General features: G+C 37.2%; 1 protein-coding gene across 1 annotated transcript; it reads left to right on the top strand.

Moving 5' to 3' along the window:
• Positions 1-14,973: 14,973 nt before the first annotated feature.
• MDFIC (MyoD family inhibitor domain containing) lies at positions 14,974-64,131 on the top strand. Its single transcript, XM_042816250.1, has 5 exons — positions 14,974-15,058; positions 16,979-17,131; positions 27,166-27,297; positions 48,538-48,807; positions 60,600-64,131. Exons 2-5 carry the CDS (start codon positions 17,041-17,043, stop codon positions 60,845-60,847), a joined length of 741 nt encoding a protein of 246 aa, XP_042672184.1. The 5' UTR covers positions 14,974-15,058; positions 16,979-17,040; the 3' UTR covers positions 60,848-64,131.
• The last annotated feature ends 7,958 nt before the right edge of the window (positions 64,132-72,089 follow it).

The raw sequence follows: 72,089 nt of genomic DNA, 5'->3' as shown, positions 1-72,089 counted from the left end.
CAAACAAGTGGCTCTCAGATGAAGTTAGTATATGGCAAGATCAAAACTAAAAAGAAATAACTCTTTGTGCAATTATGTTACTACAGGATGTGTGTGGTGCTAGAAGTTGATACAAGCTTAAAAAAGAATTGGAAGAAAAATCCACAAACTACTCAAAAATGCTGTTGAATAGCAAGAATTGCCCAGTTTGTTCTAAACTGCAAGTATCTATGGCCTACAAGAGTAGACTCAGGAAATAAATGAAATTATTATTATTACCTGAGATCTTCTGAAGGGAAGTAATCTCTTTCCTTCATTTCTGTGTCCACAGTTGTTGCATTTGAGCAAATTCTGTCTTGCTGCATCCTAGGACCTTGCTATTCTGCTATCACTGTTGTGCTTTCCATTGCATTACACCAGTATAATGTGGTATAGGACTTACACCTATGTAACCAAGCTGATCAACTTGGTTGCTTGAAGCTCAGTCTTATCTGATGATCCACTTTGCACAATGGTTAAGTTTCAACCTCAGCTGGAAGCACTTTTGGCAGAGGGATGAGTGAAAGGTTTATGGAAATTTCAACACCCGATCTGCAGTAAGGGAAAACTCTGTACCAGCTTTGTTGAGGTCACAGAGCACTTTCCAATCTTGATTCAAAAGATGAAAGAAAAAAGATCCCTATTTTTCTACCCTGATATCTTTTCTGAGGAATGTTGGAGCAAGGAGTTTAAATCTAATCAGGCACTTATTCCTAGACAGTATTTTAACAGCACTGTCACTGCCCTTTGCACTTCCAGCACTGAGCTCTGTTTCCCAGCACACATCGTATTTCACATGGCATATGAATTTCCCTTAAATAAATAACAATAATAAAAAAGACAACACCCAGCTCATGAGAATGGAGAAGGCAAGCAGTGGCAGGAAGGCTTCTGAACTCAGGCGCTATTAGGGTCAGAATTCAGGAATTCTTCTCATTCCTGGTTTTGCATTGAGGTCATCTTGCTCTTTGATGTAGCTTAGAAAATGAAATGAACTATTAACATCTGGATATGTTTCTCTGTTGAATTAGAAACATTTACAAATCCAACACTACATGTAAAACTTAGGATTTCTCATGATACACTGCAACTAGAGATTGTTTCTAGTATATTCTGGACTGGGTGACCAGCGGCCTCCCTTCCTCCTTTTGGCTTGCATTTTACTTCATTACATAATTGTTACATCTTCTTAAAGGTCAGCCAAAGTATAATTATATTTCATTGGAGGTGAGATGTAAACAAATGCTTGATCTTGCCCTGCCAGTTTTCTTAGGTCTTCTGCAGAGCTGGCCTATAATGTGCCAGTATTCATAAAAGGAGATCATATTTTCAAATCTGTATTGTATAATTCATAAATATTTCAAGGTACCTGCGAACCTAGGTTAATAGCTATCGTGTCTCAGGAAACTAAAAAGGCAGCTCTTTTGCACTCACTGGATTCTGTACAATAAAAACATGCTTCTGTGCAACTGGACGCATATGAATATTTATTTACAGTGCCCATTTATTCAGTGCTTCCCCATCCTAGCTTGAAAATAATTAAACTCAGGAATGCAAACAAGGAATTCTTGCAAACCTTGTTTCACTAGATGTAAACTCTAAAGCCAAAATATAAATTATTGAATACTTTGTTTTAAGAACTTAAGCATTCATTCATTGAATTTTTACTTTAAACAGATGCTGTAGATACAGATGTAGCCTTTTTGCATTCACATAGGGCTGATATTATTAGGAATATCCACATGAGAAAAGGTTACAAAGGTGAACTGGCATATATTGTAATTTAGAGTACTTTTTGCTGTAGCTGACTGACAGACGCATTTAGAAAACCAGGTACTTTGATGAGAAGATCAACTGCACGATATTCTCCCAGCATCTTCTCCAGAGTCTCAATGCAAACGAACATAAGCATGCTACATATGCGTCAAGAGAAATAAACACACATTAAAACAGACATTCATTTTCCTCAAACTCAACTCTGAAACCACATGCAACAAAATACTGGGAAAAGGTAGAACTGCCAACTTTATAGCAACAGTCATATTTCAGATAAAGAAATGCTTTTATATGAAGTTGTATCCACAGTGTCTAGCATAAAATACTAATAGTACCAGTGATGTCATTTATAAATGGGAAGGAAATGTTCACAAGAGAGAAGCATTTGATTTAAACATTCTACTGTTCAAAAAATACACAGCATTTGTAATTAAAAATGTTCATCTGTTGCCAATTACCAGTAAGAATTCTGGTGCTATATGTTCAATGATTTTATTCAGGTGTATGACCAGAGCTTAACATAAAGCAGCTTTATACAAAATTTCAAAGTATTCCCGTTGAGCTTGTATACCAACGCATTAAATGACCTTATTCTTAATAACTTAATTAACCTAAAATGATCTTCCTGTTGTTTTTTTTTTTTTTTTTTTTTTTTTTCATGCAAGGCTAGCTCTAGTTAAATGTTGTATTCGTTTGTCCTCTTTTCTTAAAATAGCCTGGGAGGAACTGAGCAGCATTGTACTTCCTCTCTATACATGCTGGAGGTCAGGCGGTTTTGTTTCACACAGGGCACCTCTGCTTTACATCGCATCTTTCCTGCACAAGGTCCAGAAGAGGCGGCAAGCAGCTTTTGACAACGTGAACCTTGCTGTCCTCAGTGTGAAAAGGAACCTGGTTGTGGTCAGATGTGGGCAGCAAGCTAGCATTTAGAAAATAGTTCTCAACTAATGGATAAAGTATTTTTAAGCATGCTGGAATGGCTCCACAGCCAAGCTGTTATAAATGAATAGGCCTTTTGTTGGGAGCCTTGATCTCTTCCCTCCTTCCTCCCTTGCTCCCTCCCCCTTCCCCTTTGTCAGGATGAGTCAATATCTTTCTAATTGGGTGTCCTTTCTGGACTTTTTTTTCCAGGTTTTAGGCATTAAGAAAGTTCAAATCCTTAAACACATAGCCTTGGTGCCCAGAAACCATTTTTCCTTTAACGGATTTATTGCTTCAAGAGGTATTCATTTCAGAAGGCTCAACAGTATTGTTATGGGTTTTTTTTTTTTTTTTTTTGCTGTGCACAGAAAATGTAAAAGGCGCTCACTTGTACTTCAGTGAAATGGCATTATCATCCCAAGAATGAACAAACTGATTTGTTATGTCCTTAACAAGAAGTCAGTCAACTTCTAAATAGTGTTGTGGGATTGTTCTGAAACTGTGCCCTGGTATGCTTTCTGAAATAACTATCCTGCTGTCGCAGTGGTAGCTCTTATTTTGTCATCACATTTTCACTAACTCTTTGAGGAAAGAGAAAGGGGGTAAAGCAATCTCTGTCAATAATTCTGCCGGTAAGACAGGCCAAAACTGAGGACCAGAGTCAGAAACAAAACTGAAAATCCAGCAATGGTGCCTCCTAATGGAGCCTCCTGGCATCCTCTACAGGATGGCTGCCAGGTACATTTGCTAATTTCCCAGATAGTGGGCTGGAGATTATTAACAATGAATTACTGCTTGGAGTTCGCTGGTGAGAAGCTAGGCTATAGCTTTCCTCGGAAGTAAATCCTACTATCCTTACTTCATAGGCAACAAAAAGAAGGCACACGCAGACTGTTTTGCTTGTTGAAGCTATGAGAGTTTTAGAGGAGAATTGAAGTTTCCTACATTACATTAAACAAACAAACAAACAAAAAAAGATAAAGAAAAAATAAAAGAAACAATGGTAGACAGCGCGAGATTCAGAATAAGCTGTGTATTTATGGAAACATGGCTGGGACTCAGAGTTTAGATGCACTGAGACCATATTCACCCCGAGGCTTGAGCAATTTCTAGTGGGAAAAAAAGAAATTCCTCATCACATTAAAAGATGATTTTTATACATTTCTTTGTGAAGACTGGAGTATAATGCTTGAATTGTATGAACAACTTAGGCATACAGATAGTCTCTTAAATGGACGAAGTCTGATGTCAGAGGTAATGGAAGAGCAACTTACTGCAAATTAGTGTAAGATCTCATGATGCGTAGCAGTATAGGAATTAGAGCACATTTTGTTACTAAGTTTTTGTATGTTTCCCTGGAATACTTGCTGCTGACTGCTCTGCAGGAGAGCAGATGGCTCTAGGAGAGTTTCTGGAGTGATCCAACATGGCAGTTCCTTCCTCCTGCCCTCTCACTGCAAAAGTGTTATGGAGCACCTCTAAGTGAAGGGGTGTGAAAAACAGGGTCCCCCACCACAGTGTTTCTCTGCTTATTTCCTCTCTGCTTTCTGAAATTCTTTAGGGAGAAAGAATTAGACATCCAACAATTGTATATAGAAGTACTTGTGTATTTTACTTTCGAGTAGTAGTCCATCTCCAGTTTTTCTTAGGATGCTGTTGAAAAAAATCTGCTAGGTATGTTCAGCAATTTAGATTTCCTTCCTTTTACCCATGCAGATCATTGCTAGTACATATGAAGAAAACTGAAAGGCAGGAAACTGATGGGGCAAATGAGATCTTTCTTTTTCTACCTACTGCTCAGTAAGAAGTAAAAACATTTTCTATTTCTTTTTGATTAGCATTTATGGAAATGACAGATTACCACCAGAAGCAATGTCACCTGCTTCCAATGTAATCTTTGAGACATTCTCCAAAACAGTTTGTCTGACTCTCTAGCATCTTCCCTTCAATTTTTCCTTTGATTCCACTAAATGAAAAGAGGGTTGAATTTCTTGCCGCTCTAGACTGAAGTATGTGAGCTCAGAATAGGACAAAGGAGTATCCTGAGCAGAAGTACCACGATGAGATTGGTACAGATTACAGTGTCACATTTTTGGTTTTAATGATTTAACTGCAGAAGACATTGTCTGTGGGTTTGTTTTTTTTTTTTCCGCAAGAGTACCACTGATGCCTTCTTTAAAAACAAAATAAAAATTGAAAAAACAACACAACAAGCATGGTTATTTTGTGGATAGCAGACTACCACATGGGTTCTCTGAATGATTTGTATCTCCTGGTATTCACTGTCTAAATAAATATGGAGTAGGCTCTCAGCACTGGTGTTTTTACTCATGACTCACAGCATTAACTAAAAAAAAAAAAAAATTAAAAATCCCCCAATTCCTCAACTCCTATTTCCTCTCCAAGCTCTCATAAGGGTTTTCCAACAGAGCCTCTGTTCTTCTAATTCCACAGTGGCCTACTTCTACAGTATCATTCCTTACTTACTTTATACTTTTGGAGGTATAAATGAAATGAGCCCATTCACAGAAGACAGGAGAATTGCAGCCAATTTTGAAGCTGATTCCAACATGGGCTAGCAGGCCAGCTTAGTAGATGACAGTTGTTACTTATTTACAGTAGCCAAATGAAAATGAATCAGGAATCTTGACTCAAATCACATATATTCTCACTTGAGTCTCAGCCCTCCATTTCCACACAGGTAACTCCCTCGTACAATGATTTCACTTTAGCTCAGCTCTTAGGGAGATGATTGTGTTCCTGATGAATTCTTCATGTGCTTTACCTATACCTGCCCTTCACATGAAACAAGTGGGAGCTCTCACCTGCATATGCATCACAGCATTTCAAAGTTTCATTTACCCAGTAAAATCTGTCTTTTTAATCTTGTCCATTGAATGTTCTTATATTGCTGGCTGATGAGAAAAGTGTGGCTTAGAATATTCTACCAATAAATAACTCCTGTGATTATCAAATGCCTCAACTCCACTTCAGCATTTAATCACCCTCAAAAGCCATAAATTGCCTCATATACTCCTCCACTATGAACAGTGTCTCTTAATCAAACTGGACTAATAAGTTTAAGAGACATTACCCACTTATATGTGGATTTTGGTAGGTCACAAGAATAATGAGCCAGCTGCACAGGAGTTGTAAAGAACAATAAAAGTGGCAAGTCCTTAACTTAGAGCTCACACAATATGCACAGAGCAAAAAATACATGGTATTAATAGAAAAGGCTACTAACTGGTTCATGCTCATTTACACATGATGCATTTATTTATTCCAGCATTTAAGTTTTTACGTTATTTTTCATCTGTAAGTGTGTTTAAAAAAACCCAACTAATTTAGACCTGTTAACAAGTCTGATTTTCAATACTGTCTGATAAACTATACACTGATACTGACAGTACTTTTACTTGGGAGAAGTATTATATTCCAAATCAGAGCTAAATCCGTTATGTATTAATTCTACAATACTGTGAAGGAGATTTTGTAAAGTGCTGAATTATGCCCTTTTTGGACACCCTTATTTGTGCATCGATGGCTGCATGTATGTCATTTAATCATATTTTTAATTAAAAGTCTCCTGAATATGTGTTTATACAAGATGCTGTAAGCATTCTTGCTGATGGCTGTCCATAAAAGTCAAGTGTACAAACGTGATCACTGCTCATAAATTGTATTAAGAAATTAAAGTTTTTAACAGCTTGCCTATCCCTAAGCACTAAAACTCAACAATGTGAACTATCATGAGTTACAAGATAAGCAAACCACAGCTGTATGAGGCAGCACAGTGTGTGAGTGTTTGTGTTTTGAGTCATAAAGTTGCAACGAAATTACATTACGGTAGGATCCTCTTAGTTCCTGTTCAAGTCACAAATTCCGGCTGTAATAATCTAAGTATAATGCTGACTTGGTACAGTATTGTATGTGTTAGCAACTGGAAATAAAAATCTGTGGCCTTCTGTATGCTTGGAGGCATAGCCTATGCTTTGTGAAGAAAAGTGAGATATCATAAACTGAACAGTTTTAAATCTTTTCTGATTTTGCTCAGATGGTGACTATTCTACAACTTTTCTGATCTCAATAGAGCCATATCTCCTTTAATTGAGTTATATTCCCAATTTGCCAAATTGCACATGGCATGCAGAAAGCTGATTCTCTTCCAACAGTGGTATTTCATGAGATTGAATGTAGGTTTATAAACAGCCAGAGTATTTTAAGAGGAGAGCAAAGTCTGAGGACTGAATGGAAAAGTAAAGAAGGAAGAACCTTGTCATAAATTAATGAGCCTAAATGTTCTTCATACATTAAAAAATAAATTGTAGTATTAATTAATGCAGTGAGCAGCCCAATTTAATCCCATATTATTGTCACTTCAACCTGAACTTGCAATTTTCACATGTTTCAGCATTTATCTTTGGAACAGTCACCTGTCATGCTTAATGAAACTAAGTGACAATTGTATTTCTTTTGGTACATTAATATAATTAGGGTTTTTTGAAACCAACTTCAGGGTTAAAATAAATCATAGAACTTCATTAACTACTAAGATAAGAAATACAGCTTTCTGCTTTTTTCTTAAATATTGTAAGCTTTGCCTTACTGTTACTTTGTCTCCTTTAATAAATATTGATTAGGATTAAATACTTTATAATATATCTTTTCCCATTCAAGAGTTCCAGGCCTCCACCTTCACAAATGAGGATAAATGTATAATCTCATGGTCTATTGTGGCATATCCTTTACACATACACAATGTGAGTATAGTTAACTGTGGGTGTCTAGACAGAAACTTACACAAACATTAATGTATATGAACAGAAGTCTGCTGTGTATTTCTAAGACATCCACCTTATTTTACCAAACAGCACACTTCTTGGCAGAGCAAGTTAATATTGTATTTTGCACATTGCTATATCCATGGACCAAGATTCTCATTTTGTTTTCATCACAGAGAGGCAAGAGTCACGGTAATGTTCTCAAGTTCACTCATTTATGTTGAGAAGGGAAGATCCAGTGTGTTCTGCTTTATTTTAAGAAGTCTCTGTTGTCACAGGAGATGGTCGCTGGTATTCACCACTTCACGTTCCAGAACAAATGTTATACAGAAAGAGAATTTGAAGTGTTACAAGACATAAGAAGCAGCAGATGTTATGTGAGAGGGTTTGCTGTTGTTTTTTCTTTTGTATCATAAAGGAAAAAATTATGTATCTATGTGTTTCTCCTACCCTTATGTTTTTGTATGTCTAGCTTCAATTTTATAAATGGAGAAATTGATGACCAACAGCCCAGATACTTCCGAAGATTTAGTTTTTGGATACTAATCCTTATGCATGTTTTTGCAGTATGATATGCAATAATTTAAAACTTTTCTTTTTTTTTTAATATTTTATTTGTTAGTATACTTGATTCCATTACTACATCAGGCATAAGGAGGCACATATCGAATAGAAGACACATTCCTACATTGAAAAGACTTTCTTTGCTGCACAGCTTTACCGTCACTTTAGTCAATGACTAAACCTGGGCTGTGGGATGAAGAGCATCATGCATACATTTCTGAACTAGTGCTATGTTTTGGATCTCCAAGCTGCTGATGAGTAGGAGAGTTCATACTAGCTTGAGTGCTCTGCAACAGAAATTTTTGATGTAAATCATATTTTTTCCCTTAGGAAAATGACACCGTGGTGATGCTACAGTGTTTTGAGAGAACACTTCAAAAACTCTTCTCTAAATTAGCTACGATTTTTTTCAGAACTATTCACAAATGGTAACATGAGGAGGCAAGACATCATCAGACAGTCAGCAGCATTTACTGTTTTGGAGTGCAGGGTCACCACAGGAGGAGAACTCCTACTTACAGTCACAGAACAGACTGATGGTGATGGAAAATGGAGGGGGCTGGAAGTCTCGTGTCCTTGCTGCCAGTGACAAATAGCTGAGAAAAAAAATGGCAGTACTCTTTGTGTGAAAAAATATTCTGTCTTAATTATATTTATGGTTAAACTAATTAGAAGTATATCTCTGACCCTAGAAACAGGTGTGCAAAACTTAAACTAGTCTGTGTAAAGTATTGGATCAAGTTCAGGATAGGTCCAGTACTACTGAATTAAAAAATCCAACATCTTTTTTTTCCATTTTACTAAAACAAAATTGGGCAAAAATTGGAGGAATGGATAGATTTCCAGGACTGGAAAACCAGTGACTCTACCTTGCAGTGAAACCAGCAGCGATACAGTGCTGAGGTAGATTCAATTTTACTTGGCTGTAGGAGATGGTTACCAGAACTTACTTTTATTATAATAAAACATATTGGATGAAAATACAAACAATTTATAGCAGAGATATAAAAGTCACCTTGGAAAACTACGGAATTTATTTAATTTTTTTTCTGATTCTTGACGATCACAGTAATTTGTGAACTGCTGGCATTTGTATCTTGAAACAATCTGAGACAGAACAGCTAGCATGTTAGAAACCTAAAATAACTGAGTACAAACTATCTTACTTTTATTTACAGTCATAAAAGAAAGAAAAAACAGCTCAGACCTCAAGATAACTGGTTGTATAAGTTTACTACAGCCTGTTTATAGCTTTTATATGTAAAACAATGTTAAATAAAATTATACTTTAACATTATAACTTTTACAGTATTTTCATTAATACTTTAAAATGGTTAAAATAAACCACAGAAAGAAGAAAAGAGAAATGGAGAAATTTGTACATGGCAATAGCCTTCCTCACTACGCTAAAATGTAACCATTTATTTTAAAGGAAATCACCAAAATTCCACTGATTTTACGTACATACACACACTCTCTCTCTCTGATATGTAACAGACATTACACATTGTACCAGGGAGTATAATCACACCATCATTCTGTGGGTAGAAACACATTTCCATAAGCATGATCTGAAGGTGCTGCATGCGTGGGACTTTTTGATTCTAATCTGAGTTTTCCAATTTTATTATTATTTTAGATGAGATGTTATAATGTTTATCTGTAAGGGCATAAATATGTAATTCTTACATGGTTTTCAGTTTATACTTGCCATTAATTGCCAAAACGCCTATCTGCACACATTTGGAGCTGATATCTGCATTAGTATAAAACCCATGAAATACTTCTCAGTACTGCTTACTAAAGTAATACACTGAAAATATTTAAAAGCTATTACTTGTCACTCTGCACCATGGATGCTATCTAGTTCTTGAAAAATGTAGGTAATTTCCTCTTCACTCTTTCTGGTTATTCCAGTTATTCTACAGGATGAGGTGGGACAAAGCCAAGTCTTCTCTAGATTTTCTTTTGCTTCCTGCGAAAAACCTCCATCCTGTGGGAACAGACACAGAACTGTAGTAGACCTGGACTCAAGATTCCAAGATCTGTAGTACTTTCATTTAGATAACAAGAAACTGAAGCAGAAGACTTTATTTACTTCCCTGCCTTTTTTTCCATCTTTATTTGCATAGGATGCCAGGATATTCATTTGTTGATGCAGAAAAAAACAATTGTTGATTCAAAAATCATCATATGTTGTGATGTAGAAGAAAGAGCCTTTTCCAATCCAGACTGCTGACTGGGTTAGCAGAAGAATGTATATATATATAAGTATGTATACTTACTATTCAAATAAACACTTGATGCTAAGACCTTAGTCCAGTCACTTACAAGGATGCCAAAATGAGAAATGGAAATCACGTATTCAGGCAATTAAAAAACCAGTATTTTGATTATAATTAGCAGATAGGAAAAAAATAGTGGAGAAAGAGATATCGTGAAATATTTTACTTTAAGAAAGCAATAGTTTGAAGAATTTTTGCAAATGGATTTATTTATTTATCTATTTGTTTGTTTGCTTGTTTATTGTGAGTCGTAAAGATCAGGGAGAGAAATTACTGTGCACAGCTTTGAGTGAGAAGCATGAGCAAATAATTTCTGCTTGTAAGCAGAGAAACAGTTTTTTCTCAAAGATTCGATTGTGCTTTCAGCATTAAGGACTCATAATATGCAAGTGCATTCTGTTGTTAACATATAGTAGCAGCATGCCTGCTGGAGGTTCCAAAGGAGCTTTTATACATATGCTCCAAATACACCATTAGGAATAATATGCAATACATAACTAAGACCATTCTGTATTACAGAGCTGTAACACAGATGCACAATATCTTTAATTTCTGATTCATAGCATACTGACATCTCCAAAGCAACACCTGTACTGTACTGTGCATTATGAATTCGTATTGAAGGTGCACAAATTTAGCTAAATGTTTAGAGATCTCTGGATGTGATTCCATGATGTCATACAGCAAAGTAGCATATCGTCTTTTGTTTCACTGCATTATTTACTTATATGTAAAATATGCTTGTTCAAATATTTTTCTTTTTAATATAATTGGGAAGGATTGATTAGGCATTCAGTTTATATGGGAATTTTTTTTTATTTTTTTTTTGAAATTCTAGAAATGGTATTTTTGCAAACCTCATTTGATATTGACAGTTAGTTTGGTAGTGCTGAGAAATGATAATGTAAGTTTCATGAATACTCACAATTGTTAAGAATGTGTATAAAAATGCTAAGGTAGAACAATGCCAGATGCAGATGCTGCCCAGCTCGCGGAAGCCTTGCTAACTTGGTTTTCTTTCACCTGTTATAAACGAAGCTTCTGGGACCAGGTCTAATGTAGTTCTATGTCTATGCCACAGGATGGGGATTTCCCCCAGGAATTAAAAGAAAAGCTGGGGAAGACTTGGCTTTGTCCCACCTTATCCTGTAGACTGACTGGAATAACCAGAAAGAGTGAGGAGGAAATTACCTACATCATTTCAAGACTCGGTGTCCATGATGTTTAGGTAAATTCAGTAAGTTATTCTAACTTTCAGTAAGTTTTTCTAACTATTCTGTTAACCCAAGAGATGGTGTTGTCCATTGCTTCTCTTTGCGGAGATGATCTGTAACGTCAAAAGAAATTCCAAATAATCTTGAATGCACTGAAGAGTCTGAATAGCCTTTGAAGTGTTTGAAGCGTTCACTTCTGCTGAATTTCAAGTTTCTTCTGAAGAATTAAATAAGTTTTTTATTAAGGTGCAATATTAACTGCAAAGTGAAAAGCTGAGTAACTGAAAAGAATATACACAAATAAATTATATGTTGCAATCCAGCAGACTCAGTTTTAATTGAATATTGAATATTTCTTTGTGACTTATTTGTAGGAATGTAATAAATTATAGTTGCCGTTTTGTTGTGATGAAATGTCATTTTGCAGGCCTCAATACATGATCTGTTACTTTTTCATGTGAGATCTATTACTTGCCTGAATGAGCTACTTGCTTGAGCTTGCTAAGCAATAGCTGAAACTACCATAAACCATATCATGTGATGTGCTTCGCCCTAAGTAGGATAAAGCTTGCTGAGCTGCATTCATCTTTCATACAACTCCTTTGGCTTCACTAGAGTTACATCAGGAATAATTCTTCTCAATATATTTTGTTTCATTTTACAATTTATCAATTTTAATGAAATCTTCGCTATTTTCACAGAAAATAGTTCATTATAAATAGGAAATCAGCACAGTGAAGAAGGATGTATCTTGCCTTGCCTTGCCTTGCCTTGCCTTGCCTTGCCTTGCCTTGCCTTCCCTACTTTTTAAAATTCATATTTACTTTAACTGTAATTCTAATTGCCAGCTTGAGTCTGAACAAAGCAACCATTAAGCCTCACATTCTTTTTCTCCCCACTGAGAAGTCCATCCCGTGGCAGAGAAACACTAGGCCTGGGCAAGAATCATTTATGTTAGAAAGACTTCCTCCAAATGGCAGAGCGCAGCATTACTGGAATTAATTGCTTCTCTGCATTTCCTGACTCCATTTCTGATTGTGGAAGGACTTAAATCTGTATGCCTCCAATTTCATTTTGGCATCCTAGTGTTTATTTTTCTCTCTGTGCTCTATGGAGATGGATTTCCTTGGAATAGAAGGGATTGGTTGCCCTGCTATGACCAGCTGATGTTTAAAGTGCTGTCAATCCCACTGTATTTCAGTGGTTGTGTTTTAGGGAGTACAAAACCTAATCTAAAACAATCTGCAGGCAGAATCCAGCTATTTGTGGCTTCTAAAGACATTTTGGAGAAGGGTAATATACAAACTAGGCCATGAAAACCAAGAACCCAACCAGTTCAGGCATGCTAATATCCTTCAAATTGCCCTTTAGTGTGTTTCTTTTCTGCTGAACTTCTTATATTACAAATTCGTGATTTCAATATAAATTAAAATGAATTTTTAAACTTAATTTGAAATGCTGTTATTTTATAACATAGCTTATCTTTAAAACTAACTCTTTTTATCCCTCTCAACTATAGCGGTCTTTCCATTTTGGTGTTGCCACACTACAAAATATTTAGGGCAGAGAGCCTGCCAGTATCCCACTAGTGAAAATAGTTGTGAGGTTTAAAATAATAAACATATGCTAAAAATGCTTTTTACAAAATTGAGAATTATGCTTTTAAGTATTGGAGAAGGATGATTTGAGCTCACAGGTACTAAAGTACTAGCTATTAGTCATGGATTTACTATTTTTGTTCATCTTTCAGAAACCTGAAAGTTACATGGAACGTTAAGGACATAAAATCTTTGCACTTTCCCCTGCTCTTGTTGACAGAAGAAAGGCAACATCTGTATAAGAGTAATCTTAAGGAAATAAAGGTATGGGGAGCAAATCCATGCAGCCACACCTGTACCAATCCAACTATTCAACAATCGCTCCTCTTTACCATGTAAGCAGTAATATTTCTTTGAAGCTACATACAAACTTTCTGCAGCATTGCTGAGAAAAGTTAACTCTGCTAGCCAGAACTTCCTCCTTAAGAAACTGATATTCAAAAAAATTCAGACTGAAATTTTTACTTGGAAAACTCAAGCTAAAATACAGCTTAAGGTTTTAACAATGTAAGTAAAAATATCCTAAAATTTGGAGCAGTTTATTTTGGGATGTAATGGATTTAGTTTAAATAACAACTTGTGTCTTTCTAAAATACTTTCACTTAGTAATGAGCCTTATTTTGGTTGGAGGTGATATCTATTTTATGTCTTGTGTGGAGGTCAGTTTTGTCCTGAAGACATATGACTGTGTTTTGCATTTTGTGCACTTTTAATAGGATTTTGTTTTCCAGAAATGTTCAATAAGGAAAGAAACACAGAGAAGGCTTTTAGAAAACTTTTACCTGACTACAAACCATACTTACTGCATTAAAAATGTTTTGAGCTTACCTTCACATTCACCTCCCAGATCTGCCATTATGATCTTGAAAAGCATACCTGAATTTTCTAATCTAGCAATGAGGTGGTGTAGTCACCGACCCTGGGGGTGTTCAAGGAAAGGCTGGATGTTGTGTTGATGGACATGGTTTAGTGGGAGCTATTGGGAATAGGTGAACGGTTGGACTGGATGATCTTTTAGGTCTTTTCCAACCTTGTTGATTCTATGATTCTATGAATGAAAGAGTGTAGTGGAATAGTGCAACAACCTGTACCCTGACTCCTGTAGTAAGATCTGTTGCGTCTCATGTTTGTATTATACTTGAGCGGCTGCTGCTATTAGGCTGCCCACTCCCTCAGAAGTTTTAATAATAGTTAAACTTTAAAAAACAGTATGAAACAATCAGTTTAGATCAGCAGTGTTAGGCTGCCAGGAGTGTGCCATATTGTTGGCTTCTGCCAATGAACTTTGCCTACCTGCGGTATCTCACTAACAGTGACCACATCTGGATCTATCTTTTCACAATCAGTAAAACAACTGTGGTACAAGCAGCACCACAGCTTTTCAATGTAGTTGAATGTGTTGCACAGTATTTTTAATGTTATTTCAGTGAACTGAACTTTTTGCATATTGAATTATCTGAACTTGTTTTATTTGATTTTACTTGGGCTTATTGTACACTGCATCAGTGGCAGTACGGCAACATCATCAGAAGATCCAATTCAGCTCATTCATTTGGTTGTTTCAATCTCTATATAGGCAGCTGCCTTCAGCAGAACCTTCACACAGTGAGTTCATGCCATCATCTTTTTGAAAAAGATAAACTGAACACCAAGACGGTCACCATGTGTGTGTTATAGATAAGGTTAAAAAAAAAATCAACCGTAAAATCTGCATGGTATCTGCTAGATAGACACGTATTATCCAATGAAACATTTTGAAGGCAGGGTGTGGCCGGCTAAATTGTTGCTCCTCCCCCTGTTCTGTGCTGTTTCCCAGTTTCAGAGGGAAAAACACAGGCTTGGACGTTGAGGATGAGTCATAATTGCTCTTCTACTACTGACTCACTTGTGAGTTTGAGGTAAGTCCTTCTACCTTATGCCTGAAGTGCTCTGCCTCCAGGGCAGCGAGGAGAGAAGCAGCTGTTGTATACTGGTGCTGTGGAAAGTTATGCAATGTTTTCTTAGATGAGAAGTGCAGATATTGATACCCACATTATTATTATGCAATGCAATATAAGTTTGTGTACACTAAATGGAATTTTTACTTGGCTTCTTCTGGACATAGCGCACTTTTTTTTCCATTATATCATGAAAAAGCTTAAAGAAATATTACATTGTACCAAAGAACATCTTAGTTTACTGAAATACTTAAAAATGATCGTATTTCTCGGCAGAAAATATATAAACCTGAAATAGCATTTCTTATTAGTTGCATCACACTTACCTCTTGCACCAATAGTGACCAATAATAAAGCTGAACAGTGATGGCTTTTGCAATTAGAAAAGGCCCTAAAGTGGGTGGTGTCCCAAAGGAAATGGCTCCTACTCAGTTATTTATGCTGTACAGTCAGTATGTGAGCATTGCAGGAAAATGCTCAGCTTTAAGAAGAAAACTCTTACTATCTGACCACATTATTTAGTACTTATGATATCAGAAACAATAACCATCAGTTCTCTTTTCCCATATTAGGATGCAGACAAATTTATAACTTGGCTATTTTTAATTCCTAGTTCCAACTTCCTAGAAGGTACCTGCTTGTCCACTGTGATGGGAAACAGCAGTAAAGCATCTTCACTAAATCATGCTAGAATTTCTATCTTTTAAAGAAATTACAGACTAAAGATGAACATGTAATGAGAGAGGTGTACAGAGCTGCAGTAGGATGTGCAAGGTATCTTAATGTACGGGTACATTGGTGAATAGTGGCAACACTCCATAGTGTGGGCAGCAGCAGAGCATACGCCAACCAAACCAATTGGTGTAATGGGAAAGAAATGTGTTTAGAGAACCACAGGTAAGGCTGCTAGGCAGGTACTAGCGGAAGGAGTGGTTTGCTCTCTGGGTTTCTGCAGCTGAAAAACACTTGGCCAGTCCTTCCTCCTCACATACCCGTGCTGTGGGCAGAGGCACACAGGCCAGGACAGGTGTGAGGGGCGGCAGGCCGGGCAGGCAGCAGAGCCCACAGTCCTGCCCAGGCTACCAGGCTGCCCGCTTTCTGAGGCGCGACGGGGTGAAGGCAAACAGTAACCACCGCAACGCACAACTTCTGAGGCAGCGGCTGCACCATGAGAAGTGCCTCAGCCAAACCCTACAGCTGCAAGCACTGTCCAGGCATGAAAGCCTTCCTTTCAGGGTGGTGGTTGTTTGTTTTTTTTTTTTTTCCTTTCTCCCTATTTCTGCCTGACGGGTTTCAGCCTCCCGGGGACTTCCCGTGGCGGGAGGCCCGGCTGGGGGCGGGGGGCGGCCCAGCCCGCGGCCCGGCGCTGGCGGGCGGCGGGACACGCACAGCGGCCGCCCCGAGCCGCGCTCGCCGCCAGCCGGAGTGGGATGTTTCATCGTCCGGAAATGATGGCAAAGCCGTGACTGCGGCGGCGGGGGGCCGTCGGGGGGCTGTTTCGGGTCATTGAGTCAACGCGTGTGCCCGGGGGAAGGCCCGCGGGGCGCGCGGGGCGCGCGAGGCGGCGGGCGCCGGGGGAGCAGGGACGCGGAGGGGGCCGGGCTGCGCGGCGGAGCGGGAGGAAATGCGGAGGTAGGGCGCGCCCCTCCGCGCCGCGTGGGGCCCCGCGCCCTCCAGCTGCCGGGCCGCCGCCGCCGCCCTCCCCCTCGCCCGCGGCCGCCGCCCCCCGGTCCCGCGGGTGTCGCCGCGGGGGGCGGGAGGCGCGCCTGGCCGCGAAGTTGCCGCCGCTTCGTCGCTGTCCCTCCGCGGTCCCGCGCCCCGAGCCGTGAGTTTTCTGCGTAGAACGCGCTAACGAGTCCTTTCGCGTGCTTGTTCCTGCAGGGTGGCGTGTTAGTTCGGCTGGAGGGAGTGCAGGCTCTGCGCTACTCGGTGAGAGCTGGCAGATGTCCCAAGTGAGGGAACCTCTTCCTCCAGGGCCTGAAGGGCCAGAGCGGGCTCCGAGTGACGGCGGCGCTTTGATCTCGCTCCCTCGAGGTGAGTCGCTTTAAAGTTTCTCGGTAATTGTTGCGCCTTTTATTTGAATGATGCGTTTACTGACTCGTTCTGTGGGTTTTAACCCCTCGCTGCTCCCTGCTCCTGGCCCCTCTTGGGTGTACCTCTGTAACACTTTCACTACCCCGCCTTTATTGTTTTAGCCAGAAATATTCTATGTAAAAAACGCAAAATGGGAAGAAGTAAAGGATGCACTGATGTCAGTGCTGCTTCTCACTGCTTGAAAAACTGCAGTCACTGAGAGGCAGATGCTGCTCCTTGAAACCGCCTCCTCATTGCTCAGCTTTGGCGTTTGCTTTTTGGAGCTCTTTGCCAAGCTCTTCTTCTCAGCCCTGCAATGAGTTGAGAAGGGCAGTCCTGGGCCAGCATTGCTGCGCAGGTGGGAGGGCACATTCCTGTTTCTCCTCTTAGTTTATGTTGGTGCTGCGCCTAATGCCTGTTCATAGACTGTTCACATGTTTTGTGTTTACTGCTCAACTGTTCTTCAGAAGCGTGTTCATCATAGCGAGAAATTCTTCAAACTGTGTGCAGTTTGCACTTGCACAGAGTATATTGATGCTCTGATCACCTTCATGTAGAGGAGTTTGACAAGGTGTTCTGTAGGTTGTCCTCAAAGCAGGGCAGTGTGTTTGCCTGCTGAGTTCTGGCCTGTGAAGATGAGACTTATTTCTTTTCTTGCATTTACAGCTACTGCTTTGTTTTTCAGAGTTCTGACAGCAGTTTTTTGCCTCTGAAGAACAGACAAATAAGGTTGTTCAAAGGCTGTGACTTTATACATAAGAGGTTAACTTAGCAGAGCCTGGTAACTCGGTTGTGCAACAGCGGATTAAAGATGCAGCCTCTGCTTTTGTAACGTGGAAAATCAATAGCTGTGTGAAATCAAAGTTGAAGACTCATTTGAGAAACCAGAAAGTATCTGCAGCAAAGTTTTTTTTTTTTTTTTTTTTTTTTTTAAAAAAAAAAAAAGTCTGGCAGGGAGACATATTAAATTGGCTTATACTTATCTTATTGTTTTGGGTTTGTTGTTTTTTTTTTTTTTGTCCTGGAGAATGACTCATAACTTCTAAACAGTAAAAAAAAATAATAAAAGAAGATTAGATACAGAAGATCAGGCGGAACAGAACTCTCAGAATCACGTTTTGGCCAGAAAAGAACAGTATTTGTGATACATGTTTATTTTCCACACTTTTCTCTGTCATGTGATCCAATGGCCACCCTGGTTAAATGCATTGTGTAGGCCATACATCAGAGTTAGGGGAGTTTCAAGCCAGTGAGCAAAGTAGCCTAGAGAACAGTCTTCTTAGAGTACCACTTTGAATTGTGTTTTAACTATGAAATAAAGTTGTATATGGTTCAATTTCCATAAGATTCTCAATACCTGCTCTTTCTTCTTACGGAAAGTAAGGAGAAGAGCTGCGGCCTGCACACAGACAAGTTCTGTGCAGAGCCTGAAAGGCACAGCTTCAGCTCAGAGCTGTCAAAGTGAAAGGTTGTAGAGTGACTTTCAGGGATCACTAAGGTGCATAGTAGTGTAATGTGTTGACTCAGGCTTGCTCACTGGCCACACCTTTCAAGGCACATGCTCAGTTTTAAGGGACATGCATAGTTCACAGAAAGATAAAGCCTTTTTCATTTTTTTTTACTCAGTTCAGCATTGAGATGTGCCTTTTTAAAAAAAAAAAAATTCTAGTGAACTTAGATTTAAGGATAACTGTGGATATTTGTTGCTTTTTTCAAGTCTAATTCTGCTGGGGAAATGGGGGTGGAAAGAGGAAGAGGTGAGTTCATAACATTTCCAGTCTATATTCCAGCATTTCTGTTGTCAGCTTTGCAGTGTGTGGTTACAGGGTTAGGTAGTTGAGATATTCCGGGACTGAAGATCTCAGATAATATATCTGGAACTTTCAACACCCTGCAGCACTTTCTGTACCATCCCACAGGACACACAAAGTATACTGACTACTGTAGAATTTGGGGATAATTGTAAAAGCTGTGGCTGAAATTTTCATTATTTCTGAAAATGGGCTAGAGTTGTAGTAAGTTGAAATAATTATTAATTTACTTGGAATCATCTCCTAATAGATAGCTGATGATTCCTTATATTTACAATGACATCTTTTTGGTTTGTGTCCACCTAGGAATAAAAATTCTTTAATCAGAAAAAAATGATTTACATATAGCAAAGTTTTAAGCACACCCTAATGAGCAAGAATTTCTCTTTGATAGCAGCATACTTTAACATGTGTTCTATATTTGTCTACCTGCTGTAGATATCTTGCATCCTGAGAACAAACTTCTGTTTTCTTCTGAAGTTTGGTGAGGTGTCATAAAAAAATCCAAATTTCGAGGTGCTTGTTTTGTTTGCTCTCATAAGTATTCAGATGCTGAAACCTAAGTGTTCTTTTTCATAAAAGGAAAAGAAACTAACTGAACTGTAAATACTCAGCAAATAACTATGCTACGATGTGGAGGAAACAAACAAAAGAACTTCACTTTGGGTTGAGATTCAGCTTGGCCTACAGAGGTGGCATTCTCTGACTTTCTCAACTTGAGAGAACATTCATGCATTGCCTTAAGCAATAGATTCTCTTATCTTCTCCACTGCCACTGTTCTTTTTCAGTTCATTTTATGATTTAACACATATATAAATATTTCTGAGAATCTTTGGACTTTGCCCCTCCATACTGCGAGAGATAGTTGATGAAATAGTGCTCTTTTTTGGCAGTATCAATATTCGGTTTCAGTCTTTAAACTATTATTTGTGTGAAAAGTGTGCAGCTGAAAGAGGATGACAGATTTAACCTAATTTCTGCAAACACTGGGTTTGTGTTTTGCCACGTCCTTGCAGAAGCGTAAGCATAGTTGTGAGCTGTTGTTCAAGATTTTGCTCACATCATCTCTGCTTTTCTGGGCTCCATAGGCCTTGGAATCAAAATATGACTACATCTACCTGTGTGCAGTACAACGTAGTCAGAATGCATAGTGTCTGTATCAGCTTACTTTGACTGTGATCAAGTATTTTCAGCACTGGCAAATGCCAGAATAGTTCAGCATCCCGAAGCAAGGAATTTGATGATTTGTGACCAGCAGCCTTTCTGCTTTAAGGAGAACATTTTGTATATTGGAGGTCACACCATGGTTATTGCTTGGACTATGGGTAGACTTCTTCCATTAAATCCTCTGCATTTGAATAAACCAGAGAGTACAAGAGAGAACTTTCAACAAACATGGAACTATATTTTGGGAATCAAGACACATTTTAAAAGATGCAACAGTATCATCTATGAAGTATTTGGAATGCTTCTACTTTTGCCCATTATCAACTGACTGAGTAGAATAACATGTCAATTAATATTTAACTTTCTGAATTTACAAACAATCTAAAGAAATGAAGAAAAAAAATGATAATCACACAAACTATTAGAAATTTCTAATAGCCATTTATACAATGGAAATCCATTAGGTTTCTTTATTAGGTGATGGGTGTGTATGGCTGACTCTAGTAGAAGTACTAAGAGATTCTGTAAGTGGCTGTTCTCTCCTGTGCAAATCACATCACTGTTGCTGAGTGGAGATGCAGTTATGGTTTGGTGCCTGAAGAAACCATATACAGCAGTATTAGTTCATTCAGAACCTCCATCCAGAAAATCACAAAAACAATGTTCTCTTCCTCAGCGATGTGATTCAAACCCCTTAGTATTCTGTGTCTTCAACTGTTTTCATGACCAGGAGCACTACAGTGCTAGGTAAGATGAGGTGACAGAAAACTGACTCTGGGAACGTCTTGAAACAACACCTATAAGTGTCACTGTGACTGTTGCGCTTTACTAGCAATGCCCCAATGTTGAGAGTAATGGATTTTTGTTTTAATGGCTAAGTTATACACACAAATTGCTCAAACCTAGGAAGGGTTTGCCCAATTTGAATTTCTACTTAATGTGAAGAGAGTTTAGAGAATCTGTGTTAATTAGTTGTATAGTTTTCTGTCAGCAGTAAAGCATTTATTAAACGTTACTGACTACAGTACCTAAAACTTCCAGAGTTGTCTGACTCTAGCTAGTCATAATAATACACTTCTGCTTTCAGTTTCATGTGCATGCAGTTCCAGTAAAGTGATTCATGTCTACATGGGTGTGATAGACTTGTATTTCACAGAGCTGACTGTTAAGGTCTTGCATCAAATTTGAAATATTTTTGTTCCATCTCATAGGCAAGCTTTATATTGCAGTCATGTTTCTCAAATTCTATTTCAGACCTTCAGAAGTTAGGCTTCACTTTAAAACACTTGATTTTTCTTCCTGTTAAGTAGTATCCAGCGATGACCGTGTCTGTGCTAGTGTTTTCATTTGGATCAGTAGTGCTGTTTTGAACTGAACATCCTGTTCACCCCTGCTTTGATTTGCTTTCTTGGGGAGTGACCTGGGCTGGATTCTTTTTGAACTAAACAATCTGGAAGATGTACTGTAGGACTGTGCCTGATGCACCCTAGCCAAGAAATGATCTTGAGACTAGAGTACTAGTGTAGAGTGTGTAGGTCGCTCCAAAAGTAATGCCTCGTATTTATTTCTGTGGATTTACAACGGAGACAAAGAATACAGTGACACTAGTTGATACAGAAAAGTCTCAGCTAAAAAATGATGTTTTTCAACATAGTCACCACCATTAGCTCTTTATTTTCACTTGTGATGAACAAGAGCCTGCATGCTGTGCTCTTAAAAGTCTGCATCAGCAGAGGTGACCCACTGTCAGTGTCACCACTGCTGAACCACCACCCACTGCCTCACTGTGCTCACATCCACTGTTTGGTTTCCATAAATATTCATCAAGCATCAACGAATCTAAATGGACACAATTTTTTCCACATGCAGGAATTCATTGACACACCTTTTCTTCATGCACCCTTCCATGTCAGACGCTGCTAAGGAATGTTGATGGGATGGTTCAATTCTTACTGCCATACCACCAACATTTGCCTCAAACATTGCGGGCTGATATAATAAAATAGGAGGCATTATTTTTGGGGCAGCCTTTATGCATCCCAGCAGTGTCATACCTAGGTGTTTAAATAAGCTTTATCTCATGCTTCCATCATTCTTCTGTCCTTATATAATGATAGTGTTGAGTTCCTCTTGTTTCTGCATTCTTCATGGTGGTCAGCTATGCAAGTCCATTCTGCTTGTTCCTGCATCCTTGACGAGAATGATGCACTCAGGTTTCCAGAAGGCTTTCCCAGCAGCTGCTTTTACTTTATTTGGTGCTGCCTCCCATAGTGTTGGTGAACAGAAGATGAATGCCATAACAACAAAGCCTTTAGTTGTGACAGCTGCAGGATTTTTAACTTTTTTTGTCTACCACACCCCTGTATCAGTACGTGAACTTTGAACCAGTTTCTGAAGTCAAGTTTGTCATGTTGCAGTTCTAGCAATTTTCATCATTCAGCTTCTTGAAAGAGAGGGCTATATCAGTTTATGCTATTATGTGTCATATAATGAATAGAAATCAGCTGCCTGTGACAGTATGAGGTTATCTGACACACTCAATATGGGAAGTCAATTTCATTTTTTTGCTTGTGGAGGGGTTGGATAGTACATAGTTTCTATGCATTAAGGTATGTTTCTATGTTTGATATCTCAGTCTTGCTGTAGCTGTGTTTGAACTCATTGGGACACATTTCTGTCTGAGCTCCAGAGAGACGGTAGGTGGTTGGAGACAGCTGGAAGGTAAAGATATGAATCGACAAACACTTAAAGGAGAGGTGGGTGTTTGTCAAAGACTGAGGTGTGTCCTTCAAATGCACATCCTTTACCTGTTCTTATTTTGTGTTTTCTGTCAGTTTGCATGCTAATGAAACCAAAACTGAACTTAAAAATCAATATTGCAGTCATTTGCGACTGCAAATACAAAGATTTATTCCATGAAATATGTATGTATTGCTGTGTAGTTCTAGAAACAAATATAAAAAGATTGTGGTACAGTGAATTACTGTAGCATAAAACAAATTTATATATGCTTTAATAATTCCTAAGAGTTTATTCATTTATTTCATGAAACACATTTTTAGATGTGAATCAAGTTTTTAATTTTTATCTTGTCCATAACATAGATATGATTTAGATTGTTAATTGTCCCTTTGGCCTGCATGTTCCTTCTTTTCCTTATTTAAACCTTACATTTGCATTATTCCCTGCACGAGTAGAGTTTGTGCCCAGGCTTATGTTCAGGATAAATCACAGAGTGATCTGTGCGGCTATCAAACCCACAGGGCTCTTGGCTAGGAGCTCAGCTCAGGGACTGCTCCTCGCCTAGAGGAGGCATATAGTCATCCAGGTTACTGATCAGGAGGCTGAATATGTCAGTAGAACCAAGTATCTGGGTAAGAAGCCTGTGTTGCTTTTGTGACATAACCTAGAGTAACTTGGAGTGGTTCTGAGGAGAGATTGGATTTCCAAGCACAGCCAGATGCAGAACATAATGATTCTTTTCCTTCCATTATTTGAACTGTTAGGAAGAGCATCTGGTTTTCTTCTTGGCTGTCAGTTTTGAAGGTTAGTCACCGGAGAGTGGAAGAGTGTACTAGATGAAGCAGAAGCTAACATACCAAATAAATACTACATAAAATTTCTTAAGGCTAAGCTTAATTAAAGCAGAGAAGTGTTACAAATTTATTTGAAAATACAGCGGAAAAATGACATGCTTGACTGTGGCAATATCCAGCCATTAGTACTGGTGGTTGCTGCAGGTTTTATTAACCCTGTTCTGCCACAAGCATGGCACATCGGAGAAAACTAAGGCTTTTATGTGGATTTTTACTGGTCTCATGAATTCATTACCTTTTATGAAGTATCCATAACTATTCTTACACACCTAAACCAAAAAATAATGGCATCAACAAAATACAGACTCAAGATTGTTCTTGAGGCTGTTTTCGTGTGTGATCAGTTGTTGATATGTTGTAGCTGCACTTCAAAAGGGATAAGAATAAAAAGAGAGATACTATGATCCCATCATCAGTTGTTTCTTGTAAGGAAATAATAAAGAAATGCCTTTCTACTAAAATTCAGGCCTGGTGCACTTCAGAGAGAAAGAACAATTGGGACACCAGTATTTGTTTATTTTCAGTGTTCTGCACATCAGTTTTTTAGTAGTGTGAACTTACAAAAAAATAAACACAACTTAAGGCACCATTCTTCTAAATCCCCACCACACCAAGTCTGGCAAGGATGGAAATAGGTTTCTTCACAGCAGTCAGTGCTGTGTTTTGGATTTCTGACTAAAACAGCATTGATAACACACCAGTGGTTTTGCTGTTGCTGAGCTGTGCTTGCCTCTCACTTGGTGAGAGGCTGGGGGTGGGCAAGAGGCTGCCAGCTGGAATAGCTAGACTGAACTGACCATACCATGTACCCTCATGCTCCTCAGCAAGAACTGAGAGAAGGTTTTTTGGGGGGGATGTATCTGTTGCTTGAAAACCCATGTGAGGTGGTGAGCAATTGCCTTTGTATCACTTGCTTCTGCTTTGTTTCTCCTTATCATCATTTATTACTAGTATATTTTGACCCACAGGTTTCCTCCCTTTTACTCTTTCTGCTATCTCCCCCATGCCCCACTGGGAAGGGTAGGAGCAGCTGTGTGGTGCTTAGCTCTGACCTACCACATCCCTATGGAAGCATCTGACAGGAGTCTGGCTCCTCTGTTGGGTGATGAAGAAGTGGGAAGTAAAATATCAAATAAATGCTTAATGTCACTGGTGCAATTTTGAAGTTATTATTAGGAACATTCATGGGGAAGATTTAATACAAATTCAATAAATCAAAGAATAGTCACTCAGTTCATGTTAATTGGTGTTCAGTTGCAGTTGTTTTTGTTTCTTAATAGTGCGTTTTCTTTCTTGTTAACTAATAATATGGTTTACAAGGTTTTGACTGGCTGTTTGTCATATCCAGCTAGAACAATGGAAATAAACATGGAAAACACAAGTAAAACCCGTAAAGAAAAATGTTTATATATATACTGAGCAGAAAACAAGCAGAGGAATGAAAACTAAATTCCTATGAATAATGATGTTTTGGTTGCATTCTGCACTCCTTCAATTTTTGTAGATAAAAATGTAATCTAGAACATCAGCAGCCCCACAAATGCTGATACTAATCTTTCCTTACAGTTGTTTGTTGTTTACTACATCAAATAGTAAGGCACTACAAGCATGTATCCTATACAAGAAAATTGTATACAGCAACTCTCCTGTTTTGTACTACAGCTGCAGGGTAGATATTGTTCTAATCTTAAGTGTTTTTACTGCAGTAGAGTAGATCAAGAGCAAAATCTCTTAAAATAGCTCATTTAAGCTTACTCTGTATGAAAAGGAGATTGTACTGTGCTTGCAGTTCTTTACGTTAGCTCTCTCCAGGACACTACTTATTGTCATTCAGCCTATTGCAGAGCACTTTTCAAACACTTTTGAGAGACCTAATGCCCAACTGCACAGACAAAATTGTTACACTTTAATACAGTCATATTTGTGTCTGATAGATATCTGGGATAAATAATTTGTGACTGAGGCCTGTGAAAGAGCTTCAAGAAAATCTGTGTTTGATTTTGGTTTTGGTTTGGAGAGGATGAGTGTCTAGAAGAAGTTAGGTTATAAAGGGCAGTATGCAAAACTCGTTGAAGTTGATGAATATCTTTCCAATCAGTGAGGTAACTTTGCACCAATCCTGATGAAACTATTCATCTTAGGATGGACTTGAGGAGATATTGACAAGGTATTGAGGAAATGGTGTTATGAGGGAGCACTGAGAGAGAGGAAACATACAGGTAGCAGGGTCAGAATTTTCAGAGGCAGAAAATAGTAGAAGAGGAGCAGCAGTGCTTGAAGGCTCATGCTACTATACATATAATATGGCATATATTATTTTGAATGATGTTCAGTGGCTCAGTTTAATAGGGTGAATAACAAAGGCAGAAAGTTAGGATTTAAAGTCAGACTACTGTTGGCTACATAAAGAAACTAACCATAGCAGCTGTAGAAATCAGTGATTTTTCTGCATCTCAGAACCAGAACAATTGCTTTACTAGTGGATATGAAATCATTACATTGTGATAAATGTTTTATATATATATATATATATATACATATATACACATATATATGGTTTATAAACAGGTTGAAAAAAAGAGATCTAACAATTTTCAACAGTTACTTTTTTACTTTAGTTTTACAGCAGGCATTATATCTCATACATGTACTGAAAAGTAGTTCACGTTGAAATGATATAAGCTAATATTCTACATGAATATTAACTATTTCATGAATATGAAAGCTGCATCTCACCTTGGCTTGAGAATATAAAGGCCGTCAAAACAAAAATATCTACTGTCTTTTGAAGTAAGCGTAAGAATTTCTTCTCTGGAAACTTCCCTGCATCTTGTGTGTACTTGGAGAGAGAAAATAATTCTTCTTTTCCTTACAGGCTGTTGAATATAATCACTAATTCAAAATCTAATTTTTTAGTGGCACACTGTTAAAATAAATTTAATTGTAGTCATCATTTTCGTTTCAAAAATACTGATCTTCAATCGTAAGTTGCATTGTAAATAATGGAAAACAGACTTTTGTGGAATTTCTGTAGCTTTTATATGCCAGAGGCAGAGGCACATGCACATGGGCAAGAAGTAATGTTTTTTTGTGTGTGTGACAGATTGAAATTTTTATCTGAAAATATCATGGAATGTAACTGAACATAAACTCAATTGTTGTTGCAAAAGATGCTGACTGTTATTTTGTGTGACTAAACGAATGATGACTGAAAGACTTTTTTTTTAAGGAGGGAATATTTTCATCTGGTTAGGAAAACAAAAATTGTCTTTATTAGGATTTATATCTAAGGAAAATATATGAGATGTTAATGAAAGTTGCACTGTATATTCTCTAGTTTTTAACTTTCAAATATAAGATTTGCTCACCCAGAAGAAAAATACCAAAGAAACTAACAAGCTCACATTTCTTTTGCCTTAGAAAAAACTGACCAACAGAATATTGCAGCAGGAGATAAAGACATAAACCAGTCTTCCAGTAACCAACGTATACAGCCAGAGATACAAGAGCAGTCTGTCTGGGGAAATCACACTGATGGTGACCTCATCAGAAGTAAGTACTTCCAGAACAAATTGCTGCCATTTAGGCTTGCTTTAGTCGTGTAAAGGGGATACTGCCTGTTGACTCCCTTAAATGTGTGTCAAATGCAATTGTTTTGCAACTGTCATGCATGTCTGAGAATTTATTTCCTGAAATGACTTCTGTCAGCATCTCTAAGAAACAATTTGAAATAACATTGTGATGAATATGGTGTAATATATTATATATCTCTACAGGATCAATATTTTAACTCTTAATTATATGTTCTTCTGGTAAAATTTGTATCATTTAGTAGGCGTGTGAACTGCAGTATGCAGCTGTGCTCAGTCTCATCACCTCAGATTTCTCAGGTTATGGAGGTAAACCATACTGAAAGCAGTTTCTTCCAGTTACACTGAATCAGATGTAATTTTATAAAAAATCTTTGAATCTTCAGGTAGCTAGTCCTCTCAAAAGTTGAAGAATGTGGCACAACTAGGTTTTAAACCTAAAGTGTTATAAATTGGAGTTTTTAGGTGTTTTAGGGTTTTTTTTTTTCAGTTTTTTTTTCACATTCCCACATTCCTAGTTTATGTCTTAGGTACTTTGAATCATAAAAAGTGTAAGATTATTCCCATTTTTGTCTTTCCAGGATCATGTGTTGTCCAAAAGATCATCTACAATTGTACTCTCCTGGGGAGAAAGTATTTTAGTTACCAGAGCTAATGCGACTTTAAAATTCTGTGAATTCTTGAATCTGGATGTTGAAGGGAGAGGCAGCATGAAAAATTCTTCTTAATTGTAGGGTGTATTCAGGAAGTAAATGGGCTGAAAGCGGAGTGGTGCTCCAGATCCCAGTCTGAGATCGTTGTTTGACCACATGCTTTGCTCTTTCTTTACACTGTGCATACACTCCACTATTCAGTCAGATAAATTCATAGTTTTTGATCCCATTGTTGCAGTTGTTCATTTTCTCTGGAGTTACAGAGTTTATTTTTCTCTTTATGTGATCGGCTTCTCATAATTTATAAAATATTTCTTCATGGGCAATAAAAAATTGTTTTACATGATTTTGGAGTTTCCTTAATCCCTAAGGATTATTAATTTAGGCCCAGTACAAGCAATTGGCTGGTGCTTTTGTTGAGGATGTGGGAAGGCAGGTATGGAGTTCACTCGTTTTGGAGTGTTCTTATTCTAATTCCCCATTTCTTAGTCCCAGACCTTTGGGAAAGCAAATTTATCTGGTAGTGGTTTAACAGCATGCCTGAACTATGGAAGGAAGGAAGAATCAAGGACAGTAGTATGGCAGTGCTGTGTTTCCTCTGATCTCTTTGATGCAAGGGTGCGTATTGGCTGCACCAAGGAACTGCATACATTTTTCAGTGTATGGTAAAATTTGCAGCAGATTTTGCAAGTCTCTGGTAGTGAAAAAAGTGTGAAGTGGCTTGACGGTTAGGTGCAGCTGTATGACTCTGGGATGGGAATTTAAAAAAAAAAAAAATAATAGAAAAGCTAGATACATGGTAAAATTCAGAGGTTTTTTTTTGTTCTGTGCATAAATGTGCCCTTCTTGGAGTTCTTCCTGGTTCCTCTTTGTTGAAAGCAAATTTAGGTGAAAGCTGGAAGTTTCTGTAACTCTTTGTCTTGATCATTGTTTAATATACTAGTGGCTTTATTATGAGTCTGAGTAGCTGTTGTGACACACTACTTTCTGTTTCAAGTTTGATTAATTTTTTTTAACCCTTTGTTGTTCCTATCAGCAAACAAGGTCTAGAAGGAAGGAAGAATAGAAAATGAAGAAATTAATGCAGCTTTTTTTTTTAATTTTTACTTTTTTTTTGTGTCTATGAGTAGAGAAGTCAAAATTGAGGAACAGTCTAAGACTGAATGACAGATATCTCTTGTAGCATGCAGGAGGTCTACAAAATAAACTGTATGGTAACTAAAATTAGAGCAACAGAAGTAGGAGAGAGAGAAGTTGGTTTATCACTTAAACACTTAATTTTAAATAACTGGCAGTGTAGCTCAGAGTCACTTTCATTTGACCAAATCTGTTGTCTCACTGGACTAAATTTTGTGCAATATTACATATTGAAAGAAACTCGAGGTTAGGAATAAACAGTGTTTTGGCATTCAAAACTGTTTTAAAACTGTTCCTTTAAGCTGCTTTAGACAGGACACACTTCAGTTTTCTCAAGGATTAAGCAACTATTTGCTACTATCCTAGGGATTTTCTTTCTTTTTTTTCCCATACACATTGTTTTCCTGCTCCACAGCTGATACTTAATCCATTAGTGTTAGTTAGTTTTCACTTCATAAATGGTTCCAGCATTTATTTTCCAAAGTTCTCCTTGTTTGCAGCTGTTTTATCCTGCTGTTATATGGAAGTAGATTAATCAGTCAGTTTTACTGGCACACCAACAACGAAGTCCAGTGTTAGAGACTCTGTAATGACTTCATTATGTATGATTTCTTATTTGCACTTGTAAACTCAGTTTACCAGGCAACATCAATAAGCTGAAATACTGCACTCATTTTCCACACAAAGATACTTTCAGTTCACCTTTACTTCACAGTCCCTTTCTCAAGCCACTTTTAAAAAAGTTTCTAGATTATGAGACTTCCCCCAGATTACCCCTTCCATAACCTGCTTTGGAGCATCCCTTATCCTCAGAATGAAAACTATCATAATATTCTGGTCAAATGGCTGATCTTGGGAAAGTATTATGTATTTATTTAAGCAAGGAATTAATGGGCTTTGAAAAGAGCTTGAGTCGTGATGGATGAGAACTATCTTCCAGTACAACCCTGTGCTTCAAAAGGCTACCGTATACTGACATGTAAACAGGGAGAGCTAAATAAGATGGAAGTGTTTATATTATCTCTCAGTATTTATTGTTAATGGTTTTCATAACTGTTACTGGAATACTGTGTTCAGCTGGAGAAGGATCAGGGAAGAACCACAAATATCTCAGGAATGGTTGAAAACATGCCTTATTGTGGAAAAACTCCTGGAGTTCAATCTGTTCAGTATTAGCAAGGAATGACTTAGAATCATAGAATCACAGATCCTTAGAGTTGAAAGGGACCTCTGAAGGCCATCTAATCCAAATTCCCTGCAGTGAACAGGGACACCACAGCTAGGACCAGTTGCTCAGGGCCTTATCCAGCCTCACCTTGAAAGTCTCCAGTTCTCTCAGCCTGTCTTCATTGGAGAGGTGTTCCATTTTGTGAATCATTTTTGTGGTTCTTCCCTGGATGCATTCCAACAGGTTTATGTCTCAGACTTGCTTAGTGCCTAAGAAGCATGATGCCACAATGAACAGAAATTCGGTAAGATTGGTAAATCTGGTAAATGCTCTGACTGTAGCAGACAAGAACAGCAAAGGGAGAACTAGATCAAATGTATGGAAGTTCATTTGGGCTGGAAATAAGGTGCATTTACTTAGTTTAAATTAAAGAATATTTGAGAACCATTGGAACTGCCAGATATTCCTTACATGCGTTGACCTTGAGAAGTGACCGTTGCTTTTCAGATCCTTCAGTTTCAAAACTTCTGTGAGAAAGAGTCTCGTTTCCAGTGTAGTTCTCCAGACTGGAATAACTTGATTTTTCATATGTTTTTTTTTCATTTATTTGGAGCAGTGCTGTTCCCTACCCTTCATAAATGCATATATAGTTTGCATTTTGTTCAAGACTGTGGAGGTCTTGCTTTTAAAAAGAGCTTAGACTTACATAGCTCCATCTGCTTTTTCTTTGTTTTCAGCAATATATTTTAAATATCTGCAAACACCTTCTTCTTATTTTCATTTTATGATCTGGTAGTCTTTACTGGAGACGTTCTGCTTCTGTTATCACTCACCTTTGGCAAGTGAGAAAGAGCAAATGTTAAACCACATAGCAGCATAGCCATCGGCAACAGGAATGAGACGTAGGAGTTTTTGCTGCTCTGCATTACCACAATGACCTGCTTTGTTCTCTAGAAAACATAATTTTGTCCTTTAAGAAAAAAAAAAAAAGTGGTAAAGGTGAATTTCAGAATGTTTAGTCAGAAGTTCTATAGAGGGTAGAGGGTAGGTAATTGGCAGTGTGTGCTGCCAGTTACGTAGGAGAAGGAATGCTTGGGAGAGAAGAAAATGCCAGTGCCAACACTATTTGCTTGTGAGGATTTAATCTCATTTCTGAGGACCTTAGCTATGTGATATTTAAGAAAACAAAAAACATCTACCATAGATTCAAATTGTCATGAATAATTGATTAATAATAATCCAATTCTCAAGATTAAATACCTGAAATATGCCCATGTTTTACAGATAGAAAGGTCATTGCTATCCATCATTTCCTAGCTTCAATTGCCTCTTTCTCTTCCAGGAAGCAGCCTCCTGATAAGAGTGGTTCTTTAGGGAGGGAGATGCTTCATTCAGCTCTGTGGGAATTAAACAATTTAGCATGTTCCCGTGCTCACTCTTTTATTAGTACTTTCCTGCATTTTGTTTTATTGAAATCTAAAATTAGATCTTTTTATATTTTTGATATATTTTACATTGATGTTTTTATTTACAACAGAGATTTATTTAATTATAATATTTGGAGATTCCCTTTTCCTGCTGGCTAAGTGGGTGACTTCCATAGTTATGCAAGCTTGGATTCGAGACTGTTTTTGCAATCAAGTAGATAATTTGTTGTTAGAGCTGTTTGTTCCATGTGATAATCATACAAAAGTACCTTTTCTTGTATAGAGCATAGTCATCTTACTGTGATTGTGATTATTTCAGATGACTGTGTTCATACTGTCTAAAAAATAGTACCGGTTCTTGAAATAACTTAAATGGCTCTTTTCAAAGTTAGAAAGTATGACACTTACAGACTTCTTTCATTGTAACCAAATGTGTGAGTATAGAAGTTGTGTAGAATAGGTTAATGGAAATTATTCAAAATATCTTGCTGAGTCTGAAGGGTATATTCTTTTACTTCAAGAAGTGATTGCATAATGTTCCCTATATATGCAGGCACTTGCTTCCTCTGGCTGTGAAGAAATTTGGGGGTGAGGGGGGCTGTGGATGAATAGGGCTTCAGTCAATTCAATACTTAAACACTGAAATACAGGAATGCAGTATTTGATATTGTCTTCTTTAAAAAAGACAAGTCTTTGAGAAATCTGGCTTGTAGAAGTTAATGTAGCGTGAAGCATGTATACAAACTCCCCTCCCAGAAAGAGTTTCTAATCCTTTCTCCAACAGACAGCTATCCTGTGTCACTCTCCCCCTGACCTGGCAGATCTCTTACTGCTTCTGTTCCAAAATTCCTCAATTATTCTCACGCTTATCAATGAGCCTGATGTTGTATTATTATTTATTATTTATTTATATTATTATTTTTTATTCCAACATACTGTAGTAAGATGATAAGCAATATATGCATTTTTGAAAAATTTCTTTCAAAGTAATATGCATCATTAAATGCCTCTAGAACACACAGAAGCTATAACACCTGTGCAGGACCTTTGGATTTAATTTGCTTTGAAGATGAACCTGTTTGGCTGAAGAGGAAAATAAGGATTAGCTCTTGAAATGGGCTGAGAAGTGCAAATAGGAAGGCATAAGTAGCTACTATTAGGATGCCAGTAATTTTTAGCAGTTTGTAGGTGGTGCACGCATACCTCAGATTTGATGATTCTGCTGACGCTGTTAAGGTTTTTCTGTTGCGGTTTTAATGTGTAATGATAATGATTATGTCCCTCTTCCCAGTCTTACACAACCATAGCGTTTTCATTTAATTTTCATTAAATACCATTCTAATCAGAAAGATGCAATTACAGTCTTCACAGAATCACAGAATCACCAAGTTTGGAAAAGACCTTCAAGATCATCCAGTCTAACCATCCACCTATCACCCATTTCTAAACCATAGAAATTCTCACTAAACCATATCCCTCAACACAACATCCAAACGTTCGTTGAACATCTCCAGGGTTGGTGACTCCACCACCTTCCTGGGCAGCCCATTGCAGTACTTGATCATTCTTTCAGAAAAGCAGTGTTTCCTAACATCCAGCCTAAGTCTTCTGTGGTGCATCTTGAAGCCATTCCCTCTAGTTCTACCACTAGTTGCCAGAGAAGAGGCCAAGCCCCAGCTCACTACAACCTCCCTTCAAGTAGTTTCAGAGAACAATAGTCTCCTCTGAGCCTCCTCCAGACTGAAAAGAATGCAGTGTGAGAATGGGTCTTCAGTGTTTTTTGAAGCCATTGGTGATCTGAGTGTCACTGCTGCAGTTTTGAAGCGGTGCAGTTAATGATGGACTGTGACTGGTAAGAAATTTGTACACCCTGTGGTGAATCCATACTAAGAAATAAAAGTTTTGCTTTTGCCAATTGGTTTGTAGAACAGTAGTTAAACTTCAGTGAGAACTTTACGCTGCACCAGATGACCATGTGATAAATACAATATTGTGCATATCACAGATAGCCAGAGTTACCTGAAGCCGTTCTTTTTTTTTTTTACCTTACTTCTGACTCTGAGAACATCATCTGAATATATGGTCTGTGGCTGGAGAGGTTTGGATGGCGGTAATCATCAGTGCCAGACAAAGGTGAAGTTCTTTAAGTCACGTAAAGATGACTGTGCTTACTGTGTTTTGGTCTGAAGTAAGTTGTATCATAATTTCAGAATATTTTCACTTTGTTCTATCGGTACAGTCTCAGAACCCATGTTCTGTTGTGCCTTAGTGCAGAGTAATGCTTATTCTTTTCCTGATTAGTTCCTCATATAGGGAAAAAAGCACAATATGTTTGTAGTGGTTCCTTAAAAGGAAAAATAGAACTCTTGAGTGGGTTCTGCATGAAATGTGATAATACAAAGCCAATGAGTCAGTGTAGTTTCAGTCTGCTATTTTCAGTAATAATGGTATTCAGTTAGCCAGTTTTAGCAAAAAAACACCAAATTACAAAGTGCATGGGAGTATCGTCATACCAGTTGTACTTTTGGGAACCTGTTTTCTTGTAGAAATGTCTTGAATGTAAACCATGGCAAAACATCTGTTTTTTGTTTTCTGGTTTTTTTCCAGTGTTTTATTTGTGTTATCATGTGTGGATCACTCAGAGTAATTTTATACACCTGGAAAATAGTAGTGCACATTGTGTGTACATCAAAATTCTGAAATTAATTCTTCAAAATTTAGAGAGCCAAACTAGTTTCTAATCTTCTGAATGCTGTATTTACTGATATAAAAGGAAAAGATGAAGAAGGGCTTAAGGTCGCATCAGAAGACTTACCTAAGTAATTATGGTTAAATATTTTTCTTCTTTAAATAGCGATCCAGAGGAAAGTAAGGTCTGAATACTACTTACTTACTCGGCATTCTGGTAATATCTACAGTGCCCACAAGTACCATTTCCCTGAAAGTATTTTTGTAAAGGACGAGCAAAAACAGGGGCCTGTGGCCTATTTGCATGTTGTTGTGCTGGTTTTCTGTTTTCTCCTAAAAATAAAAATATTTTAAAAAATCATGACCCAGACCCAGAAGATCCTTTTGAAAAACATTTAAATGTCAAACAGCTGTTTGGTCACTCACGCCATTTCTAATACTGGTTTTAACTCATTACACTAGTGAGGTATGCTTCCAGAAATATTGAGGTTTGATTTGAGGAAGTGATGAAATACTTGCCACCTGAGTCTTGGCTATTCATAAATGAGCTGTAGTGTTCTGGCATGTAGGAAATACAGTTTTCTGTGGTGACTTCTGTTGAAATTTGTGATCATGAGTACTAAGAGCATTCTAGCAGCATTGTAACACAAGAGTTTTCAAATGCCAAGTTCTATATTGGGGCACATGGAAATAAGAGACAAATTCAACTTGAAAACTTGCCTCTCTCTGAGTCTGTGCAAAATCTTGTTTGTCATGTTTTTACTTAAAGGCTGTAAGTACTGTGACATTTGCTTAGAGAAAATTGTAAGATTGAGCAATGTTAATATTAATTACAGGAGAATTTCAAGTAAGAAACTATTTCCTGATACAGAGATTCCTCAAGTTTAAGTGAGTTTTATTGATTTATGGCTCAGACTTAAGGTTGTATAATGTTTGCATAAAGTGTTATGAAGTTTGCTTTTGAGACAAGTCAAGTAGAGCAAACTGTTAGGCAAGCCCATAAAATATGTGTCCTGTGAGTCAGATCTGACCTTCAGGGCAAGTTTTTGCCTCAGGGAGATGGTACATGCTGTTTGCCTGTTCCTTAGCAGAGCAGGAGTAAGCTTGCCTTCATGTCTGGGTGGCTCCAAAGTGCATCTTTCTTGAAAACTGAGACCTCTAATCTGGTTAGAAGGCACTCCTCTTTATTAGGAGACATGCATCTTTTGACTGCTATTCTGTAAGTTGCAAGTTAAAATAAAATTCGTATTTTAACAGAAAAGCAATGAAAGATTTGTATGAGGACCACAATTGGCCGTATGAGCAGTTAAACTGGAGAACACTTTTTAGGTCTTCTGTATAGATTAGTGAATAACACTCATTTTGCTTGAATTTCCAACACAAGGAAAATATTGTGTTTTGATGAGGTGATTTGGGATCATCCTGACTGGAAAGATTTGTCAGAGTCATCAAATAGATTTTTTTGTAGAGGTGACTGAAAAAAAAAATAATTCAGATGATAAGGCAAAATAAAGAGCTAAGTTGGGATAATGCATATGGAGATTTCGTATAAGTAATTCTATTAAACTAAGCCAACTCATTTAACAATTCAGTATTCACTTTGTGAACTTAAAAATAAACATTTTTCCCTCTTAAATAAATGCTAATATTATTATATTCTCCCTTTGTAGTGACAGTAGTTAATATTGGTAGTGTAAAATCGGTATTGATAAATATTTTTACATGGAAATAGACCTTTCAGTGGAACTATATACAAACCACTCTAGGAAGTGTTTTGTTGTGTACCTTTGTGTGTCTGAAGTAGTCATAACATTCTTCCTCATGTTTCGTAACCATCCTCATCACAGCTATTCTGTAAACTGTTCTGTTCAGGCTTGAGACTTGGAAACTTCAATCCAGTGTGAGTTTGTATTTAAAACAAAGAAGACAGTGTTTAACTTCAAAAAGATGCGGAGGGGGAGAAGCAGCACAGAAGGAGAAATTTCAAGGGAGGAATTTTGTTAGTGGTTAACTATTTTGTTCTTTGCTCTTCTTATTTCCTTTGTTGTTTAATTTAGCATTGTGTCTGCTTGATTTTCTAATTCCGTATGTATGTTAATGTTCTACCTAAGGAATCTTTTCTCTGTAATTCAAGTGATAAACTCAGTTCTTATTTCAAATAAATTCTTCTGTTTCATTTGTTTGTTTTGACTATTTGTGTATTACGTGGTATCTGCTCTGTGACCAAAACATTCTAATGGGGAGACCTTATTTACTGTTATGCTCACCTGTTGAACAGCAAATAACCTGGCAAAAACTTTCTATTGTTGACATAGCTGCATCCACACTGGAGAGTCTGCTGGAATAGGTGGAATAGAGTGAGAACTATGGCCCACATTATCAATATTTTTTCAGGTATTTGTGGAACAGGTCCTTGTGGAAAGGGAAATATGGCTTGTTTTCTTAGCTCTTGCACATGCAGGGGTCTACTTTGCTCTCAAAACTTAAACTTAGTGTTAAAAATAATCTTCACAGATACTATGAAGGAATGGCAATTTAAAGTTTTAATCATAAAATCTTTCCTTTAGATATGGTAGTTTTGAAAGAAAATAAAGAATATGGATCTTGACATTGTGGCTATCATGGTAGAGTCAGGGTTGGAGGGATGTTGAAGGTTTGTTCTCATTCTTAATAAACCGTGTTGAGAGCCCTCTTTTCCATATTTATTTTATAAATTATGAATAGAAAGAAAAGGATGATCCATTCTTGTTCTGGTTACTGTCTCTGGGGCATTTTTCTCTTCTCTGCATCGTTTTCTTTACCACACCCTTACCCCACTTTTTTTTCTTTTTTTTTTTTTTTTTTTAATTATTACCAATCCTTTTTTAGTGTTTCCCCACTTCTTTCTCTATTACAATAACACAACTGTAAGCAGTGACAGGAGGGTCATGTTTAGAGGGTGGCTGGAAAACTCTAAAGCGCTTCAGAATAAAGTCCTGTTCGCTTTGACTTGGTGTGTTAACATCAACATTTTAAACAACTTCGTAAGTAGCAATGAGAACCTTCTTACTAGAATCATTGTTTTTATTACTGGAGAGTGAACAGTAAATTAAAGTGGAAATTATGGAAAGGTATGGTATGGTGGACTCAGGAAAAAGACCAGATGTTAAATATAAGAGCGCACTATGAAAATCTCAGCTTCTGAAGTCATGTTATTATGTGGGATTTAAATTTTCATAAAATAAAAACATTGACTTGGTCTTAATCTTTGTAGTTTCTAACAAAAGCTGAAAGTTAAAGACTCAAAATTGAGAATGCCAATAGAAGGGACATATTTAAAGATAAAATGATTGATAGTATTTACATAATCTGAGTTGGCAGTACTGTGCTGGAAATAAACCAGGAATTCTGTCTAAATAAGCAGGACACTAATTAAATATAAGGTAGCCTGGGGGTGTTCCTATTGTATTCTGTTAATCCCAGCAGCCAAAGAAAACAATGTGACACAGTAAAATGTAACTAGTTGTGGTGGAGGGACAATAACGAAAAGGGTGCTGGTGTTAATTCCTAGAGGCAAGGCTGTGGCAACAGTGTAAATAAAATGGCAGATGGCATGAAACTTCAGTGGAGTTGATAAGGATGTTTCAAAAACGCTGCAGTTGTGTCCTTTTGGCAGTTGGTTTGTTATTTCCTAAAGTTTTTCTTCTTGGGGCCAAGAAATGCAAGGAGAGAGGCTGAGCTGTTCCCTCAGTGCCAAAGAGCTGCAAAGCACAAAGGGATGGAGGCATCAGTTTGGCTTGTTGATGGCTAAACTACTTGAGCTGCTGATGCTGCTGAAGGCATGAATGCTTCTGTGGGGCTGAAGGTTTTTGTAAAAAGCAGAGGAAGGTTGTCTGCATGTAATGTAGTTGCTATCTTTGCTGTGGAGTGAGGGTTGCTGCTGGCCTTTTGATCCTTCTGGGAAAGAAAGGGTTCCTGCTTGTGCTGTGACTTACTGAAGCTCTTGAACTGTGAAAGGAAAAAAAAACACAGGCATAACTTAAACTGTTATGTTTTCATTTAACATGCTGTTTCGATCTTATGAGTCCTTCTGCTTATATGCAAAACATATACGACATATAACCGAGAGTTCTTAGACGTAAAAACCAGTACTTTTCAGTATAAAGAATAAAGCTGATGTAGCACAAATTTCAACTGTTCTACCTGCACTCCATTTAAAAGAAGTAATTGTGATTGGTGTGATAATTAATTTTCTTTTTCCCCCAAATAAAAGGAAATGTGTCTTCTAAATAAAAGACAAAGCAGAAGGTTTTATCATAAAAGATCCTGATTCAAAGCATGGACCTCATCCAAATTTAAATGCTATAGGAGTATTTCGAAATAATAGGTGAACTAAATAAAGTTTTATAAGTTGGAAGAAGTATTTTTAATATTTAATAGAGAACGAAAATGATTCCCCATGTATGCTGAGTGCTTTTGAACATGTTGAAATAAGAAAATTCGCTTTCTGTACGTTAGAGATAAAACCCAGTATTCTACTGCTATTCAATCAATTTTGTAGCATAAGGACTTGCAAGTGCTACTGGCCTCTACTATATTGAAATGGCTTGAGCATAATAATTTCACAGAGATTTATATCTTGTTTCATGAACAGAAAGGAGAATCAGAGTTTTAGCTCAGTTGCAGGGTGAAATGAAAAAAAGTTGTATGGATTGTCTTATACAACTGAGATAATTTACCTATTCCTTCATATGATCTGGTACTTTCTCCTTTAAATTAATATGATTGTTTCTCTGAATCTTTGTGCTCGTCATTGGTGATTGTTAATGGGACGCTATATTTTTCTAGCAGTGCAGATTTACAGTTGTGTGACTCTGATATCAGAGCTTTCTTGGGAATTGTTTGAGCAGCTTATGTTTTGCTTCCTTTCAGGAAACTTAGTGCATCATTTTACAGGAAGTTCAGTCTTCACCAGACACAGTCAGCACTCTGACATTTGCTCTTCTGTAAGGGCTGTGTGCATGAGCAGCAGGCAGAAATGCAGATACTATGCAGATACATCTTGCTTCTCTTTCTCCTCCCTTTTTGTTTTTTTTTAGGATTGGGAATTGGACACCTCATACATTCTGCTATGTTTCCCCTTCTCTTTTTCCCACTGACAGTCACTTTGTTAATCAACCATTCTGTTGCAAAGACAAAATTAAGTATTGTTGCGGACCTCACATCCAGTCGCTGCTGACACAGGATTTCCATTTTCCATCATTCATGTGTTGCTGAATGTGGCTGATTGCTGGTCTAGGCTCCTGGAGCTTCTCTGACCTTTGGCAGAAGGGGAACTGTTGTTTCAACTCTATCTGAATCACCGTGGAAGTATGATTTTCATTTTATTTCATTGCTTATCAATGAATGGCTTATCATTTAATTATTTCCTTACATGTAAAGTTTGTAGCAAATGCTTCATCTCTAGTGGATTGTACTTACAATTTTTCTTCTTTTCTGCCCTCACAGACCAAGAGGGCTCATCTCATCATGTATTTTTCCCTTTCCTATATTCTTCCCCTCCAGTGCTGTCTTCTACTGGGTGTTTACTATCTGCTCCTTTTGATGTTTTTTTTTCCCCTGCTATGGGCTTAATAGTGTAAAATCCCAAGTTTTTGCATGTTCCTTTTGGCTACTACCCATGTGCTTCTCCTCTTCCATTCTCCTCGCAGCTGTGCTTTACTTCTTTCTTCCTTTGGATTTCTGGTATTTGATAGCTGATGCCAAACTTTGCATCAGCTCTAGGTTGCTAGAAATAATAGCACAGAGAAAACGAGTGCAGCAGAGGGGTCTGAATCTCAGATATCGATTTATATGTTACTGTTTTTGTTACGATCTTCACTCACTACCTTTTCGCATTCTCCATTCTTCTTGTCCTGTTTTTAATCCTGTATCTTTGTGCATCTTGTTAATTTTGTTGATAGCAATTCTGTGAGGCGTTTAGAATTACAGAGATGATGCAAGACAAAGCGGTAAGAGCAGGGCTGGAGATATCTGAGCTGGAGCGCTTTTTGGAGTCTTGGGAAATTTTGTATATAGGATCAGTGGTGAATAAACTTGACCTTTGTGTGTTTGTCTCTCAAAGGTGAGTGCTGAAAGGGCTTGGCTGTGAAGCCAGCTCTGCTCGTTGCTTCACCATTCCATCTTCTTTCCTACAGTTCAATGGTAACTAGTTTGTCTGTGGTTGTTGACCTCTGGAGGAAGGGAGTAGAAGATGCTGGAGCCAAGAGGACCTGTTTGTGCACTGGTATAGCCTGTGGCTATTAATGACATTCAGGTTATCTCTCCTGTCTGGTACATCCTGTTGTGCCGCTTATGAGGCAATACCCAGCAAGAGATATCCTGTTGTTTGTAGCTTCTCTTTGAAGTTTGTTTGATTTGGGAACAAGTAACACAGTGGTGAGAGGCATCAAAACTCTTCCAAATATTTGATTTAATGTGTTAGTTTCATGGGACTCCAGTGCGCCTTTATGCATTGGTATAACCATATGTTGTAATATGTACTAATTGCATAAGTGCTGTAATTGTCATGCCAACAGCTTGGATTACCTTTTTGCGCCTGGTGGTTAATTAACCTTCCTTTCAAAATTAGAGCTCCAGAAGCAAACAGTGCTGTTCCTCAGTGAGATGGGATTGTATTGGTTTTGCACCCCTTTGTATCCTTCATAGCACTGGGGACTGTCTTCACATTTACTGAATTACCAATTATTTATGGTCAGAGAATAAATCATTTTTGCCACTTTAGAAATTAACAAAAACTAATACTCTGATTCTTATTCTATGTATCATTTTGTTTTTATATCCGGTTTCTGTAAGACACCATTCTTTAAAAAGCAACATTTAACAAGGACAACAAAAAAATTAAGAGAATCATTATGCCTCTAAATAAGTAAGCTATGTGGAAAACATAGGAAGAAATACCTAAGCATTTTACCTAAATAGAAAAAAAATCACCTTCAGAAGTCATCAGTGAATATGTAAACCACCATTAGTATGCACACAGAATGCTGGAATGATGACTGTAAATTAATCCGGCATTGCACATGTCAGTGCCATGACTGCCACTGCTGTAAGTAGTTGGAATGCCGTGAAACATAAGAGCAAATACACTGCAGTTCTTTCCCAGTTCCCTAGCAGAACATATGAGGTAGAAAATGGGTAGATAATTGTTTTAAGGGGAAAGCTTGGAGTAAAATTTCCCACTTTTGAACACAGCTTTATATAGGAATCTATTTCCCAGAAATCTGAGTGCTTGTTACCTACAATGGCCTGTTTTGTGTTTGGGTTCTTGTGGATTTTTTTATGGCAAGCTACAGCTGTTTGTTCTCATGATTCTTCAGAGAGAGCTGCGTCCCACTTTATGCAGATTTAGTATAACAATCACTGCATTATGTGAATCGTTTTTATTTCTATGTTACATTCTAGAAAGAATGTTTTTATCGTCTGCACGGTTTATCATAAATGCCGATATTTTCAGACTCACTGAGAAACACTGCGGATGGTGGCAGGGTTTGTGTATGATAAGGAAGCAGAGTTTGCTGATAACCTAATGGTAATTAGAAGACAAAAGGATGTTCAGAGTTTTGAGATAGCTGTTAGATGACAGGTGATTAAAAAAATGCAAAGGCTTTACTCAATCTAGCAACGATGAAAATTTGATGTTGCTGTCATTAAAAAAATCAGCAGGCATTTCTTCATTTTGAGAAAACACTTCAGGGAAGAGGATTTGTAAATACAGGAATTCACTCCACGTGTTCAGTTGCCTATCAACTTTGTAAACCTCTGGCTACTGGCCCTTTTCATGCTTCCCTGTGGTAACTGCTTCTTTTGGAGTATGTCAAAGACGTCTTTAAACAATTTCTGCAACTCTTCAAACAATGTGCGAGATCCTGCGGTGCTTCCAGAGGAAGGCACTGCAGGTGTCTTTGCACAGATTGAAGAGTACTTTGGCACCTTCTTGTGCACATGTGTCACCTTCTCAACCCATAAACACACATGCACACATGGCATTCTCGTTGGCCCTTCTCAGATTGAGAACTGACAGCCTTTTCCCTTTGTCCCCCTCCAGCCCCATTTCTGTTATACCTCGCACTCCCTGGATGTTCTCAGGCATATTTTAACAAGGTGTTCTCAGTGTGGGCCTTGCAAAACTCATACCAGCAATTTTACTGCAGTATTTTCATTACAAAGGGCATCCTGTTTCATAATAATATATTGTATTCATTTTGAAGATGTCCTCGTGTCTTACAAGAAACAGTTCTAAAAAAGTGGTTGATGCCGTTAGTTGAACTTTGTTTTCCTTGTAAAGTCAGCATGGTATAAAAAATTCAGTGTGAAAAATTGATTTTAAAAGATAGATTGTACCTTGATGGTACCTTGTTATTTAGTTAATGTATGCTTTCTATGATATGGAAGCTGCAGTATATGCCATTTATGTCCTAGAAAATATTCAAAAATAATTGCTGACAAAAGCCACTTCACACATTGACTCAGAGGCACATCTTGTAATCTGAATGTTAATATTCTGGATAGCTAGGCAGAGGAAACTATTGATGTAGTTTGAAGATCCACATAGAGACTAGTCAGGATTTTAGTTAAAACGTGGGGAGGGAGAGAGACTGAGATATTTGAGTTCTCCCAGTTTCACTGAAATTTTATGCTTATTGAGCATATAAATGCATACATACAATTTGTAATAATTTTGAAAAGGTGAGATTTTTCTAGTCAGTTTGAAATGTTGCCTTTTATATTTCAGGAATTTATGTCTTTTCCAGAAGCAATGTGGAATTACCTTAATTTTACTCTAGAATACAGGCAGCTCCTGGTTTTACTGTACAATTCATGTCTATCTGTCATGTGCTTTATTTTTCCCCTCAAGCTTGGGTTTGTGTTATGAAGCAGTACTGATAAGGAACAGAGGCCTGATTCTTACCTTCCTCGCATGTGGTCTCTTCAGTGTGATCCATGCAGAGCGAGCAGGAGCAGCTACCACTGAGATCAAACAATTTCCCAAGCTCAAATTAGCATGTAGATCTTGGCTTTCAGCATTAACAGACCAAAGCAGGACCTGTCTGTTTCCTAAAAGAGTTCATCTGCTTATTGCAGATGCAACTGCAACTTTCTGGGGGAGGCAGAGAAATTCGAAGGATATTCTGAACTGAAATCCTATTTTGTATTGTCCCAATATTTGAAAATGCCAAAGGTTATATTTTTTTACACCCAGCAGTTGTACATTTTTGTTCCACCCTAGTCCACCTGGAAAAATATTGCCTTTCTGACCTGATCTGATGTCGTGAACTGATTTGTCATAAATGAAGAAAATAAGTGCTCTTAACTCTCTGGGTGTGTGTCAGATGACCAGGCTGTAACCGGAGAGTACTTTTTCCATCGGTGGCATTGGCTGGCCTATAAACTCCACGGGCATCTGTATCAGCTGCCTTGGAATTGCTTTTGATGTGATTAGGCTACTAATTAGCTGTCTCAATTTTTCTCTCCCTCCTGATGCTTTCTTTTGATTCGCTTTGACTCTGAGGAGCCTGTATTCTGTGCATGTGTGGTTTTTTGTTTCATCTAAAATCCCTAATGATAGCTTAAACTGTCCTCTTTTTGATGAGCATTTCCCTGTGTTTACATACATTTTTCTGTTAAATGCATATGTCGGGATTTTTCTTATATGAGTAGCTGTTATTTTGTAGAGGTATAAGCAACGTAGTGTCAGTGGGCATACGTATCCATTTTAGGATTATACAGTCAGAATGTGCATATTTACTTCATCCAAAACCATCAGAATCACAGCAAATGTTTAGTATGTGAATATTCACCAGATAGTAACCACACAATTAAATAAGAGCAGAAGTGACTGTGTTAAGGCCCAGTTTGCAGTGACAGGGAAGCAGTGAAACGCGCTAATAGATTACATGCTATAGCAATATATTGCCTTTTTATTGCTTTTCCACAGGCAGCAGATTCATGTATAGTTATTACTAGCTACATTATCTGCTAGTTTTCTATCAAAAAAGATTCAGTGTATTGAATCATTAATCCAGTATTTATCATTCTTATTGAAAATCCACTAGTGTTAGTACTGTATGAAATATTGATTTAAATGTACTGGTTTTGCTAAAGATTAAAAACATATTAACCTAAAAAGCACAGTATTTTTTAGTACATTTGAAACTATTCATTGTGGATGCTTAAACTGACAGTATTTCAATGTTGTGGAAGGAATTAAAAAAAAGTCTTCAACATATACTAAGTGACCAATGCCATCCTGATTTGAAGATGCTGAACATTCATCCAACTCATATTTGAAATTTCGATGTGTATTGCTGTTACTGACTATCAAGAATAAAATTTTTGCTCATACATAGTGTAAAATGGGATCTTTTGTAGCAGCACACGGCCTGTTTAGAATGATATAACAGGCGCTGAATGTTCACATATCAAACAAAATGCCATCTTTCTGTAGAAAAGAGGTGTCAAAAAGTTTCTTTGTACCTTTAACGCATGTGATTATGTAGTACAAAATGCAGAGTTTGTAAAATTTCTTGAATATACAGGCAAAAAATGAATAATTCAAAACAACTCATAAGTTCTACATTCTATTGTATCTTTTATAACGCAGGCAGAAGATAGCATTGTGTTCCCAGTAGAGCTGAATTTGCACAAGTTACACCTCTGAAAATGCCAGATGGTCTATGGTCTACTTTTGAGAGCTGTCACATATGTAAAGATTTGAAAAAAGAAAGACAGCTGAATGAGAGCAGTGGATCATTAAAGAGAGAGTGAGAGTCCCTGGGTATCACTGTGTTTTAAGAAGCATTGTGTCGTTCCCCATATTACACTTCTTTTTTTTAAGATAGACACAACCTTTAAAAAATAAGGTAAAAATATTTCGGTTTTAAACGGAGTGGTTGTGGCTTAATCGTGGAACTGTCAGTTGCTTTTGTTCTTTATACTAGAATGTGGTCATATGGTTCCTAATTGCTTTCAAGTGTTTTAACCATAAGATTCAAGTCTCCCTAATGCAAAATTATCAATAAAGTTAAAATAAATTTAAATTGAGATAACTAATTCATTTGGGATTTTGTTCCGTTCTGACTTGACCTGCATATCACATGTGAATACTGTAAAGTCAGTCAGCTAAAAAGTTGTGTGGTAATGAAAAAAGACGAAAGTAAGGGTACTTTGGGAACAGAATTATCAAAAAATAAAAAATAAAAAAGCACAACATCTCCCACCCCCCCCAAAAAAAAACTAACAACAACAAAAAAACACAACCTGCCCTCCTTAGTAAAAGAAATAATGAAAGCAAAGCCAACTAACTTGTTAGATTCCTATTCACCCAAAATTTGATAGAAAATCTCATAATTTTGTAGATTGAATTTGGGGTAGTTTCCTAAGTTATTGCTTTATAATAGAGTACCAGAGGTACACAGACAGTTGCAAACTGCAGCCACCAATTTAGCTGGCTTGAAAAAGGTCATAACTGTCAGTTTTAGAAACTTGCATGTTTGCACGTCCAGGCATACAGAATTTTTAGTATTGTCTGTTGCTTGAATGTACTGAGGAAGGATAACCCCTCTATATCACGTTTAGGCTATCAGTATCGCTCCACAGCTGAGAATCATAGGAAGTGCAGTATGAAGAAAGTGTCTTTGGACGGAACATGAAAAACACTTTTTCTTAATAACATTTATATCTGAATGGGAAAATGAGAATAAAGCTATGAGGAGTTAGGAGCATGAACACTAAACTTTAGAGAGTATTAATTTTGATTCCTGATGCTGCTATTGATTTCATTATTGACTGAAGTTAGGTCTGTGTTAAGATTTTTTTTTAATGGAAGGAGAAGCTTTTTTTTGCGCATACATGGAAAATCCTACACAAAGGGTTCCTTGTATTATATTTGTAATGAATCTACTCCTGTTTCACAGTTGTCTTGGAACTCTTACGATGGTTTGGAAGTGTTAACAGAACATGTGTGCAGAGTTGAAAAGTCCCTGGGGGTATTCAAGAAATGTGTGGATGTAGTACTTAGGGACATGGTTAGTGGGCATGGTGGTGATGGGTTGGTGATTGGACTAAATGATCTTTGAGGTTTTTCCAACCATGATTCTATGATTCTATGCACTGATGCAAGGATATTTTCAGTGAAAGGAACAGCTGCTTCAATATTGCCATTGAAAATATTTTGGGACAAGTTCAAGCGCTCCTTGATAGCTTTGTGCTGCCGCTCTGGAGCAGTTACTGCTGGCAATGGAAGGGAGTCACCTTTGTCCCTGCTACGTCTTTGGGGAGACTAATAATATACATGTCTACCCCAGCACTTCCTTTCTTTCCTGTAACATACAATTCTCACTTCTGTAAAGTAAGAGTACTGTTAGGGTTGCCTTGTCCTAGTCTGAAGTTGTCAGTGTGGATTGTCTTCTTAAAATTGGGCATGTTGTAGCTAGAAATATCCAACCAAAATATCCAATGGAAAGTAAAAAATCAACCAGTTTTTTTTTTTTTCTTCAAAATTTGAACTATTCTAAAAATATCTCTGCCTATGAGTGTGACCAAGACTTAGATTAAGACTTGTCTGAAGTTTAATCTGGTGAGTTGGTAATCATTTGAGGGAGCAATCTGACGATGGTATCGATGTCCTTGATAAAAGTCCTTGAAACTTCGTTAGGCCTGTTCAGAACTCAGAGTTCTTTTAAAGACTTTGTTGCTGTGCGTGTCCTTGTAGTATTTGTCCAAGTTTAGTCATATCAATCTGATCAGTGAAGCTGTTTCTTTTAAAGGAAGTTAACTGTAATTATCTACACATTTATATCTTATATGTAATCTACAAACAAAGCTACAATGTGAAATCATCAGAAAATTTATGTGAATCATTTGAAAAGAAAACGAACTGCAGTTCTGAGCACTGTTTTCTTTTACTATTGATTCTGTTTAATCTTGCTGCATTCAGAAGAATATGGGCTTTTTCTTCTGCATAAAATCTGAAAATGGTTGAAAATAGGCCTGCTTGAAAACCACTTTATGTCCAAGCATGATAAAGTAGTATTTTGATTAGGAGAGGTGATTGGGCTGATGCTTTTTGATTATGAAATCTTGTTGTGTTACTATCTGTATAGTTTAATTAGTTTCAGAAGCAAATTGGCTTTTTTAAATAAAAATCCTTAATTGGAAACTAGTGTTTTTATTACAAAGATTCACATTAAAAACTTATCTTCTCTTTTCTTTAGATATATACACTTTAAATACATGAAGTATTTCCCATATTATTAAAAATAGACTCCTTTATGATACTGTAGCTTAACAAGGAAAGGAACAATCAAGTTTCATGACCTCTCATTAGAATGATTTTATAACATGTTCTCTTGGAGTCCTAACCAGGACGTTGCAGATTCCTACCTTGACAGATTTTGTATTTTTTTGTCTGACCATTTCATTTTGCTGTCATTAAAACCCTAATATGTCCATTATGGCCGTTTGTAACTTCATGATTGTGAAATACAGTGGGGGACTCTAGCCTGCCATGGCTTTGTGCTGTGTTCCCCCCACTTCCTGACAATTTTGAGTGTTTTTGTTCTTTCCAGCAATCCACGAGCTTAGTTTCTAACTAGTATTAATTACTTGAATATTCTTATTCATATCTAATATGCTGGTCTCTTGTTGCTGTCCTTGGGGGTGGCCTTCCCTTGTCGCTCTGGTTATTTTCTAGAGACTGGCAGGTTGCCCAGCCAGAAGTTTCACTTCTGTTACTGCAGACTCTACCTTCTCTTCCATACTTTTTTTTTTTTCTTTTAATTTCTGTTTCCCTAATTCTTCTTTGGGCTCCCTTTAACTCAGTTTTCATTCTTTTTTTAATCCCACTCTGGGCTTTTTCCTTCTTCCCGTCGCTTGCCTTGTTCTCTCTGCCCGATTCACAGAGAACCAAATATAAGTGCAGTGCTGAGCTAGACCTCATCTAGACATGAATGAGGCACTTCATAAATGTTTAATTATAATTAATGTTTCTTGTTTTGTCTGGGGATGTTAATTTTTGCCCAGTCTTGCCTAAAGTATTCAGTGTTCAATTTACAGTTTTAATTAACACTTTCTTTCTCTTTCATTTTAAGCACAACCTCAACGTTTGCCTCAGCCAAATACTTCAGCACTGGAAAGGGGTGAGGAAGAAAGTGGCAAAGTGCAAAATGGCCACGCAGGCTTGAGTAATGGAAGTGGAATGCACAACGGGGTCAAGCATGCATCTGCAGACAACAGAAAACTTTCATCTCCTGTTTCAGAAAAAATGCACAGGAAAATTCAGTCCACCTTGTCTGTCAACAGCAATGGCAGCAAGAAGAGTAAAATAAGCTCTGCGTTTTCTCAAAAGCCTTCACCTGAAGGTAAGCAGAAATTCTTATTAAAAAAACAAATGGAATGAAGACTAGCCAAACCCTATTCTCACTAATAATTACACAATCAACTGAAAATAATTGAAGAGCATGACTCATGCTCCAGAAGCAAATAGAAATCATTATGATAAAAAGCAAGTTACTTCCCCAAAGGAAACTATTAAGTATTTGAAGGAAATTGAAGCAATGGGAGATTTGTTGCTTTCAAATATTATGCCAACATAGTCTGGTGATGTTGTCTTCTTTGTAGTTAGTATCATGAACTGACAGAAACTCCTGTCAACATCATCACAATTGTATCAGGGAAAAGTTAAAGCAGTAGTTGAAAACACAGTAAATACTTACTTGCATTAATGGCAGGCTCCAGAAGAGTAGAATTTGCTTTTGAGAATGTTGTGTTAGTAGATATTCTGACTACCTGTGAGGTTTGAACATCATATAAAATTAACACCTGTAGTTGACAATGAATGTGCTTTATGTTGTAAATAATTTGCATGAAGAAGCTTCATACTCCCAGTACACAGCTTAAATAAGCAAAAGTAAATAATTCTGCTTTACATTTTAGCTCTGGGTGTGTTTTCACTGCTTGCAATTACTCTAATGGTTCCAGTGTTCCTGAGCCTTTCCTCAATCCATTGCTGTCCCATTAGCACTGATATACTCAGAGGGCTTTGCTTCTGCCCATTACAACAAGGGTGCAGAAGCTATATACATTTTATTTGTTTGATACAGGCTTTCAGAGTGCAGGCAGGATGCATAGATGTTACTAGTTTAAAAAAAAAAAAAAGTGAGAGATGAGTAGAGACACAGATTTTCAGAGAAATGGGAGACTGTACTGTTCAGTGAAATGGGGAGGATTCATAGCCGGGATGAAAGCAAAAGGGATCAGAAGGACTGTATGTACTGGCCTGAGTGAATCCCACTGATTTCAGTGGAGTGACTTCTCTTGGCTTCCACTACTTCAATCAAACCTACTGAGTGAATCTATGTAATAATATCAAGTAGAGCTTCACTTGTACTGTGCCATGGGCTGGTCCTTCTTGCTGTAGCCTATTTTCATATATATCTTCAAGAACTTAATGTTATTTTTCAGTTGGGTTTCCAGTCCTTTAAAATTTCTTTCCCAAATCATAACTTAATATATTCCTGTTGTCTCTTTCCATTCTGTGAAAACTGGTTCACCCTCCAGCATGATATTTTTTGTGTATATTGTTCCTTCATGCATTGTACAGAATATATGGAAATGCAGAGTAATCCTTACTATAACATTCAGTTTCTTGGCTTATGTAATATCTGATTGATTATATTCAGAAGTATACATATAATCTTGCAATGTTTTAATTTTCTTTGTTGTAAGGTAGACATGCGTTCTGAGTAGCTTGATGCACCTTGCAAATGTCTGTTGCTCTAAGTTTTCTGTTCATCAACACAAGTGAAACATTAGTTGTATTGTGCAGTGGTTAACGTGTATCCAGAGTACACAGATATGGCAAAAAGGGGAATAGTTGTTGGGGAAAAAAAAATTGTATTTTGCTTTTCAGTTCTGTGCAGATGTGTTTTAAATTTGTGTCTACACAGTGCACATATGCAAGCCTTCTGACAGTTTCTTCAGTTTTTCGGTAATTTACCCTGTGAGTCTGTGTGGAGGAACTGTTAAGTAAGCTCTGAGTAATAGTCTCGATCAGTGACTCTGCCAATGGTCACTTGACATTTGAAAAATAATGCTAGGTTCCGACAACACAAATCATAATGTTAAGAAAAATAATTTATCCATAATATTAAAAAAAATGCTTATGAATTTAAGAAGTGTTAACTCCTTATGAATACTTGTGGAAATCTATACTATAATCTGTATGTACAAAAAGTAGATATAATTAGGTTATTTGTTCAAAAGAACTTTATTGCATTCGAAACAGTAATACGTATGCTAGATGAGTGCATATAACCATACAGTACTGGAAGAGTGCATTAACAGGTTCTAAAGGTGGGGATTGCAAAGACACTCTTTCAGGATGGTCAGTTAATTGAAACAACTTCTACAACTTATTCATTCTGAATCTTTGTGGGTAGCGTTATTTTTGCGAGCAGCTCTGCTTTCTGATCAGTGACATGGATCTGTAGAAACTACTGAAAAGATTTACAGAAAAATTCAAAGGTTAGGAAACAATTTGAAAGCTTCTGTATTTTTCTTATCAGCTTGACTTTTCTTTAACTTGTGCCATACTAACTTCACAAGCCAAGTGAAGTGTTGAAGAGCTGCTGGATTTGCATTTACTTGAAGGTGTATGTGCTTAGGCACATCTGTACAGTATAGCATTATAGCCTTTGTGTGATCTGGTATGCAATCTTATGCAGAAATAAATTATGTTAATAATGTCATCAGAAATTAACTTAGCCGTATCAACTTACCAGTGTATCCAGACAATTTTGGTAGAAAGAAATACAAGTAAACGTGTATGTTCTAATTCACTTTAATTAAAAAATGCGATTCCTTGTTTGACTTTGGAATGTATAGATTTAATTTACATTTATTCTCTTTGCTTCACGTCACTTGCTCCTCTGTGCTCTGCTTTGCTTCACTTCACTCTACCCATTTTTTCTTTGAAACACATTCCACGTGTTTTTACTTCACCTACCCAGCCCAGAGGATATCTTGAGTCCTCTGCACTATTGCCAATCAGGAAGATAACTGGTTTTGTTAAGTAAATAAAAGTGGCCAGATTAAAATTCAATATGGAGTGCTACTCCCCACAAAATCCCCCTATCATAGTTAACAACTTATTAATTGTTCCATCTGCAAGTTTCACTTGTAGTGAACATTGCATCTAGTGAGTTGTATTGGAAGTGCTTAAAATGTGAAAGACAACTTGCAATGGTACAGAAGCTTAATTCTGTCTTTTTAAATGAGGACATCATCTATGGAGACAAGTCATCATACCAGGATATGCTGTTTAGAAATACCTTCACACACAGGCCTTAGGAGGATGTAAGAGTACTCAATAGCTGAGCTCTTCCTCTGCATCTATTATTAGTCCATATCATCCCTGAAGAAATAGGGTTGTAGTTATATAGGGTTATATTTATATAGGGTTAGGATGACTTATACTACCAAAAAAAAAAAAAACCCAAAACCCCACAACGAAGGAATTATGAAACAGAAGGAGTTTCTTAAAAAAACCCAAAACATTTCTGAACACTTTCAGTTCTAGCAATTTTTTGAAGGGACTGGATAGATTTCGCTGCATGTTGGGAATGAAAGTTGTTTGTTTGTTTGTTTTTAATTCAAAGAAGTATTAATAATATTTAAAATGATCTGTGTTGGAGGTGTTGCAGTTCTTCCAATGCTGTGTTCTGCAGACCACTGGCAGAGTGCATTGTCACTCTTGCGGCTATTATGCATAGCACAGAGAAACCTTGGAAAACTGAAAAAAAAATTGAAAAGGAGTTTAAAAAAAGTCTAGCTGCTGTATTTAGAAGCCTGTGTTTATCTGTAGAAAAGGGGAGAAGAAACTCTTTTCTGCCCAAAGCAACTTAAAGAGGGAAAGAAGTCTAAAGGAGACAGCAGTGAGGCAGCTGTACGATAAATCTAGGAAATGAAGAGAGCATTAATAACTGAGTACATACACATGTATCAGAATGATGAAAGGTAAATAATAATGACATACTTAGGGTTGCAGAAGGAAACAGAAGAAGCATGTGGGAGGGGTGGAAGAAGAACTTACTGTGATGGAAAGGAGCAATAAAATGAGTTAGACACAAGTTATTTTGTTAAATAAAAAACAAGCTTTTCTACAAGAAACATATGAAGCTTCACGATATGTTTTTTTTTCATTTTTATTTTTATTTTTTGAGAAAGCAATTATTGATAAAAAAAGTAAATGATGGACAGAGGGAATACTGGTTTTGAAATTGATCTCTTGCTTGTGGTCAGGTTGCTGTGACCACACAAGTCCACAAGTCACTGCATTTCTTAGGGCAGTTATCACAATTGTAACAGCTTGTCAGAATCTGAGTTTAGGGTGACACTCCATAGTCAGGGTTGAGGTCATACACAGTTACTACGCTCATCTGGAAAGGCAGCTTGTTAAACTAGGATGAGCAGATTGTGAACTTGATTGCTCTATATGCAGTAGATTTTGCTTTCTTTCTTCCCAGGCCATCTAAACCAGGAATGCAGGAAAAGGCATCTTCTTTCCAAGTTCTGGTTTTTTTTTTAAATAAAGATAGGTTATAGGAAGTGAGATGAGCCTGGTTGCTGGAGTCAGACGAATAAAGAAAAGTCTTCTGGATTGTATATCCTGTGTATCCTGCATTAGAGATGCAGCAATCTCACCCAACATGTGTTGTTTTGTTTTTTAAATTAGAAGTTGAAAATTCAACACTTCAGGATGCATTTGAATGTAACAGTTTTTTCTTCAATTTAGTATCAACTTCATCATCTGCTTTAGATTTGGATGTGATGGGCCTTATTTGACTTGTGTTGCTGTCTACATTAATTAGAATATCCAATGTGATACTGATGTCTTAACTGAAAACAAAACAAATCCAACAAACAGTCTTATAGCGGCAGTCTTAAGAACCAGTATGTGCATATACAAAGAACATAGTGAGTAGTTCTCTTAGCAGGATAACAGACCTCTATTTGAAGTAGTGGATCTTGTTTTGGTTTGTATAACTTTGTATAAACTGGCATAGTTTTCAGTCAACTTCCCTTTCCTTTTGGGCGTATGATTTTGAAGAGGATTTTTTGTCTCTCAAATGCAGTAGTTTTTTGGGTTTTTTTTAGAAATACTGTTCTGTCTCTAGATTGGTATCACAGATATCCTAATATTGCAGAAATATCTACTAGCAATTAAAGTCCCTCCTTTCCTCTTTATTTTCCTTCGTCTCTTTCCCTTTCTCTCTTTTCATTTCTCTTTTTCTTATATACACTTCTGAAATCCATACCACCAGCATTTAGGCAGCTACTTAATTAAATATCTTTCTAACCTCTTTACTTGTGCCAAAAGTTCTAATATTATCTTTTGGAACTTGATTTAATCTGGAGCTCTGCCTGAGTACTTCATTATTTCTAACAGTATTTTTGTTAGACAACGTTGTAGCAGAAGGCAGTTGTCAGTCAGTGTGCAAATAACATCATATGATCAAAACATAATTTTTAACAGGGCATTTTGAAAAGTGATGTATTTTAAGTGTGGTTATATTTTGTTTGCATAGAAATCTTGGCAGGTGATTTACACATTGTGTTAAATGAGCAAGTGGAACACGGGGCCTGTGATGAAGAAAGGTCTTTCCACAGCATCTGTTTTATAAGGTCACAGTCCAGCTGGCCTCTGACTAGTCTCAGTATTTGCCATGATGAGCAATGGGAATGAAAGTTGCAGATTCAAAGGAAGCCTTAGGTATTGGAAATTTGCATGTTTCATAGTATGTTTACCAGCTGGATCATTTTTCTTCTGAGGTTATGGCTATATTAAGAGTTTAAAATATAGGCTTTGATGAAAGTTTCCATGTGTGTTGTAAATGTAATTTAACCATTCAAGCAGTATTTTAATTTCCTTGATCAAGAGAGATGATCATTTTATATTTTAAAATGCTGAAATATCACCTATCATAATGTGTAACTTTCTTGTCCCCCATATAAATGTGGCTCTGTTATCCAGGGATAGCTATATTCCACATGATACGTTGGTTTGTTCTCTCTAGATTTCTTATTTTCATGTCACAGTTTTACCGGGTGTAGTGAATTTTCTAAAAGGGGATGGGTAGCAGAAGCCGCACAGAATCTGCATACATTATGCCCACAGTGTTGCTCGTGCACACACGCAGCCACTCTAAGCTGACATCCCAGTGTGGCTATCACATACCCCCTGCAAATCTGGGCTGGGGGTGCTTCTCCATGGCTCACTCCTGTTGGTAGGTGAGTGCTGTGCCGCTCTGGTCAGGGCTGTTATCCCTCGCAGTGGGCTATCCCTGTGTGTGGGTTATCCCAGCCTGTGCTGGCAGCAGGAAGCCCTCCGTGCCTGCTGGGGCTTCTGTTCAGGGCGCTGCAGGGGCTTGGCGCGATCCCCCACTGAGGTCCTCTTTGATTGTGGTTTTGCGCTTTTTTGATTCTCGCTGTGAGACAGCGGAGTGCCTGGAGATTTGTTTTGAGTTGTCTGAACTCGGTGGATATAGTTAGTAAAAAGCTGACCAAGGTCACCATTCTGTAAGTGAGCTTATTTACCATTGCAGAGGGGGAGAACCTTTTATCGCGTGTGACCTGCCTGCTTGGAATGAAAGTGTATTGGGTCAGTTTGTGAGAGGTTAGTGTCAGACGTTACAAAAGCAGCACAGATCAGCCTGCCTCTGCGTCTCTCTGTACTTTTTTCAGTTTAACTTCTGCAGATCTTATACAGTTTATGCACATCTCTTAAATCTCTTAAAATCTGTTTCTTAACTGGAACTGCACCATTTAATAAAAATGAAGATGAGAGGATAAAAAGGAAGTTGAAATAAAAAAAAATGTATGTTTCAGTATTTAAAGTAAATTAGAGCAACGTGTACACAAATATCTTAGAAATAAATAATGTACATACTTGCACAAATGTTTGAAGACACGTACTTACAAAAATTAAAGTTGTTTTACTGTTAATATTTTCTTTTCCCTAACAGAGCGTGACTTTGTCAGTGGAGTAAGATACAATGTTGGGGTCTACGAGCTTTGAGTATCAGTGGATAAATATTTTTCACAGACTCACAGAATCATAGAATAATTGCATTGTTTGCATCAAGAGAATTGTGACCAGCAGGTTGAGGGAGGTGATTCTGCCCTTCTACTCTGCTCTCATGAAACCCCACCTGGAGCACTGCATTCAGTTCTAGGGCCCCTGACTTAAGAAGGACATAGAGCTATTTGAATGTGTCCAGTGGGAGATCACAAAGATGATCAGAGGGCTGGAGCACCTCCCATGTGGGGTCAGGCTGATGGAGTTGGGGCTGTTCAGACTGGAGGAAAGAAGGTTCTGGGGGGACCTTATAACCTTATAGCAGCCTTCCAGTACCTGAAGGAGGCGTACAGGAAAGCTGGGGAGAGCCTTCTTGTAAGGGCAGGTAGTAACAAAATGAGGGGAAATGGCTTTAAACTGAAAGATTTAGGCTAGATATTAGGAAGAAATTCTTTACTGTGAGGGTGGTGAGAAACTGGAACAGGTTGCCATTAGTGCCCTGAATGCGTTCAAAGCCAGGCTGGATGGGGTTTTGAGCAGCCTGGTCTAGAGAGAGGTGTCCCTGCCTATAATGGGGTTGGAACTAGATGATCGTAGGGTCCCTTCCAATCCAAACTATTCTATGATCATAGGAGATCATCCAGACCCACACTTTGCTAAAGCAGGTTCCCTGCAGTGTGTTGCACAGGAAAGTGTCCAGGTGGGTTTTGAATATTTACAGAGAAGTAAATTCCACAGCCGCTCTGGGCAGCGTGTTCCAGTGCTCTGTCATCCTCACAGAAAATAAGTTTTTCCTCACGTTCACATAGAACTTCTTGTGTTCCAGTTTGTCACTGGGTACAACTGAAAAAAGCCTGACTGCCACCCTTCAGATATTTATAAACATTGGTCAGATCTCCCCTCAGCCTTCTCTTTTGGAGGATGAACAGCCCCAGATCTCTCAGCCTTTCTTCTCATAAGGAGGTGCTCCAGGCCCCTCAGCATCTTTATGGTCCTTCAGTTGACTCCCTGTAAAAGTTCCTGTCTTTTTTGACCTGGTGAGCCCAGACTTGAACAGTGTTCCAGATGTGGTCTCACCAGGGCAGAGTAAAGGGGGAGGATCACCTCCCTTGACCTGCTGTCCACATTTTTTGTAATGCACCCCAAGATACCATTGGTCTTCTTGGCCACAAGGGCACACTGCTGGCTTAAGGTCAGATTTTAATATGCTAATGTAGCATATCTGAGATATGTGCATCCCGATTAAAGTATTATTTGTAACATAAACGCTCTTGCGCTCCAGCACAAAGTAGCTGGAATTGCATCTGTGATCTAAGCTTGACTGAGTTTGTTGAGATTCTGTTTGCCTTGGCATTGTTTAAAGTTCCCTAACAAATCTGTCACTTTTGGAGATGTGCCAAAGAACTAAGGAAACAGCTTTACTTACATCTGTGTATAAAAATGCCTCATGGAATGACTCTTTTAAATTGGGTCTTATTTTCATCCAATTCAAAATGAAAGGATAACTCTGAATGAACTTGCATATCTGAAAGTGGATCTGCTTTTTTCTCTTTACTGTGGATTGGTCTAGTGAGAGATACTCTCTCAGCTGAGAGACCAAGCCTAACATAATTTATGCCATTCAGCAGAGCCTTTGGAGCTTGAGTGTTAGTCAACAAATGTGATAGTGTTGTGATGAAATCATAAATGCATTTGATAAAAGAGCAAGGGCAGACGTATCCTTTTTATGTTTTAATGTGCAAAATATACATCTGTGTACTGTTTAACACCCCACATCCATATTTTTGTGTAGCATTCATCTGTAGTGCAGTACTTCAGTGTTAATTAGAGAAAAGTGTGATAGAAGAATTGAAAAGCAAAGGAAATTTGAGATTGTTACAGTTTAGTTTGTAAGTCATGAGGAAAGTCTTATCTTAATTAATGGATTTATATAATGAGAAATAGGCTAAGTTCTCTCTCTTTGAAAGTATTTAGGTGAAAACTTAAATTTCAAAAAACTTGTAAGTTAGCTGTTCAGCAGCTGTGCTATATCATCAACAGCAGGGCACATGGAGTCTGGTCCTTGATAAAAGGGCACCCCTGATTCTTATTTGCATGACTATACCTAATGGAAAAAGAAGAATGGAAACAAGTCTGGTTCCTAAAAATAAAAAATAAAAAAGTTAACCTTTCAAAGTAACGTAGATATTGCATCATGACTGATACTGCTTTATCATTTCTTGAACAGAAAAGACTAAAATATGTTCAGAGTTTCTGGAAAATGTGTTACTAGTCTTTAAGAGCATCAAATTTACTTTTTTACGTTTTATTTCCCAGCTATAATAAATGAAGTTTAATTCCAGGTTGAATGAAGTGTTCCACTTCTCACTCATCTGCAGAAACTGTTAGGATTTTATGTAGTAAGGTCAAAGAATGGAAGTTAAGTACAGTCTTAATGTGTTAAAATAGTTGGTCATGGAACCAGGGAAGAACTACCAGCTTGTGCAAGCATTGAAGTGTATTTTAGTTGTCTCCAAGGTGGTACTGATATCACTGTCATTATCTCTTTGGGAGTGAGTGTGTTATAGTATCTTCTTCATGGCCATGTCTCTTTTGCTGTGGCACACCACTACAGCAACCAAAGAAAGCATTTTAAACCATGTGAGTTCTTAGGAGCTGACAGTTTGGAGTACTGCAGAAGAGGGTACTGTATGTGAGTTTTATGTAATATGTTAGGAAACCTTAAGGTCTCATATTACTGCTGCTGCAAAAACCAGCCTGATATCTTTTCATCTTGCTAGTATTATATCAGTAGATGAGAAGCTAAGATGTAGTTTTAATGCATGGAAGAAAGTCTTCTGATCATCTACCCAGAAAGAAAGGTATTGCAGATGTATAGAGTTTCGATTCTGAATTTAGCTGGTTAGTTAGGGTGAGGTAAGAGCATGCTTTGTCATGTGCTTAGTAATAGCTAACATAGTTAGCTATTAAAAGCCAATATATGAAGAATATAAAAGCATGATTATTTCAATTTTGACATTGAAATGTGGATCAAATTTTATTTTCACTGTACAAATGAAGACTGAGGAGATGAACAAAAGGTATCTTCATGTTAATAAATGCTTATGCACTTCAAGTAAAATAGTTAGGTAAAGATGAGTTTTACAGTCCTGGCACTGGGAAATAAAAAAGTAAGAAAATACTCTTACAGTGTTTCAGTCAGTAAAGAAAAAATGACTTACAGAGATTGTGGCATCGTGGCACTAAAGACATTTGTGTCTGTTGCTGTCTTGGAGTTATCGTCATTTAAATCAGCATGGCCTCTCCTTGTCAGTACTGACTTAGTGTGAAGATTTTTTGTATTTCAGGAAAAATATATTTTAGATCCACCATGTGCTTTTGTTTTAACTTATGGATTGTTTCTCTTGTCCAGTAACAAATACCTGTGTTAGAATTTATGTAAAACTTCATTTCTCACCCTACAATTCTATATAGCCCTATGTGAAGCAGACATGATGACATTATCTGTTTGAGCATCCTATTTTCAGTGCTGATACTCAGAAAGTTTTATTGAGGAATTTTATTTAAAAGTATATTTGCAGTTGAAAATTTGTTATATTAGCTTCTTGCAGCTGTGTTTTAAACACGCAAAACAGAAGATATCTCAGTTCCTCAAATATGAAGGCTTCTTAGATACAACTCTTGGCTTATTTATCTTTCTCCTTCACATTAAAAGAAAATCTGAAAGGAGATTGTACCTGAACAAATTTAACACCATCTCCATGACAACCAGCTAATTAATTGCTATTGGTATGGCTTTGGTCCTCTTCAGTGAACTGATACTCCCCAGCTTTTTTTCACGTATCTTCTGGGTTTTCTGTGAAGGTCATTTATTTAGTGACAGCATATACTTAGAAAAAGCAGCTTTTCAGTACAGGCAACAACTTTCTTTAAAAATAGATCAGTCTTTCCTGTGTTTTCCTCCCAGTTTTACTTCCTGCACAGTAACATGAGTTTTGTGGCAGGTTCTTCTTACTTTTCATTTCTTTTGATTGTGTTCATTATGTATATCGTGACTGTGACAACACTGCAGTACAGGCATTCCCCAGCTTAGTTCATATAAGACTGTAGTAATAAAGAGAAATTCATCTGCAGCATTGCGGTGGTAGCGTAGGCTAAGAGCTAAGGTAGTTCATTTCATTCTTGGGAAAGATCTTCTAAATGATGTTGAACTTTGAATTGCATTTCTGTACTTGTGCATGCTAGTGTAAAGATAATTGTTCAAAGCCTCTTACAATCTTCGTTGATGGTACGTGTCTTATGGGAGGATATTTTATGCTTACTGTTGCTTGAATGGTCTCACTTGAAGTGTTGTAGGCAACAGCTCATTATTCAGGTGGACACCAGTGATGAGTGATGTGCCTCAAGGAACAGTGTTGGGACCAGCACTGCTTAACATCTTTGTTGGTGACATGAACAGTGAGGATTGAGTGTGCCCTCTGCAAGTTTGTGAATCACACCAAGCTGTGTGGTGCTGTCAACACAGCAGAGGGTAGGGGTGCCATCCGTAGGGACTTTGACAGGCTCAAGAGGTAGGCCCATGTGAACAACATGCCATTTGACAAGGCAAAATAACAAGGTTCTGCAGCTGGGTTTGTGTTGGTCATGTCTAATTGATGTATGAATTGTTTGAAGCTGTTCTATAAATTTGTTTGTTGGGTAGGAGATTTTTTGCTGACAGTTTGTGGAATATTTCTGCAATTATCTCAGGTAACTTACTAATACTTGTGGGAGATGCATTTTGATATTCAGTTATTGTTATGAACTCTCTTGAAACAAAGTAAAACATTAAAAGGATTGACAAGAGACTTGTGTAGGAAAAGGAAACTTCCACCAAAACTGGTAGTGAATTGGAGATGTAAGGCTGCTTAAGTGACCTTGAAGATAGGGAACATGTTCTTTATTATACTCATGTCTACTCTGAATCATTATCTTTCAACTACTTATCTGACATTGTGCATTTAAAATGACATATTAATGGTTTTTTTTGTTTTTCCTTTTCTCTTTAATATGTGATGTTCTACTGGACACGTGAAGATTGCTGTGTTCACTGTATCCTGGCTTGCTTGTTCTGTGAATTTCTCACCCTCTGTAACATTGTTCTGGGACAAGCATCCTGTGGCATCTGCACATCGGAGTCCTGCTGCTGTTGCTGTGGGGATGAGATGGGGGATGACTGTAACTGCCCGTGTGATATGGACTGTGGCATCATGGACGCATGTTGTGAATCTTCAGATTGCTTGGAGATCTGCATGGAATGCTGTGGGATCTGCTTCCCATCCTGAAATACTTTCTTTTCCTAGTTTTTTCTCTTAAAAACTGGAGACAGCTTTTCTTTTAAATACATTTGAAGAGAGACAAGGTAAGATTTTCACACAACCAACTGGTATTGCACTGCTCATTCCCGATACATAAATATATTTTTTAAGCAATCCTCAAGTCTATATTCTAACACAAATTGTATAGTTTTGTATGTGAATCTCAAGCTACATTCCAGCTTTCTTTTGGCTTTGCAAAGGGAAGATTTTATTGAAACTGAACTATAGGCCTGCTGCTGCAGGTGATACATGAGGGCAAAGTTGCCATTTGAATTTCGTGACTGGTTTTGGTCAGAGAAGAGACTACAGGGCAAAGCCTTAAGTACTTGTCTTTACCTACTTTAATATTTAAATGCTCAAGTGGCTCCATACATAACATTCCTTTACAGGAATTCTTAAGTTCTTTTTTCAGTCTCCTTAGGGGTTGAAAACAACCCATAATTTTAATCTAAGTTAAATTCTTAGCACCAGTAATCTACTGTTGATTTTGCTACCGACATCACATTGACAGTGTTTCTTTTGTTTTGAATATTTCATTGGTTTGAGTGAGATTCTTCATATTTTCCATTGTTGCTAATACCTGAAGATTTAGCAAACTAAAGTAAATGTAGGTTTTGCCATCTATTGGAATACCAGGATTTGTTGCTGTCAGTCAAGACAGAAAAGAGAAATTATGTTTTACTTAAGTACTAATATTACTTGAAATGCTTCTTTTTAGAAAGAGACTTTGGCAATTTCTGTAGACATTAAATATATCCTTACACTAACAAACTAATAGACTAATAAATCTTTAAAATTTGGCTATAAAAAGGAAATTATCAAAAGTTTACTCAAGAGTCAAAACATAAATGATCCTGTCAGTTTTTGTTGTTTCACAGATAGTGTTGCATTATTTAATATTTATTCACTGTGTAGGAAATGTCCATAGAGGATAGCACCATTGAAACACGGTGTAAAGACTAAATTAATACTGAATCAATCAAGGAATTCTGTTGTCATATGCAAAAAACAAATACAGTATTCTTATACATGTTTTAAGTGTTACTTAAAAATAAGCTGTGTAGAAAATTTATACTTCAGAAACATGTATCCTTTTCAAAAAGAATAACATGATCTGAAATGTTTGATAAGTTGGGATTTGGTTGGCAATTTTTTATCTATTGCACCGTTAAGGGCTTCTAGTTAATATCTGTTTTTGTCATTGAAACTGTGAAATGAATTTGGTCCAATACATAAAGAGGTTTACGAGATTCCCAGATTTAGGGAATAAAGGTACCCATTTTCTTTCCCATTTGCTACTTTCTCCCCTCTACATCTGTAAACTATTAACTTTTCTGCACAAACCACCTGTACATCTTGATTTCACATAGTGTAACTTTCCTATCTACACTCCAGATTTCCCATTTGTAGATTATTGTATGTAGTAAACTTGTTAAAAGGTCATCAGTAGCCAATACCTTACTTCTGTTAAGTGAATTGACCATTAATGTCTCTTTCCACTGTAGTGAATTCAGTTTATGTAAATGTGACAAACTAAATGTTGCAGGAATGTGAAGCTAAGTCAACAAATTGTCTAATATTAACCCAAGCTTCTCCCTGTGAACACTGACTAGTAGTGCTTACTACTGCGAGTTATCACTGAAGGTAAAATAGCCAAATCCTCAACTATAACAGGAAGCTGGGAGGTGCCTTAACATCTGCAGTATTGTGGCATATTCTGGTGCAATGCAGTTTTACTCAAAGGTGTCTTATCTGTTTCTTGACTCATATTTTTTGGTTTTGTTTTATTTCCTCCTATATATTGGGCCAGATTCAGATCAGTGTTGCATTAACTAAGTACATTTCCATTAATGTCAGAATTTTCCATTGGTGTAGCTCCAGTTAGGGAGCACAAAGGTATTATGGTAATAGGCAGGCTAATAAGCAATCATATAGTTAAATTGATAAATTCCCTGAGCTCAGAATCAGGCCCATGGGGCTCAATTATGACTCCTAAAAGTCTGAACCACATTGGGAAGGGGGAAGAGGTGCATTGGTTGAGTGGCAGTGCCTGGAGGCATTTTGCCTTTGTAAGGCATAATGCCTCTGGGGAAACTGGGGGCATCACGGTGAGCACTGGGACTTGATGCACCTTGGAAAAAGTGTAGACAGTGCTTCACCCATCGGAGGCCTGTGGTTGACACAGTGGTGATGGGAACATGTTCTCTGGGGCTAGGTAGCAACACTAGCTGTCCTTCCTTGTGTCCTCATCACAGAGGGGTGAGTTATGGCTGTTTCTTGTCTGTTTGTGCTTCTGGAGGTGGGAAAAAGGACTTCCTGTCTCCTGTCCTGCTGGGATGTCTCTGCCTGAGCAGTTCCTGCTTCGTGTTTGGAAAACTGCACATTTGCATTTGAAGCTTTCAGTGAATACTGGATGTTAGTAAAAATTACTTTTACCACAGGTTAAGATAGTATGAAAATGTAAATGTCAATCCAGGGAGTCATTTTTCTATGTAAAAATTCACACAGTTTACATAAGCCTTGTTTCTACTTACAGGAACTCAGATATTTTTTTCCTTCACTGAAATTATGAGATCCTAAGAAATGTATTTACCATTAAGAATTTATTTCCTGTTAAAATACAAATTCTAAATACGAGAGCTCTATTTATGCGTACATGCATGTGTACAAACACTCCTACACATCTGTACACATACACACATATACAGATACATTACTTTTTTCCCACTTCCTTTGTGAAATACTAAGAACTGAAAATGCTGTGTTTGTTTACCCTTGTAGTGATTAGAACTATCAAAGTATTACAGACAATTTAAAAAATAAAACGTGAGATTTGTTTGTGATTTAAATGTAATCTGCTACTATTTGTCATAGAGATATTAGCACTTTTGTAAAATGTATCTTCGTAGCAGAGAATACTAGTGCATAGTTTAAGGACTTTCTTTCTGTATTTATATTATTAAATTCTGTTTTATAATTTTCACTCCATAGGCAATCTTATAAGCACCTTGTGTAATAAAAATAAGCAGAATTAGAAGGAGACAAATGTGAAAATATAGTTTAAGTAAAATTAAACCATCAGAACTTAACTGTGTGTTTTGTAACAGTTCTTGTGAACCTGTACAGTGTTTCAGTATATAGCTCTGAAAACTGCCCCATTTGAAAAAATGGTAACTTGCTTTTCGTATTTTATATTAACTGGATGTGCTATTCTCAAACACTATTTTGAAATAAAGATCTTTATTTTGAAACTTTGGGATATCTTATTCTGTTGAGTTTTTATTGCGAGTAATAATTCAGTGTCTTATTTGTGCTTTTTCTGTTACAGCGCTTATTGAAGGCTTTGGCCTTTGGCTGCTTTGCACAAAGTGGTTGAGCCAGTGTAGGTGAGCAGAATTACAGGTGGATCTGTAACAGCTCAGATGCTCCTGGCATGACACTCCATCATACAGAACAGCAGTGGAGCAGTTTATCATTAAGGGGCCAAATTCATGTCGTAGTGTAATTGATAAATGGAATTCCAGTCATTAATAAATGTGATCAAAATGAGAATTATTTAAATACAGCTGCTGCAACAGTATTTGGTTTTCTAAAAACAAGCTGAGTATTTGTTTGGTTCATAACATACTGTAAATAGATAATGATGATGAAATAGCCTCTGTGGGCTATGAAACTAAAGGTTTGTATGCAATGCCACTACTTTAAATTGAAAATTTAAATTTTAAAAATTTAAATTTTAAAATCAGTTTGTTTAAACTCAGAGTAGACCATTTCATGTGTGATGTAAGCAGATATTTCTTCATGTGGCTTAAGCAGATGAGAACAGGTTTATGCTACTTTAAAACTGCAGAAACAGTACTAATTTGCACATTTTCCTATATCTGTTTTAAAGTTATTGAATGTTCTACTGTGTCAGTGTGCATGTGGGTTTTCAGAATGTCTAAAATAAAAATACACCTCTGGGAGATGTTTTCACAAGTAGCATGAGACAGACATTCTGTGTACCATAAGTTCTTGGTAGTGAGATGATGCTGGAAACTTCTCATAGTAAATAATTGGACAAGTCGCTGCACTTGAGACTTGCTGCAGTGTTCTAAGCAGTATCTGTATAACATAATATTCCCCCCAGCTCCTCCCACAAAAGATAAAAAGGCTTTATGAAAAAGGATTGTGATCAGCAGCATAAGGGACCTTTTGGATTGAATGATTCTATTTCAGCTACTATACTCATGCTAAGAACTTCATGTTGAGTATGGTGAATCCTTTGGTGTAGTCTCTGGATGAAAAGATTTTATCTATGGTAGTGTGTTCTTTTTTTTCTCTTAATGGTTGGAATAAATGATGTATATTCTTTGAGAACATTACCATTTATATTGCTGTATTTCTGCAGAAAAGCTTTTATCAGCAGCCTAGTAACCTTGTGCAAGAAACACAGGTATCTGAAGTCTTAATCTTAGACCCAGAATTAAATCAAAGATTTGAGAAATATGTCTGTTATCTTCTCTCTCTTGATCTGTGTGTATGCGTGTACACCACATGTTGAAGGACTTAATGTTGATAGTGACAACAAAAACTTTAGGCATTAATCTTACAGTATTGTTTTTAATCTTCTAAACTTTCTGTCAGTTGTTTTCACTTACAAATAGAGCAATTCAACTTTACCTCAATCTTTAGTATCAGTATATTGAAAAAAGATAAATAAAAATAATACCCTGCACCCAGTTCCATGATTAACTTCTTTGCTGTACTCAGTAAACTCAAATGTGGAGTTGATTGCTTCTACAAAATTCAACCTTCTCGTAAGCACACACTTAAGCTATTTACCGATGATTTGATGCTAGTGACATAAAAGAATGGCCTTCCTCTCCTTCACAAACCTCTGATGTGATGGCCTGTTTCTACTGTAGATGGAATATGAGAATTTTCTATTAATTTCCATTCTGCAAAACAGCAGGTGTTGAGTTTGATTAGGTAGTCTTAAGCTATATAGGTTTTAGCATATCAGCTCATCTCTCTTGAAAAATAATTTAATAAAACACTAGATACAATCCAGGTTGCCTCTTTTGTGCATATGTATTATAGCAATTGTTACACATTACCATTCAGTACTCATAAAAATGTGATGTTGGGTGAAAGATTGTATAGTACCTTTTTATACCTTTAATAGTACCTTAACTAATTTTCATTGATATGCATATGCTGTTTTAACTGACAAAATACTCCATTGTAATTGGAGCTCTTTATATCATCTCAGTGGTATGTAATTGGTGCCCAAGCACTATACAATTCCTCTTCAATCAGTGGCATAGGCTTCTGCAATTTCTCTCATCTCCAAGTTGTTGCAAGAGTGACCACACAGTGAATATGCTGTACTCCAGTTTGTATGCCTCTCACATAACCATCTTTTTTTTTCACAGTAACTGTTTCTTTAAATTAATCACACTGTGATTTTTGCTGTTGTGTATTTACTTATTTTTTTAAGTATCTTTGTTATTCAAAGAAGAGCAGACAAAGGACTTTTATGTGATGGCAGGAAAATAATACATTGTAAGTTACTTCTCTTTTCTCTGTGTTCACTGCTGTATGCAACTCCTAATCAGAGACTTGTGAAACTGGTGTGTTTGGAAATTTAGAATATATCTAATTTACTGTAGTTCATTTGTTTTACATTTGAATATAAAAACCTCAAACAAACTTGAATTCTGCCTTGCTCAATGAAATAAGGAACTGAAAGTGCTGTTAGTTGAGATGTACTCTGCAGTCGTGCAAACCAGCAGTCTTCAAAATAGTTCCCACAAGAGTAAGACCAATACATTATTTTAAAATTAATAGATTTTGCAGTGTCATACAAGCTTTTAGATTCTGTGCTACTTTCAGTTACTGAAGACTAATAAGAACATGCTTGGAAAAAGGAATGTACTAAGCACCATGGGTTTGCTTTCCTCCCTAGGAAATCTAGCTCCACTTGTCTGTTTCTTCTCTGATGAGGAGACACCTTGATTACATATTTAATATAGAGTAACAGCGATGGTTTAGAATCCGTGATAACTCCAAGGTCATTATGAGTAGTGTGTGAAGGATAGAGCGAAACACTGCACAAGTATTTCGCTACTGTTGACAACTGCTGTCTGTGTGTCAGTAATCTGCTTTGCAGCTACCATGCTTTCATAAGGTTAAGTATAAAAAAAATTAAAGTATCCATGACTGCAATGTTAGATTCCGACTTGTTTCTTCTGACAGAATAATTAAATTTATTTACACAGTTACATTTTAGTAAACTATTAGCACCAGCTTAACTGTAACACATATTCTGGTGAAAGTACATTAAACAGCAATCCAAATGCAATTTAGCTGCTGAAGGCATTATTTTCTATCTAATTATTCATAAATTAATGAATAAAATTAAATTCCAATCACTGAAAAAAAAAATGAAGCAATGGTGAGAATCAGAACTACAGATTAGTTAAAGCTATGCAATGCATAACAGAATTAAAGCTTTCTTTTATTCAAATTCAATGCTTAAAAAAGAACAAATCCATCATCTTGAAATTTGACTTGTAGCTTGACATTAAAAATAATATGAGTAGAATTTTCAGTGGGGTAAGCACAAAACTAGTTCAAGTAGTGTCACTCTCAATTAATGTACTCAGGTGGTGTGCCCATTAAAATTCCCACTTGTGGGTTCAGCTTTCTATGCAAATGGGGTCATTACCTGGAGAATTTAATTGGGTATGACACTGGGAGTAGGAATTTTCCTTTCAAAATAAACCTACTTGCACACATTTTCACTAGAAATTTGATTGTTACATAGACTTCATATTGTTTGGCTCTATAAATATTTACCAAAATTGGGAATGTCTTCACTTATTTATTTTTTTACAGGGGATTCATAATGTATCAAAACGATTTTTAAATCATTCCATGTATTGCGTATGCAAGTCTTGTTACAAAGACCTGTGGTGAAAATGCGTTTTGGGTGTTAAATTGATATTTTTACATGTTTCACGTCCTTTTAAAGCTCACATTAATTTTTATAGCATCTGAAACTAGAACTGTAGCATTTTTATAGTATATGTATGTGTTACTGAAAACAGATTGTGTAATACTGAAGTTGTATCTCACACATTATTGTGAACGGACAAAATTATATTGTGTTTCTAAGTAATACCATCTTCTAACTTTTGCTGCAAATTACTTTGCAGAATCACTTTCGTAAAGAAGGCTAATACTGCAAGACATTAATTCCAAAATGCACACATAAATATTGAGGAAATGCAAACGTGGAAATGGCTGGAAGGATCTTCTAGAGAACTTGTAGTTCTGCAGTGTAAGACGAAAGAGTGTCTATGAACATGTTCTTGATTACCTCCAGTGAAGGGAGTTTTGGGCATTGTAGAGACAGTAGGCACTAGCGCTATAATTGTTGGTAGAGAAATAAAGCTTCTTTCTAAGATCCCATTTAATCTTATTTCTCTAATGCTGACGTATCCATGTTCTATTCCCAATGGATATGTAGAACAATCACCATTCTCTTGTCATAACCTTTCCTGTATTAACCTTTCACTAATTTGTGTACTTCTGCCTAATTCACCTCGTCCAAAGAAATCCGCTCTAATTTCTTCAACCTTTCTTCTTAAGTACAACATTTCAGTACAACATCCATTTCAAGCATTCTGTACTGCATGATTTTTACTTCTCGTTTCAAAGTATCACAAGACTGAGAAAACAACTTGAACAGGACTTCTCTGGAAATAAAAAGCTTAGATGTTGCACACAGAATTGAGGTAAGAAATACATTTGTGTCCATAACATTCATAGATTTCTGGGCAAGAAAATTGATGGTACTTCAGTTCCATCTTCTCTAAAGGAAACAGTCAAAAGAATCAAAAATGTGCAATATGGAAAAGATGTTATTGGGATTTGTGGAAAACTTTTTACAGTTTCCAGGGTGATTATTTGGATTGCTGTCTTAACAAATGAAAAGAGAAACTGACTGTAGCACGTCATTAAAGCTTATCCTCATTTCTTGATTCTGTGTTTTTCACCATCTCAGCTTTCAGTGTCTTTTTCCTAACCAACATCCTCCATGTTTTTAGTGAAATGCCCTGTCCAGTTCTATTGATTCTCATTGTTTCTTTGGTGAATAATGCATACTAACCTACACAAAAAAAAAAAAAAAAAAAAAAACCACCTCTTTATAACGAAGAATGTTGTTTTCTTTATTAAATTAGTGGCGATTACCACAATATTTTTCATATTCAAAAATGGGAATTACAAGAATTTAGAGAAATCTGATTTCATTCCTTGCGAAAATCACTGGAAACTTTTTCTGGAAATAATGAAAAATTATAGGAAAGGTACTAATACATGTCAACATAGTTCTATGGGAAATAAGTCTTGACTGTTATTAACAAATGTGATTAACAGTTTGGCAGATAAAATAATCATATTACTGTGATATACTTGAGTTCTTATGACATCTGACTTAGGATTCATATGACATCCTGATTTGCAAGATTATGCTGTAATACATACATATGCTATAGACTGAAAATGAGTTAACTGCTAGGTCTCAAGAAGTAGTTGTCAGATGAAATAATTGTTAAACCGGTGATTTTAGAGAGGTTCTGCAAAGATTGGTACTGTGCCTGGCGCTATTCAACATTTTCATCAATGATCCGGAAAATTTTCCAGCAAAATTTGTGGATGAATCAATACATGATGGAATAGTAAATTAAATATGTAGTGTGTTATAAGATGCTCATTTACAGCAATTTGGATCTCATAGGAGGGACGTATTCTGAGAGGTTTTTTTCCACATTAAGAAAGACAAAGGAAATATTTTCCATTCAAAGAAAGAAGATTTTGAAACTCTTTGAATGAACACTGGTTTTCAGTTGAAATGGTTTGGCCTTTCTTGATGACCTTTACACTTTTAAATGGGTAGTGCAGTGAGATAGAGCAGGGAAGCGTTTCTGTTCAGGAACCCAGTTTCTTTTTGTGTTTGAAAAATATCAGTAGTCTGAAATAGACCCACAGAAATGATTTAGTGTCATGGAATTGCTTTATAAGGAGAGAACTACAGAGCTTAATCTAGTCAGTATCAAACAGAAGACTGAGTTGGGACTTCATTATACTGTACCAGCGTCTTCACAGGCAAAAATTACTTTGTTCTAAAGTTTGTTTTTTTTTTAATTCTGTCAGGTGCAGAATGCACTAAAATCAAAAGGCAAAGGAATATTGTCCAATTTCTTATCTGCTTATATCTGTGAATATATAATGGGTAGAACAAACTATTTAGGCAACATTCGATTACATACCTCCTGATAATCTTAGCTCGAACCTGAGTGCTTTTCTGGAAGATACCCTGGAAAGCCTGTCTGTGTGTATGCATAGATGCTTATGTACACACTTACATATGACTTAAAGAAAAAATGTAATTTATATATATATATGTGTGTATGTATATTAGTGCACATGCACACACACACACATGCCTCTTACATTATTCTGTTGGCCCAAGACATCGGAAGAAGATGTTGGCGGTACAGCAACCAGTGGTAGAGGCTGAACCTTCCCGCTAATGTTCTGTTACCTTTTAATGCTATGTGACAGATGGCAGAAGAGGGGCACTCTGACAAAATGGCGCCTGACATGGAAGTGCATACCAAGCAAAGGTGTGTTGTTGAATTCCTCAGTGCAGAAAAAGTGGCACTCATTGACATTTATTGATGCTTGCTGAACTCTATGGAGAGAAAACACTGGATGTGAGCACAGTGAAGAGGTGGGTGGTGCAGTTTGGCAGTGGAGACAGTGACATGTAAGAAAAGCCTCATTCCAGACAGCCGTGCACAGCTGTCACACTGCAAAACAAAGAGCATCTCCATAAGCAAATTGTCTAATAGTAGTGACTATGTTGGAAAAACAGTGTTTGTTGCTGAGGGATTCCCTCTATCAAATATTGTTATTTTGTTCTTTGTATCTGTTGCAGTTTCCACAGAAACAAATAGGAAGCATTACTTTTGGTGTGACCTACATTTGTAATCAGTAAGTGTTGAACTGGCTGGAATTTAATTTCCATTCATACTGGAGAGGTTAGATGATGGGCAGACCTTATAGCTCTCTATAACTGCCTGAAAGGAGGTTGTAGTGAGGTGGGTTTTAGCCTCTTCTCCCAAGTAACATTGATAGGACTGTTGCATTGCCTCCTACGGTACTGACCTAAAACCAGGCCAGGACCAAATGACTGCACGCACACACCAATATGATGAACAGCAAAATGGCCTTTATTACAAGTGAACTCTAGCTTATATAACCTACGTGCTTCGTCTACGCCCCTAAGGGCACGTGCCACACATCCATCATAGAGCAGGGAGAGGGCCTATTGCGTCACATCCCGTGGGGGGGTCTCGCAGTTGCTGACAACATAGGACAAGAGGAAATGGCCTCAAATTGCACCAACGGAGGTTCAGGTCGGATATAAGGAAAGTGTGTAAGAAAATACAAGGATGTAGGAAAGAGTGGTTGGGCACTGGAAAAGGAGATGGTGCACTGTTCCTGGAGGTGCTGAAGAAATGTTTAGATATGGCACTAAGGGACAAGGGCAATATTGGTGGTAGGTGGATGGTTTGACTAGGTGATCTTGGAGGTCTTTTCCAAACTTAACAATTCTATGATTCTATGTAGTACTCACATATTTGTTGTCTAGCAGAGCTAATACATTATTTTAAGTATTTGAATGGGTAGAGGATTACTGTCATCAAACAGTAGAAAGAATAGAAAGAAATGTTCTTTCATAAGATTATCATTGGCATATTATCTCTTTATATTCTAGATCTATAATACAACTACCAGAATTCCAGTCTACTTACCACACCTTTATTCAGAGATAAAATCTAGTGAGGAAGTGGTGTTTATTGCCCCATGCTATGCAAGTATGAAATAGCAGGGACAGGTACTTTGGGTCACCAAGACAGGTTGCTCCTTGGCTATCCTTCCAGAACAGTTTCAGCAATGTCCCCGTGGGTTGTTCATTTGCTTTTTCCTTCTTTACTTCGTTTCACTTTAATGGTGTGGGCATGACAAGTACCAGCGTGTCTCTAATCTACAGAACCAGTTTTGTTTGTTTTTTTTTTTTTTGCTGGAGTGGATTCCCTTAACACAAAAGTGTATGTCCTCTGCAGTAGCAGTCTGGGATAACATAGCAGTC

The sequence above is a fragment of the Centrocercus urophasianus genome, unplaced genomic scaffold (genome assembly GCF_019232065.1).
Source record: "Centrocercus urophasianus isolate 14NV4802_14NV808 unplaced genomic scaffold, USGS_Curo_1.0 seq_15, whole genome shotgun sequence".
In the NCBI taxonomy this organism is placed as follows: Eukaryota; Metazoa; Chordata; class Aves; order Galliformes; family Phasianidae; genus Centrocercus; species Centrocercus urophasianus.
The sequence above is the reverse complement of the archived record's forward strand: the minus strand, read 5'-3'. Positions and strand labels throughout refer to the sequence as shown.

What these genes read in the sequence shown, in the direction of transcription:
- MDFIC (XM_042816250.1), top strand. Translation starts at nt 17,041, where the DNA reads ATGTCCCAAGTGAGGGAACCTCTTCCTCCAGGGCCTGAAGGGCCAGAG. An exon ending in TGATGGTGACCTCATCAGAA is followed by an intron (nt 27,298 to 48,537) that starts GTAAGTACTTCC and finishes TTTCATTTTAAG; the next exon opens with CACAACCTCAACGTTTGCCT. An exon ending in TCAAAAGCCTTCACCTGAAG is followed by an intron (nt 48,808 to 60,599) that starts GTAAGCAGAAAT and finishes GGACACGTGAAG; the next exon opens with ATTGCTGTGTTCACTGTATC.